The 70,123-nt window shown below is 39.3% G+C and overlaps 7 protein-coding genes and 1 long non-coding RNA gene across 13 annotated transcripts; all 8 read left to right on the top strand.

The window, feature by feature from the left end:
• Positions 1–2,818: 2,818 nt before the first annotated feature.
• Positions 2,819–6,722, top strand: LOC103418066 (zinc finger CCCH domain-containing protein 64). Of its 2 annotated transcripts, XM_070806999.1 has the most exons (11): positions 2,819–2,970; positions 3,057–3,333; positions 3,837–3,966; positions 4,115–4,234; positions 4,382–4,499; positions 4,709–5,154; positions 5,260–5,545; positions 5,621–5,714; positions 5,835–5,980; positions 6,076–6,200; positions 6,352–6,722. In XM_070806999.1, exons 1-11 carry the CDS (start codon positions 2,896–2,898, stop codon positions 6,371–6,373), a joined length of 1,839 nt encoding a protein of 612 aa, XP_070663100.1. In that variant the 5' UTR covers positions 2,819–2,895; the 3' UTR covers positions 6,374–6,722. The 2 variants fall into 2 exon arrangements, with proteins under 2 accessions (XP_070663100.1, XP_028944444.1); XM_029088611.2 differs by lacking the exon at positions 6,352–6,722 and having other exon boundaries at positions 6,076–6,331.
• Positions 6,723–12,256: 5,534 nt separating this feature from the next.
• On the top strand, positions 12,257–21,317 carry LOC103450422 (uncharacterized). 4 transcript variants are annotated; one of them, XM_070814428.1, is made up of 16 exons: positions 12,257–12,874; positions 13,540–13,665; positions 13,740–16,337; positions 16,424–16,561; positions 16,853–16,942; positions 17,107–17,235; positions 17,325–17,459; positions 17,549–17,728; positions 17,842–17,913; positions 18,011–18,112; positions 18,227–18,328; positions 18,451–18,822; positions 18,903–19,193; positions 19,364–19,753; positions 19,853–20,096; positions 20,189–21,317. In XM_070814428.1, exons 1-16 carry the CDS (start codon positions 12,790–12,792, stop codon positions 20,880–20,882), a joined length of 5,748 nt encoding a protein of 1,915 aa, XP_070670529.1. In that variant the 5' UTR covers positions 12,257–12,789; the 3' UTR covers positions 20,883–21,317. The 4 variants fall into 4 exon arrangements, with proteins under 4 accessions (XP_070670529.1, XP_028944439.2, XP_070670530.1 ...); XM_029088606.2 differs by having other exon boundaries at positions 16,850–16,942; XM_070814429.1 differs by lacking the exon at positions 16,853–16,942.
• A 5,418-nt stretch (positions 21,318–26,735) lies between these two features.
• Positions 26,736–27,582, top strand: LOC139192366 (uncharacterized). The gene is made up of 3 exons (XR_011576495.1): positions 26,736–26,876; positions 26,960–27,057; positions 27,237–27,582. It is a non-coding gene; the product is annotated as an uncharacterized lncRNA (long non-coding RNA).
• A 1,620-nt stretch (positions 27,583–29,202) lies between these two features.
• Positions 29,203–30,131, top strand: LOC139190705 (uncharacterized). Its single transcript, XM_070811136.1, has 2 exons — positions 29,203–29,515; positions 29,602–30,131. Coding segments are annotated over exons 1-2 (531 nt in total). The 5' UTR covers positions 29,203–29,514.
• A 9,617-nt stretch (positions 30,132–39,748) lies between these two features.
• On the top strand, positions 39,749–41,387 carry LOC103450413 (uncharacterized). The gene is made up of 4 exons (XM_008389757.4): positions 39,749–39,908; positions 39,998–40,098; positions 41,027–41,105; positions 41,216–41,387. Exons 1-4 carry the CDS (start codon positions 39,906–39,908, stop codon positions 41,261–41,263), a joined length of 231 nt encoding a protein of 76 aa, XP_008387979.3. The 5' UTR covers positions 39,749–39,905; the 3' UTR covers positions 41,264–41,387.
• Positions 41,388–42,550: 1,163 nt separating this feature from the next.
• LOC103450395 (WD-40 repeat-containing protein MSI4) lies at positions 42,551–48,143 on the top strand. Of its 2 annotated transcripts, none has more exons than XM_008389746.4 (15): positions 42,551–43,035; positions 43,277–43,340; positions 43,543–43,629; positions 43,710–43,772; positions 44,080–44,145; positions 44,258–44,332; positions 44,500–44,575; positions 44,884–45,106; positions 45,249–45,330; positions 45,786–45,859; positions 46,002–46,113; positions 46,221–46,295; positions 46,492–46,562; positions 47,171–47,270; positions 47,748–48,143. In XM_008389746.4, the coding sequence occupies exons 1-15, from the start codon at positions 42,803–42,805 to the stop codon at positions 47,847–47,849; spliced, it is 1,503 nt and encodes a 500-aa protein (XP_008387968.2). In that variant the 5' UTR covers positions 42,551–42,802; the 3' UTR covers positions 47,850–48,143. The 2 variants fall into 2 exon arrangements, with proteins under 2 accessions (XP_008387968.2, XP_008387959.2); XM_008389737.4 differs by having other exon boundaries at positions 45,783–45,859.
• A 1,168-nt stretch (positions 48,144–49,311) lies between these two features.
• LOC139190373 (uncharacterized) lies at positions 49,312–50,876 on the top strand. The gene has a single exon (XM_070810531.1). The coding sequence runs from the start codon at positions 49,864–49,866 to the stop codon at positions 50,656–50,658; it is 795 nt and encodes a 264-aa protein (XP_070666632.1). The 5' UTR covers positions 49,312–49,863; the 3' UTR covers positions 50,659–50,876.
• An 8,494-nt stretch (positions 50,877–59,370) lies between these two features.
• On the top strand, positions 59,371–61,468 carry LOC103406811 (probable polyamine oxidase 5). Its single transcript, XM_008345798.4, has one exon. The coding sequence runs from the start codon at positions 59,642–59,644 to the stop codon at positions 61,316–61,318; it is 1,677 nt and encodes a 558-aa protein (XP_008344020.2). The 5' UTR covers positions 59,371–59,641; the 3' UTR covers positions 61,319–61,468.
• The last annotated feature ends 8,655 nt before the right edge of the window (positions 61,469–70,123 follow it).

Below are 70,123 nucleotides of genomic sequence, written 5' to 3'. Positions count from 1 at the left end.
TTTTTTATGAAGCTTGTGACACCAAAAAATAGTATTCATTGGACCCTTGGTTTTATATATAAAGAAGATTAGCATGCCATACTAATCATGATTAGTAGATAAATAATTGACCAATTTAACAGATACAAGCATGATTACAATAAAGTGTATATAAGAAAGAAGACCAAGACTTGCGTCAGCTGTCGATGTGATCATATGGTACATAATTTTAAAGGTTTCATATTCTAGTTTCTTCGCGTTCACACTATGTCGAGAGTTGATATGTGGGGACAAAATTTCCGGTGAGGATCAGTGCAAAGATTTATAAGATGTTTGGTTACTTTTATATTACTAATTTTTAATTGATTTTATGGAGAAATTCTAATTTTTTTATAGTATGAGATCAAATTATCCCTCATATGAAAGCCTAAAGACCACATGTGCTCACACGTCACACAATTGGTTGTTCATGTATAGACTTAAAAATTAACACACAGAGTTAATGATATGAAAACAAAATGTCCCACAACCGTGAGGGATAGACCAGTGCAAAGGCATATAAAATGTTAAACTATTCTCCGTACCTACAACAAAAACCCCAATTTCTTCTCACTAGTACATCAGCATGGCAGCAGTGCACGTGCTCTAATTAAAGAGTCGATGTAATGTCACAAAAAACAATATGTGATCAGTTATCTGACTGGATTAATGGGGACAAGGATCCTCGATCCTCTTTATGAGATTCAGAGATCAATCACTCGTGTCCGTGTATCGTGTGATCAATTTTTGTTAGGTACTATTTATATTCAATGTTAAATTAAAATTTTAAAATAATTTCTAACCGCATAATGTACGATAAACATATACGATTGATTGATTATCTGAATCCCAACAAAAAGAATCCAAAAATGATCCTATTCCAATTAATGGCTGGACCACCTTGTAATTCATGATTGGGGGACATGTAGCCATGAAAAATCAGAAATGTAGGACCACTACCCTTCTTTTAGGGGTCAACAAATAATCTTGTAAAATTAATTTTGAGATATATGTATGTTTTTACAATCTTCAGTTTAAAATATATATTTTTTCACTAACAGGACAATAAGGGTGCGTTTGTTGCACCGGACTATCTCGGACTGTATTAGTTTCAGGGACTAAGCTGGATTGGCTTAGACTAGACTAAGCTGGACTGATTTAGTGAAGCGTTTGATGCAGTGCCGGATTAAGAAACAGGATTCTAATATTATATTATTAAATCTATATATACAATATTTTATCATTAATTTAATCTAATCTACTAATTTTTTTATTATTATTTTATCATTTGCAGAATCATCTTCTTCCATGATTCATTTTTATCTCCTCCCCTCTTTTCTGCCTTTTCTCCCTCTTTTTCGCAGTACCACCGGCTTCCCCCAAAAAACCCCAACCCCTCCCTCTCAAGCTTAGCATCACCAATTTAATGGCAGCCATGGTGAGCTTTCCTGTTCAGCTTCCTCTATCTTCCCTTTGTTTTTCCGTTCAAATCCCTCTCTCTCTTCCCTTTGCCTCTTTTCCCATCCAACTTCACTTATTCTTCCATGGGTGAGGATTGAAGTTGCAGACAGCACGGGTGGGTGGGGCTAGGTATGGGCATGGGCAGGGATTGGAGTTGCAGACGGCAAGGGGTGGGTGGAGGAAGACGAGTCGTCGTCAGAGATGGTGCAGTCGTGCACGACGAGCACGAGGACGCGGCGTGAGAGGGAAGACAGGGAAACTGGACTAGCAATCCCCTCCTTTTCGGGGGCTCTCGCTAAGCCCAGCTAAGGAAGGATTTAGTCGGCACGAGTCCGACTTAATCCCACTAAACTCAATCCCGGCTTGCACCAAACATGGGTTATTAGTCCTAGCTAAGGAGGTCAAACAAACGAGGCCTAAATAGACGATAAAGAGGCACTAAGATGTGAATTGATCTTGACCATAAGTTCCGCCAAAGTTCAATATAATTGCAACGTCGGACTAGCTTCTTTCCCAAGATGTGCAACAGCTCCGACGTCGGACTAGCTTCGAAGCCTATTAAGTTATCATATTAGTGTTCATTGATGCAAAGGATTGGGTGAAAGAACGTGCTCATCATATTATTTGCCTACTCAGTAACTCACATGCACAATCGCCTTGGACCCTGTTGAGGAACATACATACATACATACATACATATATATACATGCATGCAGTTAGACTTACTAGCTATTTTGATCTTTGTCACGAATCCTCCTAACTTGAACATGCATATTTAGGCTATGTTTGGAATGGGGTTTTGCAAGTCCATCGTGGGTTTGAATGCCAAATTATAAAGAAAATAATTACAAAATGTTGGATGCGAAGGATTAGGGGAAATGCATCATCTAAGCATTACAAAAGCATAGAAACGAATATACAGATAGTTTGGTTTCCAAACCCAAGACTTGCAAAACCCTCACTTGAACATAGCCTTAAGGACGAACCTATGGCAAGGGATGGCCGAACAATAGCCGTGTCAAAATTTTCCGATGAGATATTATATAATTTGGTACAAAAGAAATACGTAGAAATATAGTATGGTACATAGGGTGTATGGTGGTGTTATCCACACACTTATTTTTACTTTTCACACATTCTTCTCAAATTTTGATTATCGGATTAAATGAATTGAAGAAGATCACTGAACAAAAATTAACAAAGATGTATGGAGGAAAAAACTGAGTTTGTGAATAGTATTTCATTCCTTTAATTAATTTATTTTTTATTTAGAGAGGCGGAACTGAAAATTGGGCCACTCTGCCACTGACCCTGAAAGCCCAAAAAAAGGAAAGCCCAAAATACTAGAAGCTTAAGCGCGCCCATTTCCGTCGTCAACCTCCTAACCCCCGCCTCTCTCAGTCATCACTATCACTCATGGCTCCCCCCAAAATTCTGCTCTCCGGCGACGTTTCAGGCAACCTAAAGCAGCTCTTCAAACGCGTCGTTTCGGTATCTCACTCTCTCTCTCTCTACATCTCTTTTCTGTAGCTCCACTAATTTGCAATTTCTAATTTTACCGAGTTAACTCGTTCTAGGTCAACAAATCGGCGGCGGGTCCATTCGACGCGCTGCTCTGCGTGGGCCAGTTCTTCCCCGACTCGGCGGACCAGCTCGACGAGTTCAACGATTACATCGAAGGCCGGGCCCAAATTCCTCTCCCGACCTACTTCATCGGCGACTACGGCGTCGGCGCCGCCAAGGTCCTCCTAGCTGCGACGAGAGACGCCGGCAACCAAGGCTTCAAATTGGACGGCTTGAAGATTTGCAACAGCCTCTACTGGTTGAAAGGCAGTGGCAAGTTCACGCTCCACGGTATAGTCCAATGTGCTTTAAATTCCGGCTTATTTTTCTCGCTTAAATTTCTGTTGGTTACTGGGAAAACCAAAGGATGGAACTTTGCCGTTCTGTTTGGTTACTGGGAAAAAAAGAGTGAACTGGAGGTTAAAATTTTGGTTTAAAATTGTGCTTATATTCAGTAGTTTACTTTATTTTTGCTAATCAATTGCATTAAGCTTAGTGCACCTTTTATGTTCTTTAGCTAATCTTTGCTATATTTTTTGTAAAATCGGATTAGTTGCTCGGCTTGATTAGGATTACTCGAATCACGCTTAATTCTGATCAAAGGCAAGTGATTAATGCTCACATAAGGGGTTGCAGTCATTGAGTGTGGTAAAATGAGGAATGTGTAAATTGTTGTAAATGTAATAGCTTTACGATAGTTTGCGTTTGTATATTTTAGGATATTTGCTGATAGACTGATAGTTGATATCTGTTCATTTATGTTTATAGCTGATTTTGGTGCTCACATTGTTCAGGGTTATCTGTGGCATATTTATCTGGTCAGCAATCTTCGGATAGCCAACAGTTTGGGACGTATAATCAGGACGATGTTGATGTATTGCGAGCGATTGCTGAGGAGCCAGGAATTATTGACTTGTTCCTAACATATCCTTGTGTGCTATAAATTTATCAATTTCTTATTTTTTATCTTGTAGAATGAATAAGAAGCTCAATTAGTATCCGTTACATGCTTTAGTTTGCTGCATGTTTTCAGTTTTTGGACTTTTGTGTGATTTCCTTAACTAATTGTTACTAATAAATGGCCAAGCGGGATCACTAATAGAGCAAATATATCTGATGCTCCCTCTGGAGTTTCCGAGCCTTTTGGCACTGACAATATTGTGGCAGAGTTAGTAGCCGAGATCAAGCCACGGTACGAAATTTTGGAGATTATTGCATGGCATGTCACTTTTAATACTCTCGTCAATTGCATATAGTAGTGAACAGAATAATTTTAGCTTTTGCACTGGATAGTAGCAACAGCTCTATGATTCTGATCAAGGTTCGTCCTCTGTGGTAGCTATCATATTGCAGGCACGAAAGGCGTGTTCTATGCACGTGAACCTTACTCTAACGTTGATGCTGTGCATGTCACACGCTTCTTGGGTCTTGCTCCAGTAGGAAACAAAGATAAGCAGGTTCGTTATCTCAACATAGTTTGAAGTTATATTCATCAAGTCGAACATCTTTGTTTCCCTTATTATTTGGTCTTGGGATGAATTGATATGCGTGCTGCCCCTTGTTATGGATAAAATGCTTGAGTTTCTTATCGTTACATGTCCATTTTCTGTCCTTAGATATAGCTTCTAGTCATTAATAACCTGTTGCATTTGTACTTGCTCCTCAGAAATTCATTCATGCGCTTTCTCCTACTCCAGCATCTACAATGTCTGCTATTGAGATTAGGGCGAAGTCGACGACCACTACCTTATCTCCATACACATATGAGGAGAAAACAGCTCATTCAATAGAAGCTGGAAAGAGGTCTAGCGATAGTATTTCTGATTCACAGTACTGGAGATACGATGTCCCACAAAAAAGGCAGAAACATGGAGATGGTAATAGGCTGTGTTTTAAGTTTGTATCATCTGGATCTTGTCCTCGAGGGGAAAGTTGCAACTTTCAACATGACGTAGATGCAAGAGAACAATCGTTGAGAGGTGTTTGTTTCGATTTTATGAACAAAGGTAAATGTGAAAGGGGTCCAGAGTGCAAATTTAAGCACAGCTTACAGGATGAAGGTGACAGCAATTCTCAACCGGGACGTGGATCTGGAAATGCTAACAGAAACAGGTTGCTCTCCGAATTACACTTTTATGCTTATTGAGGAGGCCCAGTCAGACGTATTCAAGATGTTATGTCTTTTGGTTGTAACACTAAGTTCGATCTCACATGCAGGTCAACAGAGTGTTGGTTTTGTTTGTCAAGCCCCAAAGTAGAATCACATCTCATTATCAGCATAGGGGAGCATTACTATTGTGCCCTTGCTAAAGGCCCGCTTGTTGAAGATCACGTATTGCTAATTCCTATAGGTCATTCACCAAATACCGTTTCTCTACCCTCAGAATGTGACATTGAGCTCGATAAGTTTCAGAATGCTCTGAAGAAGTATTATAACAAACAAGGAAAGGAAGTTGTTTTCTTTGAATGGGCTTCGAAACGTACGACTCATGCTAATCTTCAGGTAAGATCTGTGTTGCAAATGTTTATGTGAGAATATTTTTGGGTGAAATACTTACCCCATCGTTCTTTTGTATAGGTCGTTCCTGTTCCTTCAGCCAAAGCAGCTGCCCTTAAAAATATATTTAACTTAGCTGCTGAAAGGCAGGGGTTCAAGTTCACAACCATGAAATGTAAAAACCCATTTTTATTGTGCTCAATCGGCATGGAACTTTTCAAGTATACTTTTAGAGAAGCTTTCAATATTCCTTTCCTTCGACTGTATCTTTAACTGATGCTTCTCTTCGTTGCAGCCAGTAACAATTATGATGGGAGAACATTGTTAGGGGAACAGTTCGACAGAAATTTTAGTTTCTTCTATGTTCAGCTCCCTGATGGTACAATCCTATCACATTCGATTGAAGAGAATGAGAACTTCTTACCCCAATTTGGACGCCAGGTAAGGACATAGTTCAACCGATTGTTTATAATCTGCCAATTTGTTTCCTGACATTCAGAAGGTTGAACTCCAATGACAAATGATTTAATTTGCAGGTTATGGCAGGTTTGTTGAAGAAGGCCGACAGGGATGATTGGAAGAATTGTACAGATAGCAAAGAAGAGGAAACCAAGATGGTGGAAGATTTCAAGAGTGGATTTGGAGAATTCGATCCAAATAAGTAATTTCTCTCAGAGGGTAGTAAACACTGAGGGTCATAAACTTGTGACATGATGTGATATCAAACGTACTTTTGCACATCTCTGTCTACGGTTGAGGTCCCTCCTAATTCTTGCAATTCTGAGAACCAAATCCAATGTTGCTCCGTATAGGTCATTTTTTCCGTCACTTTGAAGTGGATAGCTACGACTTTTGGACGACAATTAACCGCAGATGCTCTCAAATACTTCCTAAACCGAACAACTTGTCAGTGGCTCATTCTCTCTGCAACAAGTGAGATCAAGAGGTGGCCTTCAAAGATGAGATATAGTCCAGTAAGTTAAACTCAACTGCTGATTGATGCCGATTTTTGTTTATCTGTTTTTTATTTATTTTTGGATTCGGAATATGAGTTGTCTGTTATGAATCCGGCATTTTAATTTTCTGCTATCTTCACCGCATTAGGCGCCGTAAATGTGAAATCACATGCTTTGATTAGCTGTTTTCAGTTTTGTGGCAATAGAAACTCAATAATTGCACACCACCTTGCAGCCAGGCTTTTCTTTATCGTGTTTTTCGGTTTATGTCTACCGAGTGGTGCAATTATACAAAGTATATGTTGGAATGTGATCAATAATACATAGTATATGCGTCTACTACTTGGTACAATGATTGGTTTTATGCTTACGATAGAAGGGGCAAAGGGTCAGTCTCAGGGTCCAGAGAAATTATAACGATCTCTGTTTGCCGTTGAAGAGCTTGTTGAGTGGGACTCAAGTTTGGTAGGATTTATTAGGACTAGTTGGGAGCCTACTAGAGTGGGCGACGAATATTCATAGGGAATGATGTGTCTTTTCAGCCTTTAGCAAAGTTGCAGCCTCCAAAAGAAACAAAGCAATATTGAAACAAATAGTTGAAACCCTACGGAACGAGAAAGAACTTGTATGACATGGGTATATTGGTTTGGTGCTGACATTCCGTACTAATGATACATGAGTGTGTGGGTTTCTTTTCATATGACTTTTTGGGACGAGACGTCACGATGACAATTATGCATGTGCCAATGAGAGCAACTTGCATGCAACGAGTTTAACGACAGAGTTACGTTTACGTCAAGTAATTCATATCATGTGGTAAAAAAAATCTTATGCATGACAATACATTAATGGATTGAGACGAGAAAAAACATTTCCTATGAGATGTCATGTGGGTTGTATGTAAATAAATAGCCCGAAGTTTCTTTAGTCCCAAATCCCAAGTACCAACCTTATTTGTTCTTGTTGCAACACGTGATGCAAGAGTGAATTGTCATGGTCGGAAGAAAAGGCTTGGCCCACAAGCTCTCTAATTTGATGGATCGTGATCCACGTGTCCAAAGCATGCGTGCGGACTGAGAAATTCGGATCATTTAATTTAAATCTTACGGTCTTCATTAGTCTATCTAATTGGCTCACTTTATAAAAATTCAAAATACATGAACGGTTCAAATTTCTTTTTCTATTGAACGGTTTGAATACCTCGGTGTGCGAACTTCGTGCTCAGAGATATGGTCTACATCTCAATGCTAATTGGATGGTTATAAAGAAGCTTTGTGGCAGAACAGTCACGTTGCCTTTGCTTTTTAGGTCGTGAAGAAAATACGACAGGCCAGTACTCGAACAAAGATGGAGTCACAGACAAGAAAACTATTGGATCACAAGGTTTCTCTAACTGAGTAGTGAAATCATTATGATAACGAAAACCCAATTTTGAACTTTCGATCATTATGCAGGGCTTGTACTTTCGAAAAATTTACCAACAACGGAGATGTCACAATAAATCACGTTTTGTCAAGTATTTATACTTTCTACACACTAGTGCGAGACTGACTTGAAATATAGCTACAGTAAAAAGAGTAGGAGGGACCAAAGTGAAAAAGAAAATGCAGAAATGTGTTTGGAACAGTTTTTGGATGCCGATATAGATTTCGAGTGGTCCACTATATACTCATCCATCGTGTGGGGTGGGGGTTTCAGTGGCTTGTCTTATATGCCACACGGCCATTATCTTTTGTTTCTCTCATTAATTCGATGATAATAACGGTAATGGATTTCACAAATAAATAAATAAACTTCGAAAGAAAAAGACTAATATTTGTTTCATGAAAACCCTTGGATATTAAATTATGTGGTTGATGCCAAAGAACAACTGAACAAGTTCATGATGCCTGAACAAGTTCCAAGTAGGGAGAAAAAAGAGAATTTGTGCGTCCACTAGTTAGGCAATATGTGCTTGCTTTGATCCTTTTCATTTTCATTGGTTTATTTTACGACGGGTTTATTAATCTATAATTGAGCAAGAATATGCATGTGATTCAACATTCTAATAGATAAGTATTGGGTTTCTATCAATGCGTCTCATGTTCTAAATTTTCAATTTGCTTATATTATTGTAATAGTTTCGAGTTATCTTGTATCGTACCCTTAATAATAGTACATTAAAGAAAAAAATTGAACGGCAGTGAGTTGCACATGGAATAAATTTGATGGATACGGAGTTAAAAATTCGTTTCTATGGAAATTGTTATTCTATTAAATAAAATCGAAGTATGAATGATACTGATTGTGTGTCGGCATCGTTAGATGCATGTTCTCTACAAATATTGCATCATCAACAAACTAGTCAACATAGTTGCATGATCAGTGGGGAACCCATTAACCACCACGAGGTTTGGATAAACTAGTCAACAAACTTGGCAATATTTGAATTTTGTGGCTCATTTTGTTTTGTATTTTCATCACAAGAAAATCATGGGAAATTGATTGAACTCATTAATCTACGAAGTTTAATTGTTGAAATAATCAAAATTTGAACTATCACATGGTGGTTCAATGCTGGAGACGAATTTTAATTTTGTATTTCAACAGCACGTCTTGAGTTTGACTCTTGTCACTTGTGAATCACGCTATGGTGGCCATATGATGCTTAAATGTTGTTGTAAGTCTTCCTGAGTCTTTGGCCCTTAAAAAGGTGGATTGTCGTAGTGAAGCTACCAACTGGTCCCTTTTTATTTAAAAAATAACCTAATCCAAATTTGACCACACATTGACTAAATTTTAGAAAGTGATCCATTCGTGCAAAACCTAATTTTTAAATTGGTCACTACCGAATTCCCTCAAATTATATGTTTATGATTTTCCAAGATTTCATTTGTTGCATTTTTATTGATAAACTGAGATTCTAAACTAATTTATATGGAGGAAGATTTGAACTCATGTTCAATTCAAATGAGTAAACACACTTCTGTAATTCATTATCGTAACCCACATTTTCTCCATCTGATGTATGTTGTCCACAAAATAGAAATTTTTTTCTTCCCTTGATTAATATTTAATGTTTATAATGGACTAATTAGCCATGAATGACCCAAAAAAAAGGAAATTAGGTATGAATGGATTAGCATATCCTATCAATAGATGCTTCTGTTTAACAAAGTAATGGAAGCAGCCATTCAAGAAGAGACACAATGTTTCATAAAAGTCTTCAAGTTTGTTTTTGAAAGTCAAGGGTTAACAGTATGGACCCCATGAGAAAATTTTTTCAGGGAGTTTTATCAAAACATTTCCGGTATTATTCACTTTTAACGAAAAACCACATTTATACTTTTCTCTGGTACTATTCACTAGGGGTGGAATTTTTTGCCAAATTATCATACCAAATGAATTACCAACCGTACCATACCAAAGTTGTGTCAAAAAATTTGTACCATTGGTAATGGTACGGTATTTGTACCGTACCATACATTTTTTGTACGGTAATGGTATTCAAAACCATTACCAGTGGTATACCGTATTGTACCACTACTATTAATATTATATCATTTATTCATTCATTTATATATAATTAGGTATTATTATCATGATATATGCACTTTATATTTTTTTCCTAGTCATTTATCCAATCATTTCACCCTCTAACCCCTACTTTCCTAATAAAAAAACCTAAGCCTTCTTGCGCTGCTACTCTTCATCTTTTCACTCATCTAGCCACTGACTTCATCTTTGTTGCTCCAGTTCTGGCGACTCTCTCTATCCGGAGTTCATCTCATCTTCTCCTTCATCAAATTAGGATGTCTTTCTTCCTGGCTTCGTCTATCAAGTTAATTTTTGTACAATTTTAAAGAATATAGAGATGGAATTTAGGAATCTTTGTACATTTTTTTTAGGGATATTGGGTTCTTTCAGCAATTATTCCATCTATTTACTTCCTATTTCTTAAATGAATCTCTATAAAATTCTCATAATTAAATAAAAAAAATTTAGAAACCCAAAGGGAGTGGTCAAAACACGTTTGGACCTTAAATAGGGTTAAAAAAATCAAATTTTGGCCCAAAACAAAGTGATAATTACCATTACTATACCACGTCAACCGAACTATTTGACATGCCGAAATTCGGTATACTGAAAGTTTGGCACGGTAATGGTAATGGATTTTGTCATACCAAAATTTTGGTATGGTAATTGGTACATGAATTTTGGTACGGTAATCGTACCAATACCACCCCTACTATTCACTATACTTTTAAAAAAAACTTTTCATTAAAAGGAAGTTTTTTTTGGACTTTTCGTTAGTTTTTTTTTTTTTTTTTTTTAAATGTGTCGGGAGCAGCCACTAGTACTACAGTCTAGTGGTATTTCTCTTCATTGATAAGTCAAATCTCGCCAAAGGCGAATTTGCACCAATTTATTGCTAACCCATTGTGAGGCTAAGGTCACCCCCTCCCTTTAGTGTAGATAATATCGATTGTTCAAAAAAAAAAAAGTGCCAGGAGCACAGCCTAGTACACCAAGCGATTAGTTGAAACTTTTTTTTTTAAAAACGTTTCAAACCATTTGTATTATTACAGTTAATATATTGAACCATGTTTTCTGCACACTGAAAAATCTTTCGGACCCCATAAATAAATACTCAATTCAACCCTTTTAAGAAGGATTAAATGGCTTCTCATAAATTGCAGTATATGTTAGGAACCTCACCAAACAAAAATAAATTCACTTGGAAACATATTTTTTATGATTTTCATTTTTTCAGTTCAAGAATTGCATTTGGTGAAGTTATGAATCCGACGTTTAAGAATTTTCGATGTGATCGTCACACTCAAAAACTGTACGATTAGTCCATGATCGTATATGCAACTAACAAAAACTGCTTTGTTTCTTTTCACTTTGCAGCCCACCAAAGAAAAAGAAAGAAGAAAGGCTTCTACTTCAATCCATCAAATATGTACCGATCAAAAAGATATTTACTTTCTATCTTATGAGGATGCTGATTGCTAAACCATACACTTGTAGAATATATAATGCATGGTCTTTTAAAATGCACTAAAATAAGGTTTGAAATTTGAAATATCTAAATCACAAAAGGAGGCTGACGTGTCAAACCCTGGTTTTGACACCTCACACCCAAAAGACTATATACTCCGCATAATCTCGGGTACAACTAGTGTTTAAAATATCTGTATCAGTGAAAATATTAATAAACAAATTGTAGAAATATCGATAACGATATCAATGCCGTTGAAGGAAAAGATCAAAATTTGTTCATAAACGTGAAAATTTAAAACAAAATTTAAGGGGATACTAAACATTAGTTTAGACGAAAAATATAAGATTTTCTCTAATACTTAATCGAGATGTAAAAAATATCGACAAAATCTGTCGAGTACAGTTGAAATTTAAGTGTTTCTCCAACATGTGGTGAAGTCTCTTTCCATTCCTTTCTCTGATTTTTCAATAATTTCGTGAAAATATCAAATCATACAGAAAAATTTCAAACGGGGACCGCAACTTGGTGTATTTTTCTTCGGCTTTCCTCTCGCAATACCACTCAATTGCATCTAAATTTCTCTCCTTCGTCAGTTGAAGTCCACTATCCCTGGCCAACCAACAGGAAAAACAGCCAACCAAAGAAGAAACTGAAAGTCGAGTAAAAACCCATTAAAATCAAGGTCCCAAGAATTTCAACCCCAAATAGAAGTATTGTACTTTAAACAATCTAACCCTTCCCCACTATAAAATATCAACCACCAAGAACTCCCTCGAACTCGTCCCTTTCTCTCTCTACCCCACTCAAAAACCTCTCCCTCCCTCTCTCTCTCTCTCTCTCACTCTCAAAATCTGTCACTTCAGCACTGTAAGTTTGCTGTGTGCGTGTACATAAGCTACAAAAATTTTGATTTTCTGGTTAATTTCCAAATTTCCCAGTTGGGTTTTGCAACTCATGTCTGTTGAAAAGTTTCTCTCTTTCATGGACCTCCCTGAGCTCTGCAAATTCCAGAGCTTTTGTTCTCAGAAAGCTAGAGTTTTGCTTCTCCTAGCTGTTTTCACCAAACCCTTTTCTGGGTTGCCTTCTCATTGCTTTGCTCTCACTGCTTGTGGGAATTTTTTAAACCAATAAAATCACCCCTTTTAATTTTGCTTCAAGTTACAACTCAATTAATAATTTAATACAGTGGTTAATTTATTAATTTAATCATTGTTACTGTTACTTTTATTATTTTATTGCTCTCTAATTAGTAGTTACTTCCTACTCTGGAGGAGTTTTTTGGGTGCGGAGATTTTTGAGATTTGGTGATGATGCCAGCCATTCTTCAGCTGGTTAATCTCTTTGTCATTGGGTTAGCTTTAGCTTTTGCTTTTGCTCTCCAAGGATCTGCAGGTAAATTTTTAATCTTTGCAAATCTCTGTTGAAGTTTTGATGTTTCACAATTCACATAAACATTGTTAGGAATTTAGAACGAACTGTTGGATTAAGTTGTTAATTCTGATATGATTCAGAGGATTTAGTGATTAAGCAACATTGTAGTAATCTGAGTGTGTGAAATTTTCGTGTCGGTATTGTTTGTGATCAAGTTCTGCAATCACATTTCTGTGGGAATGGTCCGAATGGATATATGAAGTATGCTAGGAAGTGACTAAATGAATCGAATTTCGGCATGTTCTTTGATCTGAGCATGTTCATGTCTTGTTGAATTGTCTTCTGAATACTGCCCGAGTGTAAATTTATGACCGGAGCTCACAGCTAGTGGGTCTTCTAGTGCATGGTGATGGCCGGAAATTGTAATGCTATGTTTTTGAAATGACTGTGGTGAGAAGTTCGGCTGTTTAGCAAATCCTAGTTCCGGTTTCATCTTGATCTGGGAAATGCCTTACCATATGTTTCATTTGATGAAACGCTGTTCCAAGTCTAAATCGTACTGCAACTATGAAGTATAATACTTTTGGTAATAAGAACATATAATATAAAAGGGCTTTTAAGATATCAGATTTCCATTGCTTGCTTTAGTTTTCTTCTTCTAAGCAACAGCATATGCCTTCTCTCAGGGTTAAATATATCACCATCACCAGAACCTCTCTCCGTGAATCCTCCCGTTGAAACAGCACCCCCTCCTCTCACTGACAGAAGGTCGTTCACAAGCAATGTACCAATCCCCGCATTACAGCCAAATGGTAAGTCCCATAGCTCTGCTGTTATAGATTAGAAGTTAAGATCATCTGGTTAAACTCCTAATTTGACATGCCAGGGTCCAATTTGCACCCACCGCCTGCAATGCCCCCTCTTCTGTCCGCCACACTGCCCCCAAATAGTGCTCCTCCACCACCAAGTGTTGAAGGTCAAGTCCCATTTATGCCACCAAAAACTGCTCCTCCACCACTAAGTACTGAAGTTCATGTACCGACTGCGCCGCCAAATAATGTTCCTCCACCAAGTGTTGAAAGTCAAGTACCGTCTGTGCCACCAAAGGGTGCTCCTCCTCCACTAAGTATTGTGGTTCCTGTACCGTCTACGCTGCCAAATAATGCTCCTCCACCACCAAGTGTTGAAGGTCATGCACTATCTGTGCCACCAACAAATTCTCCTCCACCACCAAGTGTTGAAGGTCATGTACCGCCTACGCCACAAGTTAATGTTCCTCCACCACTGAGCATTGAAGTTCATGTACCTACTGCACCACCAAATAATGCTCCTTCACCACCAAGTGTTGAAGGCCATCTACCGCCTATGCCACCAAAAACTGCTCCTCCACCACCAAGTGTTGGAGGTCATGTACCATCTTTGCCACCTCCTAATTCTCCTCCACCAGCAAGTGTTGAAGGCCATGTACCGCCTATGCCACCAAAAATTGCTCCTCCACCACTAAGCACTGAAGTTCATGTACCGTCAGCTCCGGCAACTAATGCTCCTCCACCACCAAGTGTCGAAAATCAAGTACCGTCTCTGCCACCAAAAGGTGCTCCTCCACCACTAAGGATGGAAGTTCATGTACCATCTACGCTACCAAATAATGCTCCTCCACCACCAAGTGTTGAAGGTCATGTACCGTCTGTGCCACCAACTAATTCTCCTCCACCACCAAGTGTTGAAGGTCATGTACCGCCTAAGCCACCAATTAACGTTCCTCCTCCACTAAGCATTGAAGTTCATGTACCTTCTGCACCACCAAATAATGCTCCTCCACCACCAAGTGTTGGAGGTCATGTACCATCTATGCCACCTCCTAATTCTCCTCCACCAGCAAGTGATGAAGGCCATGTACCACCTATGCCACCAAAAACTGCTCCTCCACCACTAAGTACTGAAGTTCATGTACCGTTAGCGCCAGCAACTAATGCTCCTCCACCACCAAGTGTTGAAAGTCAAGTACCGTCGGTGCCACCAAAAGATACTCCTCCACTACCAAGTGTTGAAGGTTATGTACCATCTTTGCCACCAGCTAATTCTCCTCCATCACCAAGTGTTGAAGGTCGTGTACCGCCTACGCCACCAATTAATGTTCCTCCACCACTAAGCATTGAAGTTCATGTACCTACTACACCACCAAATAACGCTCCTCCGCCACCAAGTGTTGAAGGTCATGTACCATCTATGCCACCAACTAATTCTCCTCCACCTGCAAGTGTTGAAGGCCATGTACCGCCTATGCCACCAAAAACTGCTTCTCCACCACTAAGTACTGAACATGTACCGTCAGAGCCACCAAATAATGCTCCTCCACCACCAAGTGTTGAAAGTCAAGTACCGCCTTTGCGACCAAAAGATGCTTCTCCTCCACCACCAAGTGTTGAAAGTCAAGCACCGTCGGTGCCACCAAAAGATGCTCCTCCACTACCAAGTGTTGAAGGTCATGTACCATCTTTGCCACCAGCTAATTCTCCTCCATCACCAAGTGTTGAAGGTCGTGTACCGCCTACGCCACCAATTAAAGTTCCTCCACCACTAAGCATTGAAGTTCATGTACCTACTGCACCACCAAATAATGATCCTCCGCCACCAAGTGTTGAAGGCCATGTACGATCTATGCCACCGACTAATTCTCCTCCACCACCAAGTGTTGAAGGCCATGTACCGCCTATGCCACCAAAAACTGCTTCTCCACCACCAAGTACTGAACATGTACCGTCAGAGCCACCAAATAATGCTCCTGCACCACCAAGTGTTGAAAGTCAAGTACCGTCTTTGCCACCAAAAGATGCTTCTCCTCCACCACCAAGTGTTGAAAGTCAAGCACCGTCGGTGCCACCAAAAGATGCTCCTCCACTACCAAGTGTTGAAGGTCATGTACCATCTCTGCCACCAGCTAATTCTCGTCCACCACCAAGTGTTGAAGGTCATGTACCGCCCACACCACCAATTAATGTTCCTCCACCATTAAGCATTGAAGTTCATGCACCTACTGCACCACCAAATAATGCTCCTCCACCACCAAATGTTGAAGGTCATGTACCATCTATGCCACCAACTAATTCTCCTCCACCTGCAAGTGTTGAAGGCCATGTACCGCCTATGCCACCAAATAATGCTCCTCCACCACTAAGCATTGAAGTTCATGTACCTTCTGCACCACCAAATAATGCTCCACCGCCAAGTGTCGAAGGCCATGCACTGCCTATGCCACCAAATAATGCTCCTCCACCATTAAGTATTGAAGTTCATGTGCCGTCTGCACCACCAAATACTGCTCCTCCACCACCAAGTGTTGAAGGTCATGTACCGTCTATGCCGCCAACTAATGCTCATCCCCCGCCAATTGTTGAAGGTCATGTACCGTCTATGCCACCAACTGCTTCTCAAACAAAGGCACCAGTTAATAAGAGTCCTATCTCAGTGCCAGTTGCTCCAGGTAGATTAAAGCCCTAGAGCTGTTTCTGTGATGATTTTTCTGTTAAATTGGTTCCAACCAAATGTTTTCTGTATCACATTGTCCAGTACCCGTTGAAACACCACCCGGGAATTTGCCACAAATTTCACCGGCCATCCATTCAAGTACACCAGAAACTTCACCATTTGCTCCTCAAAGACATGCGCCAGACAATAAGGCTCCCATACCAGAACCAATTGCTCCAGGTAGATGTAGCATTTTGTTATTACATTATTAGTTTTCAGATGCTGGTTATAAGCAGTATCTTGTCTATTTATTTATTTATTTTTCAAAATACAACACGTATTTCATCTTTCCGGAGGGTATTGGGACTAAATCCACCTGTAGTCCATCTGATCACACCAAATATAGCACCACCTACATTACCTGGTGCGCCTTCCACCCCCACCCCCTTTTTTCTCCTTAAACGATCACATATAAACTTTACATTGTACAAACTAGTGAAAATGACCCATTTGTTTTTCTCTGAAAAGCAGTACCAGTTGCATCACCAACAAGCAATTTTCCACAAAACCCGCCATCCATTCACCCAGTTACACCTGGAGAATCTCCATCTACATTTCCTGGTACTGCTTCAGAAAAATCGTAGTATAAAGTCATAGTTTTAATGTTCACACTGTGATACCTAATTGCATCAGTTTAATACCTCATTGAATCGTTGTTTTTTAGCAGTTCAAAATAATTTTCTAACCATTGTAACAGTTGACTGACCCCTAATATGAGGTTGCAGATCCTGAAGTCTCTCCTGCATCATCTGCTCCACCCAGCATCAACGGGAAAAGGAGTCATTTTCCAGTTCTTGCACCACCATATGAAGCTCCCAAGCCATCACTACCCGTGGGTCATACCCCAGCTGAAGGTATAGAAAAACTGCATATTCCATATTTTTCTCTGCTTGAAAGTTTGTGTTGTCAAAGTTTTGATTCTACATATTGTTTTCTGCTGTAGCTCCTTCCGTCCGCAAACCTGTGGTTTCATCTCCTCCCCCGAGCATTAACTGGAAAAGGGGTCGAATACCAGTTGTTGCACCATCATACGACACTCCCAAACCATCACCACCCATGGGCCATACCCCAGCTAAAGGTATAAAAAAAATCACGTGTTTCATATTGTTTGCTACTTGAAAGTTATGTTGTCAGGTTTGTAAGTCTAGGTTCTATTTTCTTCTTTAGCTCCTGCTGTCCACAAACCTGTGAGACATTATAAACTTGCTCCTGCACCGTCTATTTCATCCCCTGAACCACCTTTTGATAAAGGGCAACATTCTCCTGCATCTTCACCTTCAATGACTTTCCATAAGAATCATCAAGCGCCATCATATCTGGTTTCTCCTCCCACTCCAGAACAGCCAGGTTTCATGTTTCACCTGAACTACATGTGCTAAGTCACACTTATGAAAATGTTATTACACAGCTTATCATGTTCTTTTGACATTATTAAATTATCATTTCAATACTTAATACAGGCCCAGTGATGCCACCGGTATCATTTCAAACAGGCAGGCAAAGACACTATGCTCCGCCACCCCTAAATCCAGGTACTAAAGCATTGAACTTTGGTGTTTTATTTCATCTCTCACCTGAGAAATGGACCAAACTTTGGTGTTCAAAGCTAACACAATTTCTACACGTCAGCGTCTTCAGTCTCTCCATCTCGTTTGCCTGATGCTCCATCAGTGAGCCATTTTTCGCCTGCTCCTTCTCCATCTTTAAAAGGACCAACTCACGAAACCAAATGTAAGAAATAATCTTGCCTCTGGTTCTCTGTGATGATTTTATTTCTGAACTTACTTTTTTATCTAATTGTCTACTCAATACCTTACCCAATAATTACATGTTTGGAATAATAAGTGCGCCCTAAGATTTCTCCATCTGGAGCTCCAGCAAAGAGCCCAAAAGGGGCACCACCGCTGCCACTAGTTCAAGTATTCCCACCACCACCTCCCAATCAAGGTACATAAGCTAGCAATTTTCTTTACCTGTTAACTGGTGTTTCTACTCTCGTTATTGATCCTACAACATTCTTCTTCAAAGTTCATACAAAAATGTAATGCAAAGGTTCTTCCTTTTTGCAGATTGTTCGTCAACTATTTGCACCGATCCATATACAAATACCCCTCCTGGGTCACCTTGTGGCTGTGTCTTGCCTCTGCAAGTTGGACTGCGACTTAGTGTCGCACTGTATACCTTCTTTCCCTTGGTTTCAGAGCTAGCCCAGGAAATTGCTGTCGGGGTTCTTATGCAACAAAGTCAGGTCCGCATTATTGGAGCCAATGCAGCTACCCAGCAACCAGACAAGACAGTTGCCCTCATTGACCTGGTTCCCCTCGGGCAAAAGTTCGATAACACCACAGCTTTTTTGACTTCCCAGAGATTTTGGCATAAAGAAGTTGTTATAAACGCATCATACTTTGGCGACTATGAAGTACTATTTGTGCGGTATCCAGGTATGTATTTAGACTTATGCACATACATACTGTAGGTATTTGTCTCAATAATGCTTAACTTACAAACTACATATGTATAGGTTTACCCCCGTCTCCACCTTCTTTGGACATTGATGCAATGAATGCGGGGCCGTATCCTGGTAATGACAACAATGGAAGGACGACAAAGCCCCTCGGGGTTGACGTGCACAAGAGGAAGAATAAAAATGGTCTTAGTGGTGGGATAATTGCTATTATTGCTTTGTCTACCTTTGTAGCAGTTGCTTTATGCTCTGCTGCTGCTTGGGTTTTTCTGTTCAAACCTAGAGACCACTCTTCTCAACCAGCAGCAATTCCGCGGGCTACACTACCTTCTTCTGGAAAACCATCAGGTAATATGAGTCCCCAAAAGCTAATTGAATTAGGTCTTTTCTTTGTGTCTAATGGAATTAGATCAGGTGAACAGGTAGTATTGCTGGTAACTTAAGCTGATGATTTGAAGATGGGACAGTGCTTATATAACACTGTCATTTCTAATATAGATAACGTATATGTTTTGCAGGTACTGCTGGGTCGATGATGGAAAGTAGGCACAGTTCCTTGTCGTTATCATTCGGATCCAGCAGTGCACCATATACAGGATCCGCTAATACTTTCAGTGCGAGTGATATTGAGAGAGCCACTAACAACTATGATGATTCAAGAGTACTTGGGGAAGGTGGCTTTGGGCGTGTTTATAGTGGCGTTCTTGAAGACGGGACCAAGATTGCCGTCAAAGTTCTAAAAAGAGATGATCATCATGGTGGTCGGGAGTTTTTGGCTGAAGTTGAGATGCTTAGTCGTCTTCATCATCGAAATTTGGTCAAGTTGATTGGCATATGCACAGAAGTGCATAGCCGCTCCTTGGTTTATGAGCTCATTCCTAATGGCAGTGTGGAATCTCATTTACATGGTAAACACCCCCCACTTCCCCCTGCCCGGTTCATGAATTTGTTTAGCGTAGAAGGATTCTTTTTGACATAGGGCTTCTGTCCATTTTGCTTGCTGTCAGGAATTGACAAGGTCAGTGCTCCGCTTAATTGGGTGCAACGCATGAAAATAGCACTTGGGGCTGCTAGGGGGCTGGCGTATCTACACGAGGATTCCAGCCCCCGTGTCATTCACAGGGATTTCAAAACCAGCAATATTTTGCTAGAAGATGATTTTACACCGAAAGTGTCCGACTTTGGTTTGGCGCGAACTGCCATGGATGAGGAAAACAGACACATATCAACACGGGTCATGGGAACTTTTGGGTATGAAATTTCCTCTTTGCTGTATTCAGTGTCCAGATTATCTCATTGGTGACAGTTTCTGACATCTTTAAATTCCTAATGACAATATTCAGGTATGTGGCTCCAGAATATGCAATGACTGGGCATCTTCTTGTCAAGAGTGATGTATACAGCTATGGGGTTGTCCTTCTCGAACTCTTAACTGGAAGAAAACCGGTAGACATGTCACAGCCACCTGGTGAAGAAAACCTAGTTGCATGGGCCCGGCCGCTTCTCACTAGTAAAGAAGGGTTGGAAGCAATCATAGATCCAAATGTAGGATCCGAGGTCCCATTTGAAAGTATCGCCAAAGTGGCAGCTATTGCTTCGATGTGTGTACAGCCAGAGGTATCACACCGCCCTTGTATGGGCGAGGTTGTCCAGGCCTTAAAACTGGTATGCAATGAGTTTGATGAGGCGAAAGAATTTGGTTCAAAGAGTTATAGCCAAGGCGATTTGTCCATTGATGTGGCTGATGACACAAATACTACCTCAGGACAGTTGCCAGATACTTTCCAAAACCAGTATTCCATGCTGACCTATGATTCTGACCTCGAGACAGAGCGGGAAGCATCATTGTCAAATATTTGTAGTACATCAATGAGCACGGGGAGGCAAGATACCGAATCATTCAGGAGGCACTCCAGTTCAGGTCCTTTGGGAACAGGAAGGAGTAAGCAGTTCTGGGAGAGACTTAGGAGATCATCCGGGGGCAGTGTGAGCGAGCACGGGTTTATGTTCAAATTATGGCAAGGCTCCCCCCATTGAACGCTTACTTACTAGCTTAAAATGTTCGGTTTCTTGCTCGATTCCGAATTCTCAGATCACCATGCAAACAACGCGCATTTGCAGAACACTGTCAAGACAGGTCTGCTGAGCATGGGAACTCGGATACGAGCAAAGTTGTGCAGATGTGTAGATAAACGTTGAAACGGTAACTGGAGCTTAAGCATATAAGCAGGGTTCGGATCAACCTACTGAATTTTCAGAGTTGAAGCATCAAAAGTTTTGGATCATAGGCTACTTGGAGTTTTTTTTTTTTTTTTTTTTTGTGTGTGTAAATTTGTATATGATATTTGTGTATTATTCAGGGAAAGAGGACGCTCTTTGTTACCAAGAATGTACAGAACATTTTCCGTTCCAAAAAAAAAAAAAATGTACAGAACATTTCCTGCCATGAAATTAATCCATCTTTTCCCTTCACTTCCAGAGCAGTAATTATGCATTTGAACTTTTGGACAATACGTACCATTAGAATCGGTTATAAACTTTCAATTAAAAATAGAACTTTCTGGACACTGTACCGACACTAAGATCATCTCCAATAGTGACCTAAAACCTAAAAATATTTAGCCCATAAATAGCTTTTCTACTCTAATCCTTCTGGCCTAAAATTTTAGCCTCAGATTATCAAAGAATGAATCATCATCTTGAAATATATTCATTGTGGCATTCCTTCGTAAAATTTCCTTTTGCTTACCACCTAAGTATTTCTTCATCTCTGGAGTGTATTAGTCGAGGTTCTCCATTATCAAATTAATTTCGTACCTTTCTTGCTCCCTATCCCCTTGTTCCTTCATGGCCAAAAGCATTTGGGCAGATTCTTCTTGCCGACGGCACTGGTTTTCGTTCATTCTTGCCATTTCGCTAGCAAATTGTGCACGTATCAGATTTTGGGACTTCCCTTTTCTCTTTGCTTCCTTTTGCTTATCTCTACCCGGGGGCCTTGGAAAAGAAGAAGTTGGGCTCATTTGGTCGACACCTTCATTGTCGGCAAAATTCACACATTCATTGACATCATTTGGGGGTGGGGCTTCATTATGAAATAATCTTCCACATTGTTGATTCGCATCGGTTCCCCACCTCGGACAATCCTTGAGGATATTCCAAGCATGATGCAACTTAAAAGCTTGATTTTTCGGTGTAGTTCTTGTCTTGTAAATTGTCATTGCTTTGTCACCCTATGCAACAAATACATAAAAAAAAAGGACACTTTGGATGCGGTCCCTAACTATCAATATTCTTTGATTGAAACCTTGTTAGTTTTTAGTTTTTGATTGAGGTCCCTGACATTAATGTAATAATGTAAGTTACTATATTTTTTAAATTAAAAATTAAAAATTGAAATTTGTAATTGTTTATATTAATGAGATTTTAAATAAAACCCATAATTTATGGGATTAAAAATAATAAAATATAAATTATACTCTCTATTATATTGTGTGTGTGTATATACATATATGTATGGGTACATTAACCAAAATTAACAAAAAAAGTTATTGTACCAAAACATGGATGCATTCTCAAATCAATGAAAAAGAATGTACCCATATAAGTTTAAACATGGATAAAAATTTTGAAAGGATTTTATATTAAAAAAAAGGTACATTTTAAATATAACAAATTGATATATTTGAGAATGGGTACATTTAAGATTAAAAAAATTGAAAAATTATATGAATGGGTACATTTAAGATTAAAAATTGAGAATCTTTTTATATATATATATAAAAAAACTAATAGGTACAAACTTAATTTAATTTAATTTATTATTATTTTGGAAATGTTTGAATTGAAAATTAATTAGAAGTTTAATCGAGGTGTGAGTATTAAACCCTGTTGATGCACAAAATAAGCGAAGACTTTGGTACAACAGAAAGTGTCAGGTTTTGTGACCTTCGCTTGGTTGCTTCGGTCACTAGTGAGGATAAGTACGTAAATGAATAGAGACAGAGAAGCAAACACAGGATGTACGTGGTTCACCCAGATTGGCTACGTCCACGGAGTAGAGGAGTTCTTATTAGTAGTGAAGGGCTTACACAAGTACAAAGGATCAAGCTCTCAATTTAGTGAGTTCTTGTGAATGATTTAACACAAATGGCATTAGGCAATATTGTGGGGGAATGACCCCTATTTATAGAAAAACTTGTAGCTTTGTCACATTGACATGTGTCATGTTATGATTGGTTCTTGATGTCGACACGTGCTGCGCTCTGATTGGCTTCTAATCTTGACACGTGTCGAGTAGTGATTGGCCTCCTGGTCGGAGGGGAACTCTTCTGGGTCATTGACAGTATAGCGTTGGCCGGTGCTCGGTAGTTTCGGGATTGGTCAAGTATGGTACAAACAGTGCTCCCCTAAGTTCCCGAGTGAGGGAAACTCCTCGGTTGGGGACTTGCAAGATCCAATCCCTTGAGTAATCACGAAACTTCTAAGTACCGAAGTGTGGTCTGATCTTCATCTGCCCTTCTCTGGAAGTACCTTTCCTCCATCCGGGAATGGTGTACTTAGCTGATGTTGACGCACAAGGTAATGTATCAATTTCACTTAAAGCTTAGTTGTAGTTTCGGGCTTAGTCAAGTGTGATACAAACCCTATAGTAGGAGTCCCCCAAGTCGCCGAGCTAGGAGATCTGCCGAAAGAGGTGACAGACAAGGTAAGCAGTCAAACTTCCAAGTAAGCAACCCAGGATCAGAGGTTTGACTTCGGCTTCCGGTTGATTGTTCTCCTTCTCCTTGTCTCTCATTCAACTGCCAGGATAAGGAGAAGCAAATGGATAAGAGATGATATGAGATACTTTTGCTTTTGAAGAAGTAACTTTCCACAGGCTTATTCTTGAACTGTGCTGGAGGGTTTTCTGGTGCCCTTCAGAGTATAAGGCCGACTCAAAAATTTGAGGGTCAAAACAAGTCCATCAAATCTAGAGTACGTTCGACCTTGATGATATGGGATACTTTTGCTGTTGACGGAATAATGAATGTGGTATGGAAAGGTGTCGTGCTGTAGTGATCTGTTTCAGCTCACCGTTGAACCTTCTGCTTCAATCTTTTGCATGGCAGAAGTGGTGTGCAACCTTTGCATTTTAATGGTCCTTCAGAACATTCCTTCATAGTGACTCATCCATGCTTGGCAGCTTCAGTGTAAAGAGCCAATATCTGATCAACTGTCATGAGGTATTTGCCGGTGGAATTCGTGACCTTGACAGCAGTTGAGGATGAGTACTCGAGAGCAATGCTAAGTAAGCAACCAGGTAAAGGCTCCAGGCAGTCAGTTCCAAATTGGAGGTTTGATTTCAGGTTCCGACTGACTGCTCTCTTTCTCCTTGTCCTGCAGGTGTGGACAAGGACAAAGACAAAGATAGGGAGAAAGCATGATATGGGATACTCTTGCTTTCGACCCTGATGATATGAGATACTCTTGTTCTTGGTGTGGCTTATTTGCTGAGGTATTATCGGGGGGAAATAAAGCTGAGTATTTCGAGAGGTTATGTTGAGGGTGCCTTTTCGAATGCGAGAAAGGGTTGAGCATTTTTGCAGGTTTGCCTGTCCGTTGAGGAGGGAGGTCAATGTATATAGGGATTTCCCAATAACAAGTAGTAATGCTATTCCTTTACCCTTCTTGGTCACAGCAATGTAGTGGGAGCTGCCAGCTTCACGTGTTTTAATTTTGTCAGAGCACTTTGAAAAAGTGGTATGTGGTATCTGGAAAGCTGATGTTACGTGTGAAGATTACAGACAAGCTTTATCTAAGGAAATCTGGCTCTCGAAGTTCTGAGAGTTGTGCCTCTTCGGTTTTCAAACAAGCAATCCCGTCGAGGATCTGACTTTCGAGATTCGGAAAGCGGTGCTACTCCGGTTTTTGAGAAAGTAATTATGTTGGGAGTCTTTTCTCGAATGTGAGTAAAGGTTGGACGTTCTTGCCAACCTGTCTTGCCGCAAAACACGGAGGTCGACACACATAGGGACTTTCCAGTTGTCAAGCAGTGGTGTTGTTCCTTTACCCTTATGGGTAATAGTAGGGTAGCTGGAACTTCGAAATTCTCGTGCCTAAACTTTGTCAGAGATCTTTGATAAAGTTATATGTGGTACCCGAGGAGTTGATGGTGCATATGGAGAGTGGTGATTGAACAGTAAGATTCACGTGCTTTCTACTTCACCAGAAATCTTCGACAGATTGCCCGTAATTTCCGCAAAGCTGAGTGTGCATGTGACAGGTGCTGACGAGGCTGAAAAAGCAGGTGCTTCTTCGATTTCTGAGATCGGCCCTCGTGGTCTCTGAGCAGCCCAGCTTTTGAGAAAGCAAACGCCTCTTCGATTTCTGAAGCTCCGTCGAGTGCAGATTTTTATAGAGGCTGTCATTAAGTTCCACAGCACACTTGAATCTCTACCAGTAGAAGCTCATTTCTTGCACTTCTAAGATCTTGATTTGTCTGACCTCTTCCCTCTTCAACACATTTGAAAATGTCTGGACCCTCCGACCGTCGTTTTGACTTGAACCTTGGAGAAGAGACAGCCACGCCTTCTCCAGACAACATATGGCGCCCATCCTTCATATCCCCTACTGGTCCTCTTACCGTTGGGGATTCTGTGATGAAGAATGATATGACCGCTGCGGTGGTGGCCAGGAACCTTCTCACTCCCAAAGATAACAGACTACTTTCCAAACGGTCTGATGAGTTGGCTGTTAAGGACTCTCTGGCTCTTAGTGTTCAGTGTGCAGGTTCTGTGTCTAATATGGCCCAACGCCTATTTGCTAGAACCCGCCAAGTTGAATCATTGGCTGCTGAAGTGATGAGTCTCAAACATGAGATTAGAGGGCTCAAGCATGAGAATAAGCAGTTGCACCGGCTTGCCCATGACTATGCTACAAACATGAAGAGGAAGCTTGACCAGATGAAGGAATCTGATGGTAAGGTTTTACTTGATCATCAGCGGTTTGTGGGTTTGTTCCAAAGGCATTTATTGCCTTCGTCCTCTGGGGCTGTACCTGGTAATGAAGCTTCAAATGATGAACCTCCAATGCCTCATCCTTCTGGGGTTTTGTCAAGTACTGAGGCTCCGGATAACCACCCTCCGGTGCTTTCTCTTTCTGGGGCTCTACCGACTGCTGAGACTTCCCCTAAGCAACCTTTGTGAAGGCTCCCTTTTGTTTGTTTATTTTGACTCATGTATATGTACATATTTGTGACTTATCGAAAATATTAATAAATAAGCTTTGCTTCATTTCAACATATTGTGTTAAATACACCAAAGCCTTCTTCATAAAGTTCTTTGAATTTTTGCTTTTGTTGAAACCTGTATTGTTGAAGCTTTGTGAGTGAAGCATGTAGTTTGAGGTAGTGTTCCCTTAATTTCCCGAGTGAGGAAAACTTCTCGGTTGGAGACTTGAAAAATCCAAGTCACTGAGTGGTTGTGAGACTGCCGAGTATCAAGGTGCAGTAGCATATGGTGGGAGTCCCCCAAGTCTTCAGGCGAAGAGAGTTGCCGAATGAGGTGTCTAGCTAGTAGTCAATGTCATGAGTAGGAAAACTTCACTTGTTTCTTTTCGAAGTGGTAACCCAGGGCTCTTTCTTCATATATTGTTTTTTGTTATGAAGATGTGTTAGGCCCAAAGAAGTGGAGGCCTAGGCCCTTTTTTTTTTTTTTTTTTTTTTACTCCCTCCCTTTTTCTTTGGAATGTTTATACAGATATCTATAATGTGGCCTTTGTCATGATTTTGGAGGATGGGTGTAGTCGAATCCAATGAGGGGTAGGGTATGACTCATTATCATGTGCCATGATTTTGTCTTCCTTTAGCTTTTCTTTTACTTTGCTTTACCATTTTTGCTTTCCTTTAGTCTTCCTTTAGCTTTTCTTCAATATAACACCATTTTCTGTGGCTCAGATCGCAAAACCATCTTCATGAAAGTTGTTCCTTAGCTCGTGAACTACAACATATCCGAATTGGAGATCCATCGGAGCAGTACAACTCCAGAAATTCAGGTATGATGAGTGATTGTTCGTCATTTGTATATCAACCCGTTAGATTTGTTGTGAGCTTTGAAACTCTATTTTCTCTTGCTCAGATCAGCATGCTTTCTTCATTGAAGTTGTTCCTAAGCTTGTGAACTACAACATATCCAAATTTGAGATCCCTCGGAGCAGTATAACTCCAGAAATCCAGGTATGATGAATGACTGGTTATTATTTTTCTGTCAACCCGTCAGATTTGTTGTGAGCTTCGAAACTCCATTTTCTCTTGTTCAGATCGGTATGCTTTCTTCATTGAAGTTGTTCCTAATCGTCTCTTTCATAACATATCAAAAATTCAGAATGAACTAATGGGGGGTTAAATATTTCCAGATCTTCGAAACATCACAGCAGCTTCGAAATCTGCAAGAATCCGACTGTCATGTTTGGAGCTTCAACACTTTAATTTCCGTCGCTCAAACAGAAATGGTTCCTTCTTGAAAGTTGTTCATATGCTCAAGAACTATAGGGTGTCCAAAATTCAGCTCCATTGGAGAAGAGCAGAGGTTACAGAAATTTGATAGATGAAAGGAGGCGGAAGAGGGAGAGAGAGAAAAAGTCTCTTGGGTTGGATTTCTATTTTGGGGCAGATTCCAATTTTTGTAGCACCTTCATTATTGATGAATTGCTTGTACTTTTGTTCATTATGAAACTTGGGACTTTGGCTTGTTGTTGGATCTATTATAATATGTTTGGGAACATATATAAGTGAATAAATAAGAAGGAAAATTTTGGGCCCTTGTGGGTGTAAAACAAAAAATGTTTATGTTTACCCAAGTGTTTTTGTACAAGTTCAAGGGCATCTTGGGTTTTGTGAACAAAATTTGTTTATTTGGAGCAAGGTTTTGTGTTGAAGCTTTGTAGGTGAAGCTTTGGTGTTGAAGCTTTCTAGGTGAAGCTTTGATGGTGAAGCTTTGTAGATGAAGCTTTGTAGATGAAGCTTTCTAGGTGAAGCTTTGATGGTGAAGCTTTGATGGTGAAAGTATGTAGAGGGAGCTTTCTAGGTGAAGCTTTTTTAGGTGAAGCTGTGTAGGTGAAGCTTTTTTAAGTGAAGCTTTTCGGGTGAAGTTTTTTGGGTGAAGCTTTGTGGGTGAAGCTTTTTTAGGTGAAGCTGTTTGGGTGAAGCTTTTTGGAGGTGAAGTTTTTTTTGGGTGAAGCTTTTTTAGGTGAAGCTTTTTGGGTGAAACTTTTTGGATGAAGCTTTTTGGGTGAAGCTTTGTGGGTGAAGCTTTTGAGGTGAAGCTTTGTGGGTGAAGCTTTTTTAGGTGAAGCTGTTTGTGTGAAGCTTTTTGGAGGTGAAGTTTTTTTTGGGTGAAGCTTTTTTAGGTGAAGCTTTTTGGGTGAAACTTTTTGGATGAAGCTTTTTGGGTGAAGTTTTGGAGGTGAAGCTTTTCGGGTGAAGCTTTTTGGATGAAGCTGTTTTTTTTTTTTTTTTTTTTTTTTTTTTGGCGCTTGACACGGTCTTCATTTGCTTGTTTTGTAGTGACTGTGGAAGACGAATTGCTTTCTGATTGAGAAGGGTTCCGGCATCGCTTTGCACCATCTTCATGTGGGTAATATAGGAACTTCCTTATGTTTTGATCATGCATGTAGTGATAGAATTTGTTTCTTCTTATTGTAGATGTCAGAGCCTGGAAGTTCTAGTGATGAGGGCTCTTCTAGCTTTAGCTCTAAGTCTGAGTCTGCAATGTCGGAGTCTTCAGGGTCTTTGTTAGAGTCCTGTACTAGAGAAACATTGGATGATCTTCCCAATCGTCAAACTTTAGCTATTGCTAGTTCTTCCTCCATGGCGTTGGGTGAGGGGGTTGTTTTTGATGCCATACCCATAGTTCGCTCTGAGTTCACAACAGACCATCTAAAGAATAACTTGTTAAATAATGAGAAGCAGGTTGAGACGCTAAGGCAGTCATGTAATATCCCTCGTAGTGTAGGGATACGTTTGGTACATGATGAAGAATGACCTTCTGAGCCTCCCCAGGGTCATGTTATGTTCTACACCCAGATATTACTGACTTTAGGGGTGAGACTACCTTTACATCCGTGGTTGCAAAAGATGTTATCTTTGATCGGATATGCACCTGGGCAACTCAATCCTGGTTTCTGGGATACTTTGATTGGATTTTATATCATTTGGATGGAGTGTGGGTTGTGTGAGCCTTCCTTCCATCAGTGGCGTTACTGTTACAAGATGCGCCCAGCAAAATCATGCACTGGTTATGCCGAGTGTGCATGTCGGAGTGAGAGAGAGCGTATTGTGTATGGTAAGAAAAAGGCACACTACACATGGAAAAACCGTTGGTGCTTTCTGTATAATGATTGGGAGTATGATAAGGGTGTCACGCCTGAGCGACGTGTGCTTACTCACTTCCAGACTGTAGGTTGTAACGTATCAACCGTTCGTACTATTTGCTATTTGTTGTGGTCTTTTCTTGCTTCTAACACTTTGCTTCATGTAGTGACGCGGGGCACCATCCAACTGTTTGGGCAGGAGCTATCTGACATAGAGAAGGTGTTGAGGGTGCCCAAAGAGGATAGACACTTAAGCAAGCTACGACCCTTATTTCGTCGGTACGGTTTCCAACCCTTAGTTTCCGAGAGCCAGGGACGATCGAGTAAGTTGTATCCTTCATGTAAACTTAGCTCAATTCCTTACTTTATTTGGAAAGTTGTATTTCTTATTTTGATTTTCCTTATGCAGTGGAGAAGGTAAGCAAGAAAACAGGGACTAGCACCAATAAAAGGAAAGCACCAGTGTTAGTTCCTTCGGAAGACATCCTACCGCATAAGAAAATTCATAAGTTCCGAGGGGAACCATCCGTTAGACCTAAGTCCCAAGATGGGGTCCTTAAGGGGCCTGCCTTTAGGAAGACCGGAGTCGAGGCCGTTGAAAATGCTGCTGCCGTAGTTGCAGGAGAAGGGAGCCGACTGTTGCCTCCTCCTCTTACTATGGAGCACACTGTCCAGGAAAGTGATCCTGGTTCCCGCCATGAGGGGAAAGGCAAGGAAAGAGCTGGCAGTGTCCCGTGGAAGGACTTGAGGGTTGCCACGCGGCCAAAGGATTTTGGGGATATCAACAATTGCTTGGCAGGGCGTCGATTCGCCTTCGATGAGCTCGGAGAGCCCTTAGCTAAGGATGAATCGGATTGCGACCGGATGTTGAAGCTGTCTTCATATGTGAGTGTTACTTTGTCATTTCCTTACTTTTTTCTCTTTACTATCATTATTTAGGTAGTGATGATCGTCTTGCCATGCAGGTCATGGCCGAGTATCACGACAGACTGCAAAAGGTTGAGCAGTACAAGGCAAAACTGAAGGAGAATAAGCAGCTTGTGGACGAGGCCCGAAGGAATAAGGGACTTTTGACTCAGGCTCTCCAACTGAAGGACGAAACCATGGAGAGCTTGAAAAGGCGAAATGGTGAGAACCTAAGGCTTAAGAAATTGTTTGAGGCAACTAAAAAACAGTTGGAGGTGGCTACCTTGGAGGTATCCAAGGTTAGGGGAGAATTGGATGGTGCTCTAGTTGAGATTTCTGAACTGGAGAAGAGCATTCCAACTGAAAGGGAGGCTGCTGTGCAAGAATACTTAAGTTCTTCGACCTTTCACCTTGCTATTAAACCCTACTGTGCTCAAGAAGCTCGCTTTGAAAAAAGGAAATGGATGGCCGTCCTTGATCGTTATGATGATGGGAGCATTCTTCGAAAATACCACGAAGATATAGATGAGCATCATCGAAAGGGCGAGACATTTGTCCTTGCTGTTGATCCTAGCAGCGAAGATGAGTCTGATAATGAAGGTAGTGCTAATGCACAGACTCAGCATGGTGAAGAGGATCTTGGGGATGCAGAGGATGATGGTAGGACGCGGAGTGATACTGCCAGGGGTTCGGCTTCAGATGAGAATGAATAGCAGTGTCTTTACTATCTGCATGTATTCTGGATGTAGTAGTCTGATGTGTGTATAACATGTGCCCATGTTATAAGCTTGAGAGTTTTGGATTTTAGGTGTTTATGAGTGTTTGCACTATTATTAATGCATGTTTGGCTATGTATGAATAGATCTATTGTTTGGATATAAGCCCTTGTTTGGTTGTTCCTTTCTTTGTATAGTCTTGTCGACACATACTTAGATTTTGTTTCGTGTTGGATATATCTGCTTTGAGGTTTCAACACTTGAGTGTTCCATTGCTAGGAATGTAAAAGAGTGAGGGCTGAGTTGGCTAAATTACCTCTTTATTGAATTCATTGCCAAATGGCCTTCATTACATAGGATGCCGAACGGCTATAGCTCAACACTTGTACATCGTGAGTCTATTTGTAGTAGTACTTCAAGTGATCAGCGTTCCATGGATGGCCAAGGGTCTTGCCATCGGAGCTTCTAAGTGTGTAAGAGCCAGGGCGACTGATGCCAATGACTTCATACGGTCCATCCCAGTTTGGACTAAGTGTGCCTTCACTCGGGACTCTGTCGCAGAGTAATCTTTTCTTTAAGACCCAGTCTCCTATTTTGAAAGAACGAGGCTTGACCCTAGAGTCATAATAGTTGGAGATGCGCTGCTTGTAGGCGACATTCCTCAAGTGAGCTTGGTTTCTGTGTTCCTCGACTAAATCCAAGTTGAGGGTAAGTTGTTTGTCATTTTCACTTTGAATGTAGTTCTGGACTCGGAATGTTGCTTGCTCGAGCTCAACAGGGACAACCGCATCTGTGCCAAAGGCAAGTGAGAATGGAGTTTCTCCTGTTGAAGTCCGATATGAAGTGCGATATGACCAAAGAACTTGGGGTACAAATTCTGGCCAACAGCCTTTAGCTTTGTCCAAGCTGGTTTTCAAAGTGCGCTTGATTATTTTGTTGATGGCTTCAACTTGTCCATTAGACTGGGGATGAGCTGGAGAGGCAAAGCATAAGTTGATGTTGAACTTAGAGCAGAACAACTTGAACTTCTTGTTGTCAAACTGTCGCCCATTGTCAGTGACTATCGCATTGGGAATGCCGAATCTACAAAGGATGTTCTTCCACACGAAGTCTTCTATCTTTGCCTCAGTAATGGTTGCCAAGGGTTCTACTTCGGCCCACTTTGTGAAGTAGTCCACTGCAACGACTGCGTAACAGACTTTGCCCTTCCCTGCCGGCATTGGGCCGATCAAATCAAGTCCCCACTGGGCGAAGGGCCAAGGGCTGATCATAGGAGTAAGAGGCTCTGGAGGGGAATGAGGAATAGTCGCATATCGTTGACATTTGTCACATGAGCGGGATACTTTGATGGCATCCTGGTGGAGTGTTGGCCAGTAATATCCTTGGCGAAAAGTCTTGTGTGCTAGGGACCGAGATCCAGCATGATCTCCACAGACTCCCTCATGTATTTCCCGAAGGACGATTTCCGCCTCGGCAAGCGTAAGACACCTTAAGTATGGCAGGCTAAAACCTCGCTTATAGAGTTGATCATTGATGATCAGGTAGCGGGTAGACTTGTATCGAATTTGCTTAGCCTGGACTTTATCATTTGGGAGGGTGCCATGAGCAAGGAAATTATAGATCGGGGTGATCCAACTATCCCCCTGTTGTAAGTTGCATACTTCTGCGGCCATGGTGCTTGGTGTTGCCAACAGTTCGACATGAATTTTTCTTCCAATCTTGTCTTCCACAGCTGAGGCGAGGCGAGCCAGGGCGTCTGCATGACTGTTTGCCGCTCGAGGAACTTGGGTGATCTGGTAGTGGAAGTGTTTGAGCAAAAGTTGTGTTTGCGCGAGATATGCTGCCATGGAGCTGTCCTTAGCATCAAAGTTGTTGGTAACCTGGTTGACCATTAATTGGGAGTCACTGAAAATATCAATTTGTTTAACCCCGAGGTGTTTGGCCAAACGTAATCCTGCTAGAAGGGCTTCATACTCGGCCTCATTGTTTGATGCCTTGAATTTGAAACGAAGAGCATACTCCATTGCTACTTTGTCGGGCGTAGTCAAGACTAGTCCCGCTCCACAGCCCTGTTGGTTGGATGAGCCATCAACATACAGACTCCATGCTGGGGTTGTTGGTTCTATCTTCTGAGCTTCCGATGGTAATGAAGCTACTGCTTCAGGTGTATAAGCAATGTCAACAGGATATGTGAAGTCGGCGATGAAATCTGCTACTGCTTGGCCTTTTTCGGCTGGTTTTGGTTGGTAGGAGATGTCAAACTCACCCAATGCTATCGCCCATTTGATCATTCGTCCAGACGTGTCAGGACTCTGGAGTATCTGTCGAAGAGGGTGATTGGTAAGCACGATGATGACGTGTGCTTGGAAATAAGGGCGAAGTTTCCGAGCAGACATGACCAATGCTAGAGCTAATTTCTCAATGTTGGAGTATCGTGTCTCCGCATCTTGTAGGGCCTTGCTAGCGTAGTAGACGGGCCGTTCGACACCACTGTCCATTCGAATAAGAACAGAACTGACTGCTGAAGCCGAAACCGATAGATAGATGATGAGAGTGTCACCAACTTCTGGTTTGGAGAGCAGAGGGGCTTTACTCATGTACTCTTTGAGGTTCCTGAATGCCTTGGCACATTCCTCCGTCCATGTAATGTACTTCTTATTTCCCTTGAGTGCTTTGAAGAAAGGAGCACATCTGTCTGTGGCCTTAGAGATGAATCTGGTTAAGGCTGCCACCTTGCCAGTAAGGCTTTGGATGTCTTTTGAAGTTATTGGCTCTTTCATGTCGAGGATTGCTTTGATCTTTTCAGGGTTAGCTTCAATGCCTCGTTGGCTAATCATGAAGCCTAAGAATTTGCCAGAGCCCACGCCGAAGGCACATTTGTTGGGGTTCAACCTCATTCGATACCTCTTTAGAATGGTGAAAGTTTCAGATAGGTTGGTGATGTGTTGGTCAGCATGTTTGCTTTTGACTAGCATATCATCAACGTAAACTTCCATGTTCTTCCCAATTTGTTCGGCGAACATTGAATTGACCAGTCTCTGATAAGTTGCTCCTGCATTCTTTAGGCCGAAAGGCATGACTTTATAGCAATATAGTCCCCTGTCAGTAGTGAAGGCCGTGTGTTCTTGGTCTGAGGGGTTCATGAGGATTTGGTTGTATCCTGAATAAGCGTCCATAAAGCTCAAGAGCTCACACCCTGCCGTAGAGTCTATAAGCCTGTCAATAAGAGGAAGAGGGAAACTATCTTTCGGACACCCTTTGTTTAGGTCGGTGTAGTCAACACACATCCTCCACAAGACCTTTTGAAGCGAAAGACTTTCTTTGGTCAGATTTTTCCTAACAAGGACCACATTTGCTACCCATGTCGGGTAATTGACTTCGCGGACAAAGCCTATGCCTTTGAGTTTTTCAACTTCTGCTTTCATTGCCTCGTATCGTTCAGCGTCATAAGATCTTCGCTTCTGTCTCACCGGCTTGATCTTGGGGTCAATACTCAAACGATGACAGATGACATCGGGAGAGATGCCTGGCATGTCCTCGTATGACCAGGCGAAGACTTCAGTGTTCTCTTTCAAAAAAGATATCAATGCTAACCGAAGGGGTGGTGACAATGTGGTGCCAATCTTCACCATGCGATCTGGATAATCTCTTGAGATAGGTACATTCTCCAACTCTTCAGCAGGTTGGGCTTGCTGTGTGAAAGAGTCATCTCGAGGATCATCGGGTTGATTGTTGCTATCAGGAAGATCCAAGTTCGCTTCATCTAGGCTGGTCTTTGTGACTTGGTCATGTACAGACAGGGTTTCCTTGGGTCCGGGCAAGTGTTGTTGCTTAACTGAAGTGTTGTAACATGATCGTGCAGTAAGCTGATCTCCTCTTATGTAGCTGTTGCCATGGGGGGTTGGAAATTTCATCAACAGCATATGCGTGGATACCATAGCCTTGAGATCATTGATGCCTGTGCGCCCAAAGATGACATTGTATGCCGTTGGGCAGTCAACCACTAGGAAGTTAGTGGTAATGGTAGCCGTGTAAGGGCCTGTACCAATAGTAAAGGGTAAATGTATGCTCCCTAAGGGTTGCACGATATCACCGGAGAAGCTTATCAGAGGAGAAATCGAGCGATCGAGCAAGTGTTCAGCTACACTGAGTGCCCTGAAAGCTTCGGCAAACATGATATTGACCGAAGCCCCTGTGTCTACGAGGATTCGTCGAACATCAAAGTTGGCTATGTGAGCCTCCACGATCAATGGGTCGTTATGAGGGTAGATGATGCCTCTTTCTTCCTCAGGGTAGAAACATATCGGATCCCAGTTAGGCTTTTGATACTTCCCTCCCCTGATGTCTTCCACGTGAAACACTTGGTGACCAGGCCTCAGAATTCGTTCACTGTTTTTCATGGCCCTATTGGAAGATTCAGATATGGGTGTGCCGCCGCTTATGGAATATATGACATTCACCTGGCGTTGGTTACGGTTATCCCTTTGAGGGTGAAGGAGGAATTGATCAATTTTTCCTTCTCGTGCCAAAGCTTCAATACGATCATGGAGGATGATACATTTCTCGCTATCATGGCTGTTATGCTCATGGTAGCAACAAAACATGCCCGCGTTATTCGGGGGCGTGTAATCTGGGTGCCTCGGCTTTGGCTTTGGTATCAGGTGAGCTATGCTGGGGTAAATGGCCGCGCATGTGGCATTTAAGGGCGTGTATGTCTCATACCTTGGGGTATGGGGTATCTTGACGCGGGTTTGACCCACTGCATTGACTGCCTGGGGGCGAGCGTTATTGTGGCGATACCCTTGGTTATCGGGATAGTGTCCCTTACTCTTTTTACTGGAAGGAGAGTGGTGAGGATGGAAATCCTTCCTCTTGCCTTGAAATTGATATGTCTGTTGATTCGGTGAAGCATTATGCAAGGCATGGGGAGGTGCCACTGCTGTTTGGAAAGTCGAGGTCTTCTCATTTAGGTGAGTCTGGCTTCCACCTCCCACTTGTTGATAAAGGATGGTTGTAGGGGGTTTCTCCTGATATGTCTTTGCCTCGGCGGAGGCATGGTTATAAGCCTGCGCCATCACCTCAGAGTAAGTCTTCCAAGTATTGGCATTGATCATGTATTTAAAGAAACAATCACGTAGGCCTGCCGTGAAGGCTTTGAGGGCAGTCTTGTCGTCTGCCTCGGCACACCGGGAGTATTCATGGCTGAAGCGGCCAGCATACATACGTAATGACTCGTCTGGCTTCTGGCGGATAGTGTACAGGTCATCTGCAGAGTGCAAGCGATCGGTTTGGAAAATGTGTTGGGAAACAAATAGTTTCCTCAATTCCTCAAATGAGTCTACCGTCTCAGGTGTAAGACGACAATACCAATTTAGAGCTCCGCCAGAGAGGGTGGAGGGGAAGAGAAGACATCGCTCTTCGTCGGTGTGCATCCGGTAGGCCATGGTGGACTCAAAGAGGTTAAGGTGCTCAATCGGGTCCTCTTTCCCAGTATAAAGTTGCAAGCCAAACTTCTGCTTTGTCTTTGCTTGAAGGGGGGTGTTGAGGATCCTCCTTGTAAGAGGGCCAGGCCTGGGTTGGTTCCAGTCAGGTATTTCAGCCTGACGTTCAACCTTCAACTTGTTTACTTCCTCAAGAAGTTGTAGGACAAGGGGGTCCTGAGCGGAGTTATGTGCCACTGGAGCTTTCTTTCGTAAATCTCCATCTCCTCTTGGAATTAGGAAGGTTTGATCAAGGGCATGTGATTTTTCCCTGGACTCGCTGTACTGGCTTCCAGGGTATGTCTGTCGGAACACCTCTGAGTCCCTTGTACCCTCATGTCTCTCTAGGACTTGTTGCCCCTTCCCCAAGTTGGTGGCCGGCTCGGGCCGTGGCAGGGGACCGAGTCTCTTAGAAATCCTTGGGTCATTGATCTTTGAGCTTATATGGATGGAATTCTCTCGACGTTGCTTCAGGAAATCCCGACAATCGCGAAAGACGGCTTTCGATCCTTCTGCCCCTTTAGCAAATAGGTGTCTCCCTCCGCTTCTCATGGTTCGGGTCGAAGCAACTGGGTTAAGAGAAGCCTCATGTTGATTATCAAATCGAGGGGTAATTTGTTCCCTATCAGGGATATCTATGTCGAATGCATGTGACCCTCCATGTTGGAGGGCACCCAGTTGATGGTTGACTTCCACGGGGGCAACAAGCTCGCGTGTCTGAGCTTGCCTAGCTTCGTGGAGTGTCTCGAAGAGCTTCTCATATTGCTCCTGGAGGACCTCATTCCTCATTGCTATCTTGTTGTTCTGAGCTTCCAACTCATCGACTTTAGCTTGAAGAAGAACTCGTTTTCCTTCCTTCTTTCGTTGTTTCGCACTATGTGCAAGGGGGGTGTCATTCTGTGTGCTGTGGCTTCCTTCGCTTCCCATGCTGGAGAGGGATGCCTGATCAAAAGAAAGTGTACGAATGATAGAAACCAGCTTGACACAGCTGAAGAGAGTAGGAATAAGTGTCGTTTCCCACAGACGGCGCCAAATGTTGATGCACAAAATCAGCGAAGACTTTGGTACAACAGAAAGTGTCAGGTTTTGTGACCTTCGCTTGGTTGCTTCGGTCACTAGTGAGGATAAGTACGTAAATGAATAGAGACAGAGAAGCAAACACAGGATGTACGTGGTTCACCCAGATTGGCTACGTCCACGGAGTAGAGGAGTTCTTATTAGTAGTGAAGGGCTTACACAAGTACAAAGGATCAAGCTCTCAATTTAGTGAGTTCTTGTGAATGATTTAACACAAATGGCATTAGGCAATATTGTGGGGGAATGACCCCTATTTATAGAAAAACTTGTAGCTTTGTCACATTGACATGTGTCATGTTATGATTGGTTCTTGATGTCGACACGTGCTGCGCTCTGATTGGCTTCTAATCTTGACACGTGTCGAGTAGTGATTGGCCTCCTGGTCGGAGGGGAACTCTTCTGGGTCATTGACAGTATAGCGTTGGCCGGTGCTCGGTAGTTTCGGGATTGGTCAAGTATGGTACAAACAAACCCTAAATTAATTACTAATTTTTATATTAAAAAATTATATAATAAACATGTAAATTCATTATCACATTAATGCTAGGGACTTGAATCAAAATTTGAGAACTAATAAGGTCTTAGTCAATGAACAGTAAGAACTAGGGACCAGATACTAATTTTTCCTAAAAACAATTAGCTGCAAAATACTATTATGTACATGACAACTAAAATATCAACAAAGAAACTCACAATTTCTGAAGCGCCCCTTCTACTAGGCATGTCAACCATGGCTCTCTCCAAGCTTCCCTTCCACAAAGTGCACGCTTTGTTGATAATCTTCCACCGATCATAAACACCACCAACTTCCATTCGACCGGCGTTGGAGTTTTCATGGAACTTATCAACGATTTTACCCCACAAAACCTTTCTATTTTGATTGGTGCCGACGGTACCATCTTCGCTAACAAAAATCCATGCCAAACATAAAGCAATATCTTCGTTAAAGGTCCAATTGCGACCTCTAACATGCTCTTTTGCCATCTTGAAAAATTTGGAAATGAGAAGAAATGGTAGAAAGAAAAATTGGAAGAATTGTAGGAGAAAAATGAGTTTTGTGTGGATGTTACAAATACATAGGTATTTATAGAGTTTTTGGTTGAATTTTAAGTTAAATAATTTTTTAAAATTATTTTAGCCATTGGATTTAAATTTGGACTGTTAGATCTTCTTTTTTTACCGTTATATTTGATTATATTTGATCTAAGCCGTTAGATTCAATAAATATATAAATATATATAAAAAAAAATTGAACGTGGACTGTTGGATTAACCAACGGTCCAATTAAACTGGCCGTTGGATGAACAAAAGTAGCCGTTGGGCTACAGTAACCATGACAGCAGAGGGGACCAACCCACATGGGTGGGCCTTCGGCTAGAAGAAAGAGGGCGTGTGAGGCACATGAGGTGAGTTCGGTTTTGGGGTGTGGGCTTCACAGCCCACTTTTCACTCTCACATGTGGGTCCCATTTTATTTTGTAGGCTAAATTGTGGTTGGTATTTGCCTTCCTTTTAAGTTTTAAGTTTTAGGTTTGGTTTAGGTTTTGGGTTGGAGTGGGTTTTGGGGGGGGAAGGGAATTTTAGGTTATAAGTCACCATTGGAGATGGTCTAAAGGGCACTTTGTCTGTCTACTTTTAATTTTTAGTGTAAGCAGCTATATTTACGCATAATGAGCCAAAGTTTTAATACAAGAAAGTCGAAGTACATATTTTACTCGATACAAACTCTTCTTTCTTGAGGATCCACTGTAATAATGAGAAAGATTTCTGTATATATGCATAAATCGGTCGATAATATCAAAATCCGATGAATCTGCTCATGTGGACTTACTAATAGGATGCCCTAATACGTTACAAAATTTCACTTTAGCCAATGATCCAATCAAAGGATTACTCTAGCTTTTTCTGCTTCAGATGTATTAGTTCCTTTTTTTTGTTAGGCGTCATTTGAAGCCTATAATTGGAACCACTGATAACACGTTTATTCACAAAGAATATGAACTTTAATTATTCCGATTTCTCATTTTTTAGTGTTTTTCAACACATATAGGATCGAAAAGTGCAAGTTCCGACTTAAATGAAGGTCAATGTGCAAATTTTATTCAAGTTGCATGTAGAAGATGAATTAGTCTGAACAAAAAATTTTAAAACGCTAAATAATAATAAATAAATAAAAGAATGAAAACTAAAGAAAAGTTCAAAAAAAAAACTTTAATTTTAATGAAAAATTACAAATAAATGTGTAGTGAATAGTACCAGAAAAATGTAAAAATATGGTTTTTCGTTAAAAATGAACAGTACCAGAAGTATTTCGTTAAAACTCTAAACGCAGCGTTTAGGAGACCAACGGTAGTGATGGAGCCAGACCCGCCAAATCACCTACATTTGCTACCGAACACCCACACGATTGTAGCCTCCTCTGTCAAATTTGACATAGAGCCTTCCCTTCCTGTACTCTCACTCGCCAAAGTCGCTGCTTCGATCTGTAGAGATCAAGGACCGAAGCTTTCAGCAACTTCCAACTCGCCGGCTACGATGGTAAGCCAAAAGCACTTTTCCTCGCTTTTCTGCTTCTCCGTTTTCGCTTCTAACGTTTTCGATTTTGTTCTTCCGCTTTCCTTCTCAAGGCTTCGAAGGCAATTTCCAGTCCCGTGCCGGTCACGTGGTACCCGACTCTCGCCGTCGTGATGGTCTCCCTCGGCCTCCTCTTCACCGCCTCCTTCTTCATGTGAGTCCGATCCACCATTTCCAGATCTTTTTTTTCCTTAATTTTTAATTTTTCTGATTTTCCGTTTAGATCTTGTTGTCAATTTAGAAATTTTGGGTCTGCAAATTTTGTTTTCCTGCAAAAATATTATGGTAATTGATGAAAAGCAGATTAGAAATGTGAATTTCGTTTCTTGGTGTGGTTTATTTTGTTTATTTGCAATTTTCTGGGTAGCCAAACGTAAAGATTGTGTTTTGATTGAGCCTGATGAGAGTGCATTTGTTGAAATTGATGTTTACTGTGTAGAATTAGAGCCTGGGATTGCAGAAATTACGCAAAATATGAGCAACTGGCCGATTTAACCTTCAAATCGGAGTGTAAAACAAGAGTTGATGAAAATTGAAAGAGCCAAATCAATGAAAATTTACTACTTTATATCACCAGATTTGAGTATATCACCAGATTTGAGTATTGAAAAGTGAGAATTCAAAGATTGATATGTTATCGATGATCTGCGTATAAGCATATTGGCTAATAAGATCAGATTATCGGGTTTAAAAAGCCATGAGAGGAATCCGAAAGCCTGAAAGATTTCCTAGTAACCATTTGCATGTTGAGGTAGGTATATGTCAGGAAACCAAATGACTCAATTGTATGGACATGTTTGGATTTGTGAAGGCGTCACGCAAGACACTAGCTTTGGGTTGTAAATTCATAATGTAGTTTGGAAACCTATTTCGTATAATTCTTCGATGAATCAGCAGCCTGGAAATTTTTGCATACTTTTATACCCTCATGTTTCGTCTTGACTAATCGAGTAGAGATACAAGCCATTGCTCTAGGATCATCTTCTTGGTGTTTATGTAATAAGTCTATTGAGTACATTGTTGCCCCACCCGTTCGTCTTCTGAATATAGTAGTCGTTAACGGTAGTATATATTTGCTGCAGCTATGAGGCAACCATTTCCAGGAAAAACCGCAGTCTTGCGAAGGAAGTCATAACAGCAACATTCGCTTCCTTCTTTTTGGTGCGTTTGTAGTCCGAATCCTCTCTTCATCTACCGATACAGTACTAGATTGCTCCTTGTTCTGGTGTATGATTGTATCTAACATTCCAACTGTTCTCTTTGGCGTGCAGGGTTTTGGATCCTTGTTCTTGCTGCTTGCATCGGGCGTTTATGTCTGAGGCTATAAATTATGAAGTTTTGTTAAGAAAAATCAGAGATTTACATGAAGGATATGACGTTGTTAGTTAAATGCACTCTTGTGGTTCTTAAATGGGACAATTTTGATTGAACTGGTTTATGGCATGGATGTCTTGTTTTGCATAACCTGCACTCAGGTGGCCAACTCCATACCCAAAATTTGATTTTGATCTCATTTTTATGTTTAGGAAAATACAATTTTTTTTTTTTTTTTTTTACCATGCTTGTTTTGGGTAGTGATTTTCACAATCTCGAAATAGAGTTCATAAGTAGAAGGTTTTAAGTTTGAATTCCGAAGTAGAGCTTTCCGAAAATAGACAATGGAGCGGTTGCACAAGATTTTTGCATATCCACACGGCGTTCCATGTTAATGGAATCCTTCATTTTTTCTAAAATGATAAGGATATCTTCTTGATCGTTGGATTTGATTTTAATGAGATTGTGTTGTTTGAATTTTAATCTCAACCATACAATTTCATTAAAGCCAATCGAATGGTCAAGATGGTGTTCTCATTTTTTTAGAAAAATGAAGATCCCTCTTGTTAAAGCGTCTGTCATGTTAATAATATAATGTCATGTAAAGAGAATTGGAGCATGACAACGTCTTTCTGCCGAGTAACGTTCAAGTGGGAGACAAGGTGACAGAAAATGAGCTTTAGATAAGTGAGACACTACGACTATTTCAACGGGCATTTCGATAAAGAGTGTGATTTGTGCGCGTTTCGTTGGAACAATATTTGACAACTGAAAATTCAACAACCATTTTTATTTTCATCTAATCAGATTTGGACATATGTTTAATTTATGTTTATAATTTCAATTATTTGGACACATGTTTAAATTTAATTAAATAAAAACAGAAGTGGCTGCTGAATTTTCAATCGACAAGTATTGTTTGTTTCGTTGGGCATTTCAACAAGTGATTTGTGCGCGTGATTTTCACCTTCGTTTTTGTGCGCATATTTTTCACCATCGTTCACTCTCTTCATAACTGATTCTACTTTAATTGTCCGATCTAACTGTTAAAAAAACAGTAAAAAGAATAAAAACCGAGTGATAAAAATAGGATTTGGTTTCTCTGTCCTCTCACTTCCTATACACTCATATCTCCTTCTATTTGTACGATCATGATGAATTCACATCAATATTTTATATTACTATTGCTTTTTATCATATTATCTTTATAAAAAAAATTAATATGAAAAATTAACGTGGTTTAACCGTAATCGCATAAAATAGAAGGGGATGTGAATGTATAAAAATGGGAGGGCAGAGAAGCCGGTCTATAAAAATCAACTTCCTTCAATAAAAAAATCCCAGGACGCGTGTGTATCATCCACGCTAGTGGAGTGGGCTACCGGAGTGTATCTCAATGGACGGACGCAGCCAGAGACACGCAGGGAGAGCGTGAGAAAGTGAGCGACCGAGCGAACCGAGCGAGGAGAGAGAGTGTGAGAGAGTGATTATAATAAGGGTTTTGAAGTCAGAGTCTCGCAACCACCAAACTCGGCGGAGTAGCCATGGACGCTCAGTCGCAGCAGCAAGCTGGACCAGTGAAGAAGAAGGAGACTCGGGGCCGGAAGCCCAAGCCCAAGGAAGAGAAGAAGGACGACCACCAACAGCAAGCCAAGCTCAAGAAGTCGCAGCAGAACGCCACAGTCGACGACAAGTACACTCAGTGGAAGTCCCTCGTCCCCATCCTCTATGACTGGCTTGCCAACCACAACCTCGTCTGGCCCTCCCTCTCTTGCCGGTACTCTCTCTCTCTCTCTCTAACTATTCTCTCTCTAATTTCTTCTTTTTCCCCCATTTTTGGGGTTTTAGGGTTTCTAGGGTTTTGGCGCAGCCTCATGTCTCTCTGGTTTTTGTTCTGTTTTTAGGGTTTTGTGTCTGGGGGTCTGATTTTTCTTGTTTTAGGGTTTCTGAGGCAAATGGAGATTTGAAAGTCTGCATTTTTTTAATTAGCATTGTCGATCTGCTTGTGTTTTTGGTAGGTGGGGTCCTCAGCTCGAGCAAGCTACTTACAAGAATCGCCAGCGTCTCTACCTTTCCGAGCAGGCAAGCTTTGCTCATCTCAGTTTTGATTTCCCGCAGTTAGTTTTGAATATTTATGTAATTTGAAGGACAAATGTGTGCTTGGGTTTACAACTCAGAAATCATACTTGAAACGGTTAAAGTTGATGTCTTGTGCCGAAACACGAGAGTCCACCGTGGTTTTATGTTCTGTTAATAAGTTATGGTCTTTGTGGTTTGTTGACAGACCGATGGCAGTGTCCCAAATACTCTGGTTATTGCAAATTGTGAGATTGTCAAACCTAGAGTTGCCGCTGCAGAGCATATATCTCAGGTATGCGTGATTGGGTTTGACATTTTGAATGAAGGTTCACTCTTTCTGTTGACTCATTATTGAACACTTCCATCTTTCAGTTCAATGAGGAAGCCCGCTCACCATTTGTGAAGAAGTACAAGACCATCATTCATCCTGGAGAGGTATGACTGGTGCACCTGTTTATGTCTGTTTATTCACAATGAAAATTGAGCAAATGCACTTTACTTTTAGGTGGTTTGAATTTAATGGGAAATGTTTAATACTGGTGTGAGAAATGAAGAAAATACTACATTTTTGATATAAAAAACGAGGGAAAAATATTGTTACCATTTACACTTCTATTCTTTCTCTTATACAATCTGTAAAATGTCTGTTTAATTCGTTCTTCACTCATTTTGCGTATAAGCTGGTGATATTGGAAGCTTGCTTGTACTTCTTCTTGAGTAACCTTTTCATATATTTTGACAGGTAAACAGAATCAGAGAACTTCCACAGAACACTAAGATAGTGGCCACGCATACCGACAGTCCTGATGTAAGTGTTTTTTATTTTATCAAGTTGGATCACGCAGTCATGTTTCCTTTGTTTTCTATGCGTATTGTTTGTTTTTGAAGTTATAGTTACTTGGAAATTTTGTCAAATTTAGGTTCTAATTTGGGATGTCGAAGCTCAACCTAACCGTCATGCTGTCCTAGGAGCTACAACCTCGCGTCCAGATTTGGTAAACTTTTTTTCCATGTCTCTTTTCATGAATTTCTCAGTATTTCAATATTGGACCCTTTCAAGACTTGTGCGATAATGCGTCAAAGGAATGGCATTTGTCTTTGACCTTTGCTTACTTGTTCAATTGAAAAATATTGAATCTGTTTGACTATTTTCTTCTTTCAGATTTTGACTGGACATCAAGATAATGCAGAATATGCCCTTGCAATGTGTCCAACTGAGCCCTATGTGCTCTCTGGAGGTGGGCAATTTTTTGCTTCTAGTTGTACTTGGATATCAATGATGCTGTTATATAATTAACTTTGCCTAATGCACGTAGGTTTATTATGCTATAGTTTGCTCCTTCTGTTTTGAAGTTTCCTATATTTGTACTGTGGCATAGTAAGTTTATTGTGAACTCTAATGACTTTGCTGGATGTCGTTTGTTTTTAATTTGTGATTGATTTCAAGCACTCAAAGCACTAACACCATTCTTATTGTTAGAAGAAATCAGATATGTATGTTATGAAGGCCTTTTTATTTTTTTACTAAAAATAAATTTTTGTGCAGGGAAGGACAAAACAGTGGTGTTGTGGAGCATTCAGGACCATATAGCAGCCTCTACCACTGATCCAGCAGCAAACAAGTCTCCAGGATCTGGTGCATCAATCATTAAAAACTCAAGGTCTGGGGATGGTAATGATAAAGCTACCGATGGTCCTACTGTTGCTCCTCGGGGAATCTACTATGGGCATGAGGATACAGTCGAAGATGTGGCGTTTTGCCCATCTAGGTAACTTACGCTTACTCAGCCACCGACCCTTAACTAAACTATTAAAGATATGGAACCCTCATTCGTTTTACACCATAGCAGTTGCAATTTCTATACTTATGACATGGCCTTTAGTTCTTATGATATTACATCTCTACTGAAGTTCACAGGAGTTCTGTAGTGTTGGTGATGATTCTTGCCTCATATTATGGGATGCACGTGTCGGCTCTAGCCCTGCTGTGAAGGTTATGCATCTCATCCTTCTTTTTGTCTTTCCTTTATTTCTATATGACTTTGGCAATGGAGTTTGGTGAATAAATTGGTATGCATGTAGAAATTGGCTTAGTAATGTCAGTGTGCAGTGTTTATCTTTGACTATTCTGCTGTTTGAAGAGTCCTGCTTGATCATGAATATTAACAGGCCTTTTGGAGAATGCTTTTAGGGTGTTTAAATCTGCTACTTAAAGAAATTGAGTTATATTTATGTTATTTGCTATAATCACCCTTAATCTGTGGCTCTATATTTCAAAATGTACAGCCCTATTGTTCCCTCTCAACCTGTTCACATTTATGTACCTTTTTTCTTTTGACCTTGCTAAATATCTCCCATCATTAATATTGGAAGATCCCTATTCCTTTCACTCTGAATTTTTGCTTTTACTTATTGTACGTGTTGGCTGTTCTTGTTTCTGATTAGCAGGTTGAAAAGGCTCATGATGCTGATGTTCACTGTGTTGATTGGAATCCCCATAATGATAACCTTATTCTAACAGGGTATGTGCTAATGCCATGTTCCTCTCAGTTTTGTTGCTTCCTAATCCTCTGGTTTTGTTAATTATGCTTTATTGTTTGGGCTGATGAGAAGATACGATACGACACTAGTTAATAGACCAAAGTTGTTATGATTTGTATACAGGTCAGCAGATAATTCTGTACGCGTGTTTGATCGTCGGAATCTCACTTCTGATGGAGTGGGGGAACCTATATTTAAATTTGAGGGTCATACAGCAGCTGTTCTTTGTGTTCAGGTAATGATAATACTGCTGCTTTTGTTGCTACTTTCCGTTTCTAGAAATTTAGTACATCTGTTTCAAGAACTGCGTGTCTTATCTGTTGGTTGCATTTGTGTTTTCAGTGGTGTCCAGACAAATCGTCTGTCTTTGGAAGTTCTGCAGAGGATGGTCTTTTAAACATTTGGGATTATGAGAAGGTATATTGGCCTTCAGAACGTACCGTGGTTTTATTTTGTGTTAATCTAGTAATTTTCAAATTTTTTCTTGATCTATTTTTTGACATAACAAACTAAGTGTTTCCAAATAAATGGAGTTTCGGCTTTTCTATTCCTTTTCCCATAACTTCAATCAGATGGAAGTTGTTATAACTTATGAAAACATAATACGCTGCAGGTCGGTAAGGAGCGAACTCCAAAAGGCCCAACTTCTCCACCCGGCCTGTTTTTCCAGCATGCTGGGCACAGGTTCGAGGCTCTCTTTTACTAACATTATTTAAACATACTTTACGATTCCTTTTCAAACTTTTGATGTCTGGTAGAGGATCTTTTCACCCTTGATTTTCAACTTTCTGGTTTTCGGAAATTGTTTTACGTCTCACTCTTGGATTTCTATCTTTCCTGGTGTCTCTTGTATGGGCATCATGCCTGAGTCTATAATTGTGCCCATGCCACTATATAGTACTTTTTAAATATGTTCTTGTGGTCAGTAAACTGAACATGATGCTGTTTGTGTCTATATATCCATCACTGGAATATTGAGGTTAATCTTTGCATCAAATGTTGATCGGAAGTTTTGCACTGGACACGGTAGTGCTTTAGAGCCTTTATTTATCAAGTACCTTATTGCTTATAGGCTTCTAGGTCTTTTAAAGTTGTTTGCTTGAGTCTGAATGATTCTTGAAGTTATCTCTATAACATGTTAAAAATTACCTGGTAAACGGTTCTTGAAGTTTACTCATGGGAAATATGATCCCTTATTGTATCATTTGGTTGAATTGTCGGGCACTTTCTTTTCTTTTATTTTCCTTGTAGTTTGTTGTTCATGGTTTGCTTAACTTTATAACTGTATACAGGGACAAGGTTGTTGATTTTCATTGGAATGCATCTGATCCATGGACTGTTGTCAGTGTCTCTGATGACTGTGATAGTACTGGCGGAGGGGGCACATTGCAGGTATTGGAATGTTTGTTCTTGTCGTTGTTGAAAGGGTTTCATTTTTCGAGTCATAAAATCATTTCTAAGAATATTTCATAAGAGTACATGTGAAAGCTGAGGGAGCTATAATGAGAAACCATATAAGATTGAATATTACACATTACATAAGATTAAGAAAGATGTTGCTAGTTTAACATCGCGGAGAGTTTTTTCTACATGATGAATTATTCTGCTGCTAACCCCTTTTTTGAATTTTAGCATTTCGATAAGAGGTGTTTAAAAGCATTATGGAGAAAATTTGTTAGGAAGCAAATTTCCTTTAAAAAGTTGAGCTTAAACCAAATTTTACTGGTGTACCAATGATGTGTTTTACCCTTACGTCCCTCCCTTCCTCGTCTCCTACGTGAACTTTCTTCTGAAACCTTTTGTTATTGTAAAAGAAATTACGCTCGATTTGATGCAAAACTGATTTCTGAAGCTGACAATTGTCTGCAGATATGGAGAATGAGTGATCTGATCTACAGGCCCGAAGAGGAGGTTCTGGCAGAGCTTGAGAAGTTCAAGTCCCATGTTGTTTCCTGTACTTCAAAGCCTTGAGGAGTTGCGTGTTAATACGCTCTTAGGTTCCGAAGAAAAGGTTCTGCAGTAAACTTGTTGAACGTAAACCTAAGCTATTATGTTAGAGAGGTAGTATGTCTGTCGAGCTATAGATATTTGCTTATCGGATACCTATGATGCGAGGAGAAAACTCATGCTTAAACTAAGCTTTTGTTATGTATGCCGTCGTGTCGGAGTAGTATTCGGGATTAGAGATTGTCAATCTAACCGAGATGTTAGCATGGCTTAATCGTTTTACCGTGTTATCAATGAATTATTTGAATGACTTGATTATTTGGAAGGCTTAAGAGGGGCCAAAACCCCTTATGCATAAAAGTTTTGATTGTTTCCTTTGCTTGGTGAAGGTTTGAGGATTGCAAATGAGTCGGTTCTCTAATTTGCATCCCTAGGCGTGTTTAAATTCTCTTATTCGAGTTTATCGATTAGGATTAGTCAATTATGCATTTGTTTTAGATTGATGAATTGAACTCAATCAATCTAGAGATTTTTCAGTGTGCCGGACATTTTTTGTTCATCTGACCCTAGGAAAATTCTCTTTATTGGTCTCTCAATAGGCGAAGCAAAATATAACTACGCTCAATCTAGCACTAGCAATGAGGAAAAAGAGGTCTTTTGCCTTGTAGTCGCCTTTCTCTTGTTTATATCGGAAGTTGGAAATAAGGAGTTTGATATTGAAAGATAAAGTTTTAGACATAATTGGGCAGAAAGTTATGTTTCAGCTCCCCTTGAGGGGGACTTGGTAAACTACATTTTGTGTAGTGAAATTATCTATAAACAGAGGATCGACAGAAGCGAAACTCGAATCACACCATCAAGAATAGGTCCAAGCATTCCTCTTTTGGGTAGGTGAGTGGGGAAGATTAGAGCAAGCAAGGCATGAGATCTTTGCCTTCTCCTACTGACCTGTGTTTTGTGTACATTCAGAAGTTCCCAATTCTCTCTAATGCAGCGGTGAGAACGCTACAAGTTAGCCTTATGAAATAAACTTCTTTTATAGGATGTACTTTAAAATAAAAATTATAACCTAATGTATTATAACACTTAGTGTGCCGGCCTGTATTTTCAGCACACTGAAAATTTTCTCTAATCAATCGAGTTGTTTTTGGAGCTACTCTAATCAATGGCACCATGTTGTATCGAAATCGACTAATGGGTGTAAATCTCGACAGTAATTGCAGGGAAACTGTTGCCCTCCATCCAAGGTTGAGTATAAGAAGCAACTCCCAAGTCGTCGCTAGCTTTGCCACCCGAAGGATTTGAATTGTTCTTTCTCGCAACCTGACTCGTGTCGTTCCTTTCCCATATAGTAACGATTAACAAGATAAAGTCGTAAGAGAAGGAATATGACATATGAAAATGATTTGGCACGTTACGTTGCGAGATTGGATTCAAACATGGAATTCAAATAAAACTGCATCATATTAAAAACTCGGTTGTCTGATAACATAACATTTAAATTGCACGATAAACCTTTCGTACAAAGGGAATTGGGTTATTTACACCTTATGGATGTTTCCACGCATTTTCTTACCCAATGCTTTGCTTAACCAATAAGCTAAATAAACAAGGAAAGTGTTATTCATACTAATTTTTACTTATCACACATCCCATACATTCTTGTTAATGTTTGATCATTGATTTTTTCAATTCATTCGATCCAACAGACGAAAATTAAAAGAGATGTGTGAAAAGTAAAAATGAGTGTGAATAAAACTAAATGGGAGGAGGATCTAGAAATATCAAATAAATTCCATGTCCAAAAGAGCAATTTTACCTCATTAAATCGAAGGTACTAAAATCGTCTTCCTTTCTCCCCAAGCCTCCTTCCCCAACTTGGCAACGCTGCCACTAATTTCTCCGTTTCCTTCCTCACGCTACGCGCCACATCGCCACGCCTTCCAACGTAGCACAAAATCCTGTACAGAGCCCCGGCCGTTGATCCCTCCACGCAAATGAGTCTCAACGGCTGAGATCATTCCAATATCTTCACAGGATGGGGCCCACCAATGAGTCCACAAATCCATTTTCGTTTGTTTCCCTCGTTTTCGGCATGGACCCACCCGATATATACGACAATACACACCACACCAAGCACACACACACTCTCCACAGTCCTCACTGCTCTCTCTCTCTCTCTCTCTCTCTCATGGAGGACATGCGCAAGAGACCCGGAAGCGAACCGGCGGAGGAGGACGGGAGCGCCGCGAAGAAGCAGCGACATCTGGGGGCGGAGCAAGTGATAAGCGACGACTTTGAGACTGTGCCCTCCAAGGCAAAGGACGGGAAGCTCGAGGAGCTCGCGAAGCTCGTGAACAAAGACTGGCCGATCGTGCCCGCTGCAGGTGCCGCAGCGGTGACTTTCGTCGAGAACCCGTACTCGCAGCCATGGGTGTTCCAAGCGCTGCCGTCGTCATACGTCACGATCAATCTCAACGAGGAGAGCTGCGGGCCGTCGTTCTCTGACTCGGTGTCGACGGTCATGGCGAGCGTCGACCTGGGCGGCGGGTTGTACGGCATTTCGAAGGAGGTGCTGGGGTTGGAGTCTGAGAAGTGGTTGATGGAGGAGGTGGAGGAGGCTGGCGGTTTGTACGGACTTACAAAGGAGGTTGCCGATTTGGAATCTTTGAAGTTGGTAATGGCGGAGGAGAAAGAGGTGAGTGAGTTCGGCGGTACGTCTGGTGAAACAAAAGAGTTGGCTCGTGGTGGTTGGGCGGGGGTGGAGATGGACTGGGACGATGCTGCGCTGGCGAGGTTTATCGGGGAAGACGGAGACTTACCTGACGGGTAGGTTGAGTAGTTTTGGTGGGTGTATGAAGAAATGGGGTTTATGGCAATGGTGGCCATGGCAGCTGGTTGGTGGGTTTCTGCAGAGTAGGGTAGGAAATGGAAAATGTGGATAGTATAGGGACTAATTAGTAAAATTTAGGAACACACCGAGAAAATGGTGTAGGTTCTTCACAATTTAATTTATTTACTAATCAACCCTTTTATTTATTGGTTTTTCTATTTGGAGCTTATCTGTTTCGTCTTTTTCTGCATTGACTGCATTGACTGGGCAGAAGGCCAGAGTCGCAAATTTTCAAATTTCCCAAATGGCTATTTTGGTACATGCAGTGAGTCAGCACCCACCTGGTGCAGTGGGTCCCACATGCTACTTTCAAAATTTAGATTTGGATATATCTGGGTTTATTTGACCAAATTTTTTATTTGTTGATTTGGTCCTTGTGTATATCGTGCAATCTACCAAACATGTGACAGATAAATCTTGAAACAACAATAAATAAGGCATGTTTTTGTTGTTGTTGAATCATATTCGGCCCTTTATTTCATTTTTTGCATTTGGAAAACAAGGAAACCTACTTGTGATATAATATGCGTGAACGATTGGGTTGGTAATGACGATTACTGTAGAGTATCGGCACATGGTATATTATTAATTACATTGTAGAAAATTAGGAATACCAAATTTTGAAGAATGCTAGGGCTCGTTTGGAAGCGCTCAAAAGCATTTGAAGTGTTTCCTACAAAAAACACCAGTAATGTGCTTTAGGTTTCACTTGCATTGTTCGAAAAATATTTTCACCAAAAACACTTAGATATTTTAAAAGTGCTTTCAAACGTACCCTTAATGTAATTGAATTAAGGTTTACGTGTTAGGTTTAGGATATTGCAATCAAGCATGCATGACCTTGGTTCAAGTTTCAATTCACAAGCCCCAATTTGGTAATAGCAACTCTGAAAGTTTTGCTCACATGGGTTGGCTCTCTAAATCCATTAGTTGGCCCACTATGATCTTAATGCGGATAAAGTTTAATTTGGGCCTTAATAGCCCATTCATTGGGCCTCAGCTGCTCGCAGCCTTTGAAATATACGGCTTAGTAAAATCGAAACACTAATATATTTGTTCGAGATGACATATTTATAAACAATCAATACTTGACTACTCAATAAATTTCTGCTTAAAATTATCCATTGCTGATTTATAGAATTTAGTGTTTATAATCGGAACCATTTATATTATAAGTCACTCTGTAAAGATCACCTATACAAAAAAACAATTAAAGCTAAAATCGTTTAGTCATCGAATTATACATAAATAGGTGAACGGAACTTGTAAAAGCCTTGTCGACCGTCTATGCATTTGCTACAATAGATTGACTAAACGACCTTAGTTTAAATTCATTTTTTGCAGAGATGATCTTTATAAAGTGATTCATAATATAAACGAGTCTGATCATAAGTACAGAGCCTTGTAATTCGAACATGAAGAATTTTGAGTAGAAGTTTTTACTCATCCTTGAGTATCTAAGCATTGTTCTTTATAAACTACTTTATTTTTTAAGAAAAGAATTTGCATGTGATCGAATATCGTAGTGAATATGATGTTTGGGTTTTATTCATGTGTCCTTAGTTATAAACTTCCTTTAGGGAAAGACATGGCTAAAATTAAACGAAGAGGGAACCTTGTTCCATTCATTTTGGATGAACCATATCTTCTTCTTCTTTTCTTTTTCTTTTCTTTGTTCAAAATTTTCTTGGACTAGCAAGCTTGTTGAATTATTTTATTTTCCTTTGGTCTTCCTCATCATTTAAGGGTAAAAAGTTGATTTGATTAGGATAGTGTACCTATAGTGGTTGAGTAAACTATCAATAGAAAATGTTTCCAAAAAAAAAAAAAAAAAACTATCAATAGAAAAAGTGTAAGATATACAAAATGGGAGAAAGAAGATTGTAGCTAGTTAGGCACTATGAAGTTAGGCCACTTCATGCCCTAGCTAGGCACTTGAAGCTATGGCCTCGTTTGACAGTACTTTTTGAAACTTTGGTGTTTCTTGCAAGAAGCACTTGAAGTGTCTTTTCAGGTTTTGCTTGTATTTTTATTAAAGATTAGTTCTAAAAATATTTTCACCAAATGCGTTTTCAACTATTTTAAAAACACTTTCAAAAGAATCCTATATGTTTCTTTTTTCAACGGATCAAATAAGAGAAACATTACATAAATAGAAAGTACAAGCAACCCCTAAACAAGGGTACAATTTGCGACTTAAGAACACTAGTCCTAAATTATTGGGATAAGTTCTTCTTTTTCCCATTTATGGAAATATTATACGACATCGCCAAAATATCTTTATGTTATTGCACCATATACACAAATGTAGCATCGATGTAAAAAACAATGAGAAATTGAATTGAAATATTATCATTTCACGTATTTTAGTATGCGAAATAATCAATGAAATAGTAACGTCATACTCTATGTTCAAAAGTGACGAAGAAAAGACGATAAAAACAAGTGCAACCCAACAACAATAAGGCAATGATTTGAATCGATGGCCAGTTTTGTACCCGATTCCAATCCCATCATTCTCCTATATATCAATACCTCATATCAAATCATCGATGTCGTTCATAGTAAAAGTAAAGTACCAATAATGAAACACCTTTTTTCCCCACAAGTAAAATGTTCCATACTTTCTCCTTTGTTACATGCAGCAACTAGTAAGTGTCTGCTTTCCCCTCCCCATTAAGTGGTCACGTACTTTCTCCTCACGAGAAGGATTTGCGTGAAATGGATTTACTATTATGTTCGTGTATTGATTTTATAATATACGTCATGTTGAAGTTTTTCTGATATATTAGACTAGAACGTCACGTGTTGATAAATTTATTTCATTTAAGTTGTGTTCATTCTCTATCCGTGAGCGCAATCTCATATTCTTTAGAAGCAGATTGAGCTAGCTCATGAGCAACAACGCTTGCTTTCGATGTAATACATACTTGCTATCTAATTTAGAAGGCATTTTATAGAGAGTAGGATTTCTCCCCTCCCAATGCCCTCCCCTTTCCTCCTCTCCTCTCTCACTTTCTTCTTTTTCTTTTTCTGTAAAGAAGTCAACACAAAATATTAACGTGACTTAATTATGCTTACTCAAATAGGAGAGGAGAATAAAGAAGAGAAAGATTTTAGAGAAAAGAGAATCATACTCTCTTTTATTGAACAATTATAGCATATTACATAAGAAAATGTCACACCATACAATGTATATTTAATATTCTGAACTTTGACTTAACAAGATCATTAACTTTGATACGGTAAGGATCGTGCAAGTAGCTAGCTTTCTTGGGATTACTTGCTGGCTGACTGTGATGATTGCTTGCCCTCACTTGAAAGCCGCTTGAATAAATTATATTGAGAAATGGTAAGGAGATTATCTCTTAAAGTGAGATTATCTGTCACATTATAGTTAAATGTTAATATCCGTACAAACATAATAAAATATTGTACCAAAAACATGAGGTGACATAAAGTTCATAAAAAATCTGACTTTTTAAAGAATCTCCTTAACATTTCTCAATTCTAATAAGATTGTTTTTAATATTTCTCCAAGCTTATGGTTGAGCATCTTATTGCGTAGTCCGCGTTTACACCTTCGGAGGTAGTAGACTAGTTGTCATTGTTACTATTGAAAGTTTATTTTTATTATCCATTATAACCAATTTTTTATTAAAGAAAATAAAAATCTATTTCGTGGACCTAACTTAAACTTTTGAGGTTGAATAGCATCATCCAAGTGCAACTAACTTTTAGTTTACTGATAGTTGTTTTAATTTTGAATGAGATCTCAGTTTTTGTTGTCTCCGTAGGGAACTGTATGATCTTCTCCATTTTATATTGAATCAATGAAAAAAGGTCAATACTAAGGCCCCTTATAGTTTTATTTAATATTGATCCGGGATGAGCCTCAACTTCCATAGGTCCTTGGTTTGACCTCCTTGCTTTTAATAAAGTGGAGCGGAGAAATTTTCTCGTACTTGCTCGGTGTGCTCCCCTTGCATCGAGTGCCCCGCCCAGTTCATTGGCTGTTGGCCTACCAAGCACTTGCCCATAGCTCATGCTGCCTGAAAAGCGGGCGAGCACTCGACTCACACATACGAAAGCAATGCATATTTATATTGAGTCCAACATTTGATGTGAACTCGTGTCATTACAATGGATTATTTTAGGAAGTTTTAACATAACACTCCTGATACTGTTCACTTTTAACGAAAAATCACATTTATATATTTTCTTGATACTATTCACTGTACATTTAAAAATGACTTTTCATTGAAAATGAAGTTTTTTATTAACTTTTTGTTAGTTTTTTTTTTTTAATGTATATTGTCATATCGGCACTACCTTTGATGAAGATTTATGAAAAAAGTTTGGATATGCTAAAGAAAGAATTGAAATCATTGAATTATTGTGAAATGAATTGATAAAACATGTGTGATCCCATGGTATAGTGTATAATAATAATAACGTTGGGGTCACAGTAATTATTAACAAATGTCATCATGTTGCTTATGGCCACAAAGATTCGTTACCTTTATATCACAATCTCGTATACCCGTTCAGGTCACACGTTTACTACACGGTGAAGGTTAGAGAAAGGTTGAACTGTCTTTGAGTTTTTTCGATATCTAGAAGAATGAAGTGAGGTGACGAAATCACTAACTGGTCATATTTTCAAAAAAAAAAAATTCACAAGTTGACCAAAATAGACTATAGTTTAGGGTTTTCACAATAGATCCCATCAATAAAGAGAAGGGTTTATACAATCACAAACCACTCTTGCACCTCATGTTCTACAGCTTAAGTTGAAGCGATAGTTGGTTAAGAGGGCTTATCTATGCATTCGAGTGTTCAAAACTCACTTATATGTCAATATTTTATATATAATTAAAAAGTTTAGTTTGTAATATGAACATTGTATCATACTACAAGTAGGGATGGGTCCATGAGTTTGGGTAACCGTGGTTACCCGCCCATTTAAAGTTCACAGTTACAGTTACGGGTAACCGTTTAGATGAACAAACGGTTATGGGTATAACCGTTTATCCGTTAAATTTAAATGGGCGGTTATGGGTATTACTCGAGGTTATAACGGGTATCCATTGGTTATGGGTATTACCCACGGTTATAACAGGTATCCATTTACCCATTTAATTTAATATATGTAAAAAAAATTAAAACCCTAAATTTTCAATCTTTCTGCTAGACTTAGAGTCTCAAACGCTCCGTCCCCAGCTCATTTCTCCCTCTTTGCTGCCCTTTCTCTCATATTTGCAGCTCATCTATCTCTCCTCGATGCCCTCTCTTTCATCTCTGCTGCCCTCTCTCTCATCTACGCCGCTCATCTCTTTCTCATCTCCGCCACTCATCTCTCTCTCTCCTTGCCCCTCAAGGTGCGTTTTACCCTTCCGATTTCATGTGCGTTTTACCCTTCCGATTTCATACTTGTTTGATTAATTATTGATTTATTTGTTTATGAATGCTTATAAGATAGTTTTCTTGGTTTTTTTTTTTTTTTTTTTTTTTTTTTTGATAACTGAGTGTACAATGTAAACCTTCTATGATCACTTACCTCTGTTGGATTCATGCTAATTGGTGTCAGTGTTCCTAAATGGGATACTAATTCAATTTTTACATTTCTTTTGTAGGCCTCTTTTGGTGACAACGAGTCAATGAGATTTCGTGATTAAACGTGCTAAAGCATTAGTGTTCGACATGGACGGAGGGAGGTGAAGCCCAGTGGGGGCACTTGCCCTCTCTCATCCCTTTTTTTTTCATTACAAATTATTCAATTAATTATCCCCATTTTTTTTCTTTGCAGATTATTCAATTAATCATATTAAAATAGTAAAAATCCTCTTTTAGTTTTTAAATGCCCCTCCGTCTTTTATATTTTTCTCACGCACTAATGTGTAAACCTTGTTGAGTTGTATGTATATGGTTAATTAGTACAAATGAGCATTAGATTGTCAACAATTAAAAACAAAATTAGACAATAGAGTATTTTGTAATTAATTTTTTCAGTATTTGTAAAAGAACTAGCTTTGTTTATACCATATTTAGGGCTCGTATTTAGACCTCGTATAAATACTCGGGGACTTAAATGTAATTATGTGATAAAGGAAGGGGCAAATATGTAATAAGTGAGGAGTCCTTATTCTATAAAAGGACCCCTCACCCTCACAATTAGGGGAGGCCAATTCCTAAGGCTCCTCACCCCTCTCCAAGCTCTCACTCTCAGAGCTCTCTCTCTCCCTCACTTCTCAGAGAAAAACAATACAATCAGTGTGGACGTAGCCCAAACCTTGGGGTGAACCACGATACATCTTGTGTTATTTACATTTCTTGCAGATTCACGGTTGGATTTACGTTGTTCCATGACCTCCGGTTTTGTGCATCAACAAGCTTTATTTGTCCAAAAAAGGAGCTCAAATTTTTTAAGGTGCCCCTACTTAGTTAAATTTCTAGTTTCATCCTTCATATTCAAAAGTGTTTAGTTTCGGAATATTTTGGAGCTTTGAATAATCTAGTATTCAAGATAATGACTACTTTTTGTTTTTAGAAGCCTTACTTTGTAATCATATGGATTATAATTAAGGGAACTTTAATGAAAAGCTCTCGGTACTGTTCACTTTAACGAAAAACCACATTTTTACTCTAAAAAGTCAATTCTTGTACTATTCATTTTACCCTTTATTTTGTCTTTATCGTTAAAACTCAATGTTTTCAAGCCTTTTTCATTAATTTTCCTTATAATTAAAGACTTGCTTCAGTGTAGCAGAAAAATATTGTTCGTAAACTATTATTTCAATTATTGGACTTGTATGAGGACTTAATGATTAAAATAGGGAAATGTATGCTAAAATGTACTTATAACGGTGTTTAATTGTTAGAAAACGAAAATTATGACAAATGTTTTTATTTTTTTTTGTAATTTTCAAGTTACGGGTGAAAAAAGAGGTAAATGGGTAAAAAAATGATAAATAGGTTCAAAAATTGGTAAACAGGTAAATAGTTATCGTTAAATGAGTACACGATTATGAGTATGAGTATAACCGTTTATACAGTTACCCAACGGGTAAACGGTTATGTGAGTATGAATATAAACAATTATGGGTAAATAATTGCAGTTACTCGCTCTCCATAACCGTTGTTCATTCCTAGTCTACAAGTCCAACAAAAACACAATAGTTAATTAACATTCTATCTGATGGAACTAAAATGTCAAAAGAAAATACCACTCATTTTACACTTTACGAGTTATTCATTGTTGCAAGGTAAATTACACTTTAATCCGTACGTAAAAGTAACTCATTAAACCGATCAAAACCGTCAAACTGATCAGGACCGTTGAAATGCTCAGTTGGTGGGCTATCCCTCACCCGATGTGCATGTGAAGGTTGGTGAAAGGCCCCATCAAACCCTTCAAAGTTTCAGATGTTCTGGGCAAATCCCACGTCACAAATTTCACTTTTCCCCTTTGCCTCTGGTAACTTTTGGCTGAGAAAAATCAGATCCTTGTGTCCAAGCAGTAAAAAATGGCAAATCCAAAATTCATATGAGAGTGGCAGAAGAAAATCAATGATATTTTGGACATAAATGGCAGTGGCACTGAGGGATTCTAGGACTACTGGCCACAGATTTCATAAAGAAAGGAATTGGATCCTCTCCTAAGCACAAGATCATGATCCTTCTTATCTGCCCACGTGAGCTGTTGGATTTTGATCCAACGGTTACAATTATTATAATTTTTAGAGGGACTCCTAGTTTGTATCCCGTTGGATCAAAATCCAACGACTCACGTAGACTAATCAGAAAGATTCTGAGCTTGTGCTCAGGAGAGGATCCAATTCCATAAAGAAATAGTCCTTTAGGTATCAAACCATATTTCTTCTACCAGTAGACCTGCAAAAAAAGTAGAGCCCTGTCTTTATTAGGAAAACGAACATATGTCCAGTAGTAGCAGATTTATGATTCAAATTTTGGGATTTGGATCCTCGCCGGATATCCTCTTTGGGGATCATAGAGGTCAACACATGTAGATCGTTGATAAAAAATCATGCAGCCACAATTTTTTCATTTTTTATATTTTTTACATAAAACGAGGCTGCTTTACTTTTAAAAATATTAAAAACATTTAATTAGGGCCGTACGATTTTTTATCAACGGTCCAAGTGCTTTGATCCCTAGGATCCCCAGGGAGGGGATCCAGCGAGGATCCAAATCCCAAATTTTGGAGTCTGAGTATTAAAGGTTTAAGTTTTTGAGATAGAAATAGAGCATGAAATTGCAGAAAAAAAATTTAATCTATTCTTTGAGGCATTCTATTCTTTAAGTTTTCAATCCATGTTGCACATTATCAACAGATATCGATATATGCCGAACTAATTTGATGAGTGATATTGGGAGAATTTATTGAATATTGTCAAGACAAGCTGTCGAGATATGCTTAGTTGGTAAGTTATAACACTTGATAGACATAAAAAGAACCATCTTGGACTCCTTTTAGTGACCAATGTGCATCCGTACATTATGTCACAAGTTTACCATCATTGTAGAATTAAGCTTTCATATTATAATCGAATCCTATGTCATACTATTCTACTCTAATAATGTAATGTGATTCGTAATTAATTTTTTTTTTTCACAAAACAGTAATTACAATAGTGGGCTAGAACACTACTGACGAAACTCATTTCATATAAGTTATTTTATTTTAGAACAAATTAAATTTGAAAAAAAAAATTTAAAAATGTCAAGTTTTATAAGAAAAACAGTCTTCTCTCTTCTCTTTCTCTCCACTTATAAAATCCTCATCAGTAAACTCAATCTCTCACCTCACACTCTTCACACTTGTTTCTTTATTCTATCACTTCCCACCATCCTCTCTGTGTAATTCCAAAAACCCATTACTTTAATTCCAGCTGAAACAAAAATGGTGGCGAAGAAATCACGGGTTGTGATCATTGGAGCGGGAATGGCCGGCGTCACGGCGGCGAACAAGCTGTACACTGCTGCTGGGTCCAAGGACTTGTTCGAGCTCGTGGTTGTGGAAGGCGGGGAGAGAATTGGCGGCAGAATCAACACGTCGGAGTTCGGCGGTGACCGGATTGAGATGGGAGCTACCTGGATCCACGGCATTGAAGGTAGCCCGGTTCATAAAATTGCTCAGGAAATCAATGCGCTCGAGTCGGAGCAGCCGTGGGAGTGCATGGACGGGTCCTCCGACGAGCCCACCACCGTCGCCGAAGGTGGGTTGGTGCTGGAACCGGATGTGGTGGACCGCATTTCGTCTCTCTTCAAGAACTTGATGGATTATGCTCAGGGGAAGAAGGTGTTTGATGAAAGTCCTGAAATAGTGTGCAATGGCGAATTTGAATATGGTAAGCTTGGAGAAGAAGCTTCCAGGATTTGTGCAAGCAATGGCGGTGTTGGGAAGCTCAGTGTCGGCTCTTTCTTAAGGCGAGGTCTTGATGCGTATTGGGTTTTGACGAAAAACCGAGATGAGCAGGTCAATGGCAATGGAAATTGGAGCAGAAAGTTGCTGCAAGAAGCCATCTTTGCAATGCATGAGAACACCCAAAGGACGTATACATCAGCTGGTGACTTGTTAACTCTTGATTACAATGCTGAAAGTGAGTACCGGATGTTTCCCGGCGAAGAAATTACCATTGCTAAAGGGTACTTGAGCATTGTTCAATCTCTAGCCTCTGTTCTCCCACCTGGGTTGATTCAATTAGGCAAAAAGGTCACAGAAATTCAATGGCAGCCGGAAAATCACACGCACAGCGGCTATGAATCTGACACAAGGCCCGTGAAGCTCCATTTTTCTGATGGGTCAGTTTTATTAGCCAATCATGTCATTATCACAGTTTCTTTGGGGGTGCTCAAAGCTTCGATTCGCCAAGATTCTGGTATGTTCAATCCACCTCTGCCTCGTTTCAAAACCGAGGCGATTTCGAGGCTTGGATTTGGCGTTGTTAACAAGCTGTTTCTGCAACTGGGTTCCAATCATCCTCCTCTGAAGTCCCATGATTTCAGCAAGTTTCCATTTTTACAAATGGTTTTCCACAGAGCAGACTCGGAGCTCAGGAATAAAAAGATCCCATGGTGGATGAGGAAGACGGCTTCTCTCTGCCCTCTCTACCACAATTCCAACGTTCTGCTTTCTTGGTTTGCAGGGAAAGAAGCACTTGCGCTAGAAGCACTTTCAGGTGAAGAGATTATCAATGGGGTTTCACAAACGGTCTCCAGCTTCCTATCACACACATCACACTCCCATGAATCGTGCAATGGGAACGGGAATCCAGAGGGGAATTCAGTACAATTTTCCAAGGTTTTGAAGAGTCAATGGGCTAGTGATCCTCTGTTTCTGGGATCATACTCATATGTAGCAGTTGGATCAAGCGGTGAGGATTTGGACAGCATGGCAGAGCCATTGCCATCTGATGATTCTGGCAGTGCCACTAGTTCTTCACCTCCTCCACTTCAAATTTTATTTGCAGGGGAGGCTACACACAGAACCCATTACTCTACAACCCATGGAGCTTACTTGAGTGGCCTCAGGGAAGCCAATAGGCTTCTCCAACATTACCAACATGTTGGGGTTTAGAACAATTATTAGTAGGATTTCTATCTATTTTTGGAACATTTATTTCTATGAAATATTAATTATTTTTCAATTTTCATGTTGAACATCTTCGCTTCTCTTTCTTTAAAGTATGGCATCAAATCAATTGGACAAGTCACTTTCAATTTTCCATTCCTTTATCTTTGATTGTGAGATTGTAGTATTTTGTCGGGAGGCGATTTTCACGTTCATTTTCTTTTTCTGCACACTCCCTTTTTTCGGGTTTCCAAATTATATAAATCAAAGCTGAATCAAGCGGCAAAAATAAGAGGAAGTATGTCGAAGCAGAAAACGAGAGTGTGAAAAAAAAAAATAAAGGGATGCCACCTCCCTTCCCTACCAAGTGTAGTTTTTGGGATTGCTCAATGGACAGGATCCGATAAACCCGGCCTTTCCAGCTAGGAGTCCTTCCATCCGTTCCTTTCCCACACTGGCTACTGTCTGTGTTTCACTGCCCATGACATTGTGTTCTTCAATCCCATGCAACAAGAGTATACCTTCTCTACGGATTTGGATCCTCTCCTGAGCTAATGGAGAGGAGAGGATCCAAATCCCTTCTCTACCACGAAATTCCAAAGCCATTTCTTTGATGATAGAGTTGTTTTCTCGATTTAAAATCAATACAATTGATTTCTGAGAGTGTCCATTATTAATCTTTTGGTTTTTCCGTGAGAACTCTTCGTTAAATTGAAGATATTTTTTTTTCATATCAACCCATCTTTTTGAACTTGTGATTTTTTCAATTTAATAGAGATTTTTCACAGAAAGACCAAAATAATTGACGACAGACAATCTCAGAGACCAAACTGAAGAGTTATGATAATCTCAAGAATCATTTTGGCTAAAAAGTTGTTCTTCTATTAATCCTTTGTTTAACTACGAGTACATTTTGTTGTGTTTGTCTCCCTGATCAAGTACCAATTCATACGATTCTATAATTGTCTCCTCGTGTGTCATGTGACAAAAGAGTTGTTCTTCCTTTTATTCTTCTATTGATCCTTTGTTAAGATTAGGGCTACATTTCTCTGTGTATGTCTCTCTGATAAAGTACCCATGCATACAATTTTATAGTTGTCTCCTCGTTGTATCATGTGAAAAGAGAGTTGTTTTTTTCCTTGTATTATTCTATTAATCTTTGTTAAAGTTAGGGCTACATTTCTTTGTGTTTATCTCCCTAGTCACGTACCAATGCATACCATTTTATAGTTATCTTCTTGTGTGTCATGTGAAAATAAAGACAATTGAATGAGCTGGCTAAAATCTAAGAAGGTGAGACTCAACGTATCTCTTCTCATTACGTGACTAATGAGTTTGACTGAAGAAATGTATAGTTGATTACAAGATAAGTTTTATACTGTAGGTCACTATACATATACATGTAAAGCTTCTCGTGTCAAGAAGATAAAAAGTAAGAGTTAATGTGATTTTTCACTCTAATCACTTGATTCACGTGATGAAGAAGATCGACAAAAAAAAAAAAAATTTACAACCGGTTATAAGACAATTTTTTTTTTTTTTTAAGTCAGTGTGCCGCCGATAAACCTTGTCTTTAACAAGATACATGTAGAGTTGCATATGCACACACACACAATTTAGCCCTTAATTAATGCATAGAAACAGTTGCCCACCCACTTGGTGCTATTAGATTTTGCTCTGTAGCAAATTCCATGCATTGCATTAAGGACCGATAATGACTGGCCACAGGCAACACTAACAACCTAAATATTTACACCAGATTCTTGTGTCCCAAACAATGCTTTAATAAATAACATATGAGTTTCAATCCCAGCCGTTGGATTGCCTCTCTTGATTCCAATCAATGGTTCTTCTTGGCCTTTCAACAAGGTCCACATGGATTAATAATTGACTAAGCTATGGATTTTCCATCAACAATACTAAATGGGCAAACAACAAATCACATGATTTAAGGCACTTGGTTGTCCAAAGAGACAACAATTCTTGTGAGCTTATTGGCTTCCAGGCAGCAACTTGTTATTTGCATGAAACATATTTACTGTCATCACGTAATATTTTAGTTTAATAATGCAATGATATGTAAAAATAAATTTACTCATAACATTATATTATTATATTGAAACTTTAGAACAATGGTGAACTGGTTCTATATAAGTCATTTTTTTTTTACTTGGAAGCCTTGTGTTGAAGAAAGTTGAGGTTTCACCATAAAAACAATTGACAATATGAGGAGTAATCCAACTTACTTATAAGTTCATACAATGTCTCTTCTTTCCCTGATATGGGATTAATACTCTGAACACCCCCCAAACTTATGGTAAATTTTCGAGCCTAGGATGTGAATAACACAAATCGGATAATGTGGAGCACGTGTGGTCCGTTTGACTTCACACATGAAACAACTTGCTCTGTTAGTGATACAATGAAAAAGTTTAAGTTTCATCATAACATCAATTAGTAATAGGAGAGTAGTCAAACTGCTTATAACTTATAAGTCCACACAAATTTTCTCATTTCGCGATCGATATATTCTCAACATGTGTGGTCAAATCGTGAGCTATTCATAGTGGCTCCATTATTGTAAGATATGCAAAGATAAAAAAGGGAGAGAGCATTCTTGTCGGATCCTCTTTGTGAGGATCATCTAATTACATTTATTTATCGTATATCGTGCAGTCAGTTTTTGTTAGGTACTGTTTATATTCAATTTTAAATAAAAAAATTTACAATAATTTTTTATCGCATGGTGTACGATAAACGGATGTAATTAAAGGATTCAGGATCCTGGAAAAAAAACAGGAAAGAAAGAGAGAAATTTAGGGTTTGGTCCACTTGTCTCTTTCTACCTCTTGTGGACTTCAATCACCCTTTGATGATTGATCATATCAAAGGCCCTCTGTCACCATGTCCTTGTCTGGCTCAAAAACAAACAACTGAGAATCTCTCTATTTCCAACCCTACCTCCATCCACCCACTGCCCTAATCCAACATTTTGATTACTTACCTTGACCCTCTTTTTAGCCTTTAATCATCATTATAACGCCTTTGGTTAAGGATAGTGCACACTAATTAGTAAATTTATTCTCAAGAGAAATCTTAGATATCACTTGTATAGCGTACATTTATGCTACTATTGTTGAGAATATCGCGTTTAAGAATGAGAAAAACAAGAACAAACTCCGGAAATCGAAAAACAAATAACCAAGATAAATAACACCAATAATTTACGTGGTTCGGCAATATGTGCCTACGTCCACGGGATAGCAACAACAATCTTTCACTATATCAATAATGAGTACAACCAATAATCTTGCCAAATTTCTAGAACTAGGACTTGACGAAAAACATGAAGGAACAAGAACAAGAAATACACTATATCTTTTCTTTTCTCTCACACACACTTTACAATATTCTCTCACTCTAATCCCTTGAGTGGTATACAATTTATTGTTTTGGTCCCCCCTCAAAACTAGTACAATAGCCACTTTATATAGACATAATAAAGGTATTCTTCAATAAGGATTATTAATCCTAATTGGAATCTAGTTATGAATCCTACTCTAATTGAGAAACTAACTCCAATTGGGAAAACAATTTAATCCTTTAAGATTATGAATTCCCAATAGACTTAGGACAACTTATCATGGGTTGGAAAAAACCCAACAATCTCCCCCTCCAAACCATGAGGAAGGTATACCATAATAGGATTGCTCCTCTTGACCAAACTCCCATTGATCGAATTTTTCATGACCAGACTCTCCCTGAACGAATTACCCATAACCAAGCTCCCCCTGATCGAACTATTCATTAACCAATACCCTCTTGATTAGATTTCTCTTGACCAGGCTCTCCCTGATCAGAACTACCATCATCATTGGCAAAGGCAATTATAGACTTCTTTGTCAGAAAACATCGCTTATCTTCATCTTGGTCCAATCAGCATCAAACACACTTGCTGGCTTGCTCTTAACACCTTCAGTAAAGCATGTCCTCCTCTTGATTTCCATGTAACCCAATTAAAGCGGGTTGCACCCTCCATTCTAAACGGATATCAACCAAATCAGGCTCTGATACCACTTGTTGAGAATATCGCGTTTAAGAATGGGAAAAATAAGAACAAACTCCGGAATCAAAAAACAAATAACCAACATAAATAACACCAAGAATTTACGTGGTTCGGCAATACGTGCCTACGTCCACGAGACAACAACAACAATCTTTCACTATATCAATAATGAGTACAACCAATAATCTTGCCAAATCTCTAGAACTAGGATTTGACGAAAAACCTGAAAGAACAAAAATAAGAAATACACTATCTCTTTTCTTTTCTCTCACACACACTTTACAATATTCTCTCACTCTAATCCCTTGAGTGGTATACAATTTATTGTTTTGCTCCCCCCTCAAAACTAGTACAATAGCCCCTTTATATAGACATAATACATGTCTTCTTCAATAAGGATTATTAATCCTAATTGGAATCTAGTTATGAATCCTACTCCAATTGAGAAACTAACTCCAATTGGGTAAACAACTCCAATTGGGAAAACAATTTAATCCTCTAAGACTATTAATTCCCAATAGACTTATGACAACTTATCATGGGCTGGAAAAAACTCAACAACTATCATATTCATCACGTGAGCTGCGAGTGAGAGTGAGATTGAGAGTGCGAGTGAGAGTGAGATTGAGAGTTATAGAGAGTGGAGATGTGCACTCGTTTCGTGTAAGTGTTAAGTGAGACAAGAAGAATGATGGGTCATGGATGAGATAGGGAATCTCTTCAATGTTTTTTTGGAGATATATCTATATTCTTAATATCCAGGCAGAATCTCTCGTTAAATTTACACATGTTTCATGTGAGTTTGAAAGACCAAAAAAATAAAATGTTATTCAATTATCTGGACCCTAAAACTTCACTCGATGCCTAATCTAACATCTACTTACCTTGACCCTCGTATTGCATTTCGCTTGCAGTCTTTCTTTCTTTTCCACCTCTAACCAACATTAAAACTTTTGGCCAAGAATAGTACACATTTAGTAAATTGATCGCAAGAACGATATTAGTTATTTCGGATTGTCACTTGACGTGAGATGAGAATAGCTAAACAATGTCTCAAACACTGAAGATAAAACCCGACTCATGGAAGGTTTTCTCGATTCCCAGTGGCTAGGTACCAGATCCTAACAGTTGCCCTAATATCTGATGACAGAAACCCTAAAAGGTTACGAACTTAGCTGTGCTTTTCAATTGTCAAAACCCTACTCATAAAAGCACTTTGCAAAACCAATAAGAAACCGACACAACAAAGAGGAAATAAGTAATGCTACACAAGCTTTTACTTGAACTAGATTGTAATATTTTTACAGTTCAACTTCAATGTCCCCCCTCTCCTCCTTGATTGCTTAACAGCGGCCAATCTCTTGCAATTTTGACCACTAGTTCGGTTTCTGGCTGTACTTCGAATTGACGACACGTGCAAATTGTGCGGTTGACAGTGCAAGAGGTTTCCCTCATTTCTTTAATGATATGATTCAACTTTTCTTGAATAGTTCGGACTATAGAGTAGTACAGACTCTAAATAATAAACGGTAAATATTGATTCTATGATCGATTTTAAGAAATTGAACGATGAAAATTGTTTAAAAACCCAGACTCAAACGACTTGATAGGTTGGACTACTAAAAATAAAACTTATATGAATTAATGACTAGTTCCATTGTTCTTGCAAAAACTAAAAGAGAATTTCATATATCATTCTCCCTTTAAACCCTAGGGTTCAAAGGTCGCTCGTAAGATTAAAATAAAAAGTATAAATAACCCTTTAAATAGTATTCATCTAATTAAGAAAGAGTATAAAATCTGCAGAATAAATAATCTAATAACATAAATACGTCTGACTAAAATGTGTCGTAATGAAATAACTTAAGTAATAGAATAGTTAATGATTTGGTGAATCAAATCATATTCCCTTACAAATGGTGAATCTATTGTCTTCCACCTTTGGACAACATTTCTTTTTCTTCAAGTGGCTAACATCTTTAGTCCAATGCTTTTCTTACAAATGTTAGATTCTAAGTTCATAGATGATATATTTATTTGAAGCTGTCTGCTTCCTTTATTCTCCCTAAATGAAAATAGCTTTGCTAGCTTTAGTGAGAGACTTGTTTATTAAGTAAGTTATCTTATTGGCATCTAAGATTTGCTTTTATTTTTTTTTATTTTCTGAAAAGGAGACGGTAGCGATTTTATGGATTGAGGGCCCTTCTTGGAGTTTGAGTATAAATTCAATTCTATCTAATTGCTCCACATTGTTCAACTTAAAAAGTTTTTCACATTTTATATCGTCTAGTCCCTTTTACAATGTGACGGGAAAAATAGACATTGGAGAGCCAACGTTGGGCTTAAACCTTGGGTTTGTGATATTTGTTGAGAAAAAAAATTTAAGCCGTACACCCCTTCTGTTTGATCAATCACCTCCCAACTTTATACATGTTGTGAATAAGTGTATGAATATTATATATACATGCAGCTGCATCTCAATCAAACATTACCAAAACCTGTCATACTAAGAGAACCACAAATATATTCGCCATAAACCAAGTTTTCTAATGATGAGATCTTGGTTTAGATCATTAAATCCTAATAAAGCAGACGTCATTCGAACTACAAGTACTAAATAGGAACGAAATTCTGTTTCAAGAATATTGTTGTCACATCCCAGCCCGGGGCGGACCACATCCCAGGCCCGCTCCACCACCATAGCACGATATTGTCCGCTTTGGACTTACCATTCCCCCACTGGGAAGTTGCTCATGAGTTCCCAAAAACAAAACTGTGAAGAAATGGTAAGCCCAAAGCGGACAATACCGTGCTACGGTGGTGGAGCGGGCCCGATAAGTGATCCGTCCCGGACGGGGATGTGACAATTGTGGTACGCAAGCCTCGATCTTTATTTCATTTGTCTAATTTAAGTTTCATTTCATTCACATTGTGTCAATATATATAGTTGATTAGCATGCGATTTGTATACATGTTTCGAATTTATTTCTGCAATATATATATATATATATATATATTTTTTTTTTATTGATTGTTGATTCCGTTCCAACAGTCCCTTAACTAAAAGGAAAATATTACGGAGATTATGTTTTTACACCAATTTTAGAGATTATTAGATGTGCTGATTGATAGTTAGATTCCTTATTTAATGATTTAAATAATAAATTCAATCATCACTCATCATATTATATGATCTATAAAATATGATTCAAATAAATAATTTCTCTAACATTATCCTAACTAAAAAGCATATATTCGATTGGCCAATTTATAATCTGGTGTTGGAAGGGGGAATCTAGGGTCTACTCATAGGGGAAAGGGTCTTAGCTAGCTAGGTGTTTGGAGGCTTACTAGAACAACAATATTTCTAATTTCCACTTCCTAGATATTATATGTCCTTCGACAACTGTCATTTTATTTGCCCTATATTTTATTATGTTTACATAACTTGGTACGTAATGATGTTCCACTTTCTAAATCGAAGATTTTGTGTCTATAACACGCATTACAATATTTTATTGTGTTTACAACCTCATCAAGTAATTTTCATTGTATCTTAATCTTCAACACACTAATTATGTGATGATGTTGTAAACACAAACACGTACCCCAAGTGATATAACAAACTAAATTAAAAACAAAAATGCTAAAGTGACGGTGTATCAAATCTCTCAAACTACCAGACATTACTGTCCTATACAGCAATTAAGGGCATCATCTTCCTGTTTGGATTTGTCCTTGTGATAAATAATGGTCCGTATATGTTTGCAACTAGCTAGTCAACCAAAAGACAAAAGTTGCTTCTGATGTCGATTGCCAAATTTTTGTTTCAAACTTCATGGTATATACTATATATGTAAAAGAGGGAGGTGAAAAAATTGGATGTCTACGTCTTATTTCTCATAGTAATTTCATCACTTATACTGAATGAAAACGATTGTTCCAACTCTTGGAACAAAGTATCAAAGAGTATAAATACAAGAACTTGAGTTTTTAACAAACTACTGCATGCAAAAACACTTTTAATTTCAAACATGAGCTTATTTGGAAGTGCTTTTAAAATGGTTGAAAGTTTTTTGGACCAAACCTTAGTAAAAATGTAAGTGAATCATGAAAAAACACTTGAAGCTACCTACAAGAAGCATAACCGGTACTTCTTGCAAAAAGTACTTCAAGTGCTTTTGGAATCCAAAAACATTTAATCTAAAAACGTTTCCAGTCATTTTAAAAACACTTATAAATGAGTCATATGTTGTATACTATTCACTTTGAAGGGGACATGAAACCATACCTAGCGTCATGTGTAAGGGCAAGTTTTGGGCTCTTGGCTTTGCCTTGCACCAACTGCTGGAGCTGCTCTTATGCGAGAGGATCTAATAACCTAGCCTCAGGTGTAATCTAGTGACTCAAAATAGGTCCAATACTATTATCCTTTTTGTTAAGTTTATGATAAAATTAAATTAAAAAAAAAGATTATAATATCCTAAACCATAAGAAAAAAAAAATCTCTTGCATTGATATGTTTTATTTATTTAACACATAGATATCATATATTTTGTTATATTTATCTATGTATATGACATTTTCTTTTGTTAATAATCTACTTATATCACGGATAAATCGTTTTTAGTTACCTATATTACAGATATTTTTTGTTTGTAATTTACTGATTACGAGTTAGTTGATTCATTTCTATCTTAAATATATTTCGCTTGAAATTAGGCTGCCCATCGTGTGACTTTGCT

This window comes from Malus domestica, chromosome 02 (genome assembly GCF_042453785.1).
Source record: "Malus domestica chromosome 02, GDT2T_hap1".
Classification (NCBI taxonomy): Eukaryota; Viridiplantae; Streptophyta; class Magnoliopsida; order Rosales; family Rosaceae; genus Malus; species Malus domestica.
This window is presented reverse-complemented; position numbering and strand designations above follow the sequence as displayed.

Excerpts from the sequence above, each read along its gene's own strand:
- LOC139190373 (XM_070810531.1), top strand. The coding sequence starts at position 49,864 with ATGGGGCCCACCAATGAGTCCACAAATCCATTTTCGTTTGTTTCCCTC.
- LOC103450395 (XM_008389737.4), top strand. The coding sequence starts at position 42,803 with ATGGACGCTCAGTCGCAGCAGCAAGCTGGACCAGTGAAGAAGAAGGAG. Across the intron at positions 44,146-44,257 it reads CGCATACCGACAGTCCTGAT|GTTCTAATTTGGGATGTCGA; the intron begins GTAAGTGTTTTT and ends TGTCAAATTTAG. Across the intron at positions 46,563-47,170 it reads TTCCAGCATGCTGGGCACAG|GGACAAGGTTGTTGATTTTC; the intron begins GTTCGAGGCTCT and ends AACTGTATACAG.
- LOC103406811 (XM_008345798.4), top strand. The coding sequence starts at position 59,642 with ATGGTGGCGAAGAAATCACGGGTTGTGATCATTGGAGCGGGAATGGCC.
- LOC103450422 (XM_029088606.2), top strand. The coding sequence starts at position 12,790 with ATGATGCCAGCCATTCTTCAGCTGGTTAATCTCTTTGTCATTGGGTTA. Across the intron at positions 12,875-13,539 it reads TGCTCTCCAAGGATCTGCAG|GGTTAAATATATCACCATCA; the intron begins GTAAATTTTTAA and ends GCCTTCTCTCAG. Across the intron at positions 20,097-20,188 it reads CGGGTCATGGGAACTTTTGG|GTATGTGGCTCCAGAATATG; the intron begins GTATGAAATTTC and ends GACAATATTCAG.
- LOC103450413 (XM_008389757.4), top strand. Across the intron at positions 40,099-41,026 it reads TTCACCGCCTCCTTCTTCAT|CTATGAGGCAACCATTTCCA; the intron begins GTGAGTCCGATC and ends TATTTGCTGCAG. Across the intron at positions 41,106-41,215 it reads CATTCGCTTCCTTCTTTTTG|GGTTTTGGATCCTTGTTCTT; the intron begins GTGCGTTTGTAG and ends TTTGGCGTGCAG.
- LOC103418066 (XM_070806999.1), top strand. The coding sequence starts at position 2,896 with ATGGCTCCCCCCAAAATTCTGCTCTCCGGCGACGTTTCAGGCAACCTA. Across the intron at positions 2,971-3,056 it reads TCTTCAAACGCGTCGTTTCG|GTCAACAAATCGGCGGCGGG; the intron begins GTATCTCACTCT and ends AACTCGTTCTAG. Across the intron at positions 5,546-5,620 it reads CGACTCATGCTAATCTTCAG|GTCGTTCCTGTTCCTTCAGC; the intron begins GTAAGATCTGTG and ends TCTTTTGTATAG.